Source organism: Gasterosteus aculeatus, chromosome 1 (assembly GCF_964276395.1).
Source record: "Gasterosteus aculeatus chromosome 1, fGasAcu3.hap1.1, whole genome shotgun sequence".
Taxonomy (NCBI): domain Eukaryota; kingdom Metazoa; phylum Chordata; class Actinopteri; order Perciformes; family Gasterosteidae; genus Gasterosteus; species Gasterosteus aculeatus.
This window is the reverse complement of record NC_135688.1, coordinates 2,169,550-2,240,891: the sequence shown is the minus strand read 5'-3', so window position 1 is coordinate 2,240,891 and position 71,342 is coordinate 2,169,550. Positions and strand designations below refer to the sequence as shown.

Below are 71,342 nucleotides of genomic sequence, written 5' to 3'. Positions count from 1 at the left end.
AGAAGTCCGCCCAGCCTCCTTTTGTTGAACGGAAATTCGGCAGAACCGGTTAAAACGAGCCGGTTCCCCCGTGTGTTCCCTCACGTGACGGTTCCCCCGCCTCAGAAGCCGCTCAGAAGACACCTGTTCGTCATTGCCTCTTATTTAGGGAGTAACTTTTTGCACCTGCGCCCCTCGACAACGCTCACTCATCCAGCCAATAAGGGGCAGAAGTTGTAAACGCCGGCCTACGGGGGGCCGGGGCTTGTAAAAGCCGATTAGACATGAAAGAGGAGCTGGGATTGACGCCGGCGCTTCAGGGAAGGATTTTGGGGGGGCAAAGGCTCAGCCTGGACTTATTCTAGTGGGGGGATAAAGATACGCGGGATGGGACAGACAAGTGTTCTGTCAGATGGATGTTGCTGAAAACATGATACTCAGCTGATATAACATTTCATATCAGAAAGTTCATGTTTGTTTCTCTATTTTATTACAACATCCATTGGGGGTCAACGTGCTGATCCCTATAGGAGTAGGCATGTGTGTGTGTGTTTATTTTTCTGTCTTTGTGAGGACCAACCAGACCAGTTACACCTGCGGAGTGAGGACCGTGAGCTCTTCACTTTTTGGGACCTTTAAAATCTGTTTTGAGGGTTCACACTTGTATTTAAGGGCGAAGTCAGAATTGTGGTTGGTGTCAGGGTTCAGGTTTAGTAGGCGGTCTGTTTAGTATAAAACACTCACACGCAAACACACACTCTCCATCAATTGACACGAGAGAAGCAATCAGACCATGAGAGCGCCCCCCCCTCTTCATTCCTTCTCCTCCCATACCTCCCTCCACCCCTCCCCCTCAGGACAGGTTCAGGCTGAGGGCAGCTGAGAGGGGGAGAGGATGGAGAGGTGGAGGAAGTCAAGGTATGGAATGAGGTGCAGCAGCAGCTGTCCACTAATGAAGTGCCTGGTTGCCACTATAAACCATGACCAGAGATAGCCAGAGGACGGCCGCGGTGTGTGTGTGTGTGTGTGTGGTAAAGTGCGTTTGCTTATGGCGACGATCGGCGTAAAGGGTAAAGAAAAGGGAGAATCGTACAGCAAAAGTGGGCAAACGTTGAGTTATAGGAACACATATTTTGGCTCATAAGTTCCCAATCTCTGCTTTGATAAAGCGTGTGTGCATTTTTCATTTGCCTAAAACCTGAAGCCGCCCAAAACAACCTTCTAAGATCTTCTGGACAGTTGGATAGGAACAATCTTGGCAAAGACATTGAGCACACAGCGAGGGAGTTGACTGCGTCCCTAACAGGGAACAGATGCCGAGACGAAGAGCAGAGGCACGGCTCTCATGCCGGGATTTCACATCTATTAATGTTCTGGCCAGATTGTAGGCTAATAGAAAATGGCTTGGAACAAAACATTTGGAGCATTTGAAGTGCCGTTGGTGTGACTTGCCAGATGCCTGAATGGCCTCCAAAGTGGACCCATGATTTCAAATATTTCATCTTGTTTGTTCAAGAATTAAACAGATTAAACTTTTTCGCTGGCTGTAGCAGGTCAGAGGGGAACGAAGGGAAAAAAAGTCACAAAAACACATTTTTATGCCAGATCTTCACACGGATGATCTTTTTATAAACCGCTCCATTTTTTGGGATGGGAGGGTAAAATAGCAGAACGTTAAATAAACAACTAAAAGATCATCTACTTTTGTGTGAATTAAGAGAAACACAGGAGCTGATTCTGCGTGTTTCCTTCTCACAAAGTGAAGAAAAAGCCCCAGAAGGGAGGTGACGGGAGGCAGAGCACAAAGGGGAGAGTCGTGTACTCGTGGACGAGTGTATCTCACAGCACATTTTAAATTTATAGCGCGTGGCCTTGCAGATATTAAAATCATTACCGCTGTGTCTTAGCATAAGCTTTCCTTAGCTGGAGCCAAGTGCTGGCGTTTTACGGCTTTTATTTAGGAGTCCACAGCGGCTTCCATCAGGCACATTTTTCCTCCTCTCTTTCCCGCTTCTGAGCGCCGTCCTCTTATCGAAGGAGGCCTTTGTGTTGTTATTGTTGAGCCTCTAATCCAGTTATCCATCGAGGGGAGACCGGTCCGTACCACTGACTCCCGAAGGTCGCCTCGTACGCAAATTCATCTGGAGACGACATCAAACAGGGAGATGAAGAAGATGCAAACGGAAACTCCGATCACTCCCACGCGTGCACGACACCTTGTCCTCAGTTGAACGGCCTTGTAAAGATTTTAAATGAAACGTGATGACTTTACGAGAGCTTATTGCCGCGAGTGTGTCTGGCATTCCTCCGCAGGGTAAACACTGACTCAGTGCTGTGCTTTATGTCAGGCGGGAGAAATTCATTACGTCTTATCACACATTCAGGTTTCGGGGGTCAGTGGCGGAGCATAAACCCACACATGTACTCCATGTTCATCACTGTGCACTCACATTTATTACTCCGCCGCGATCTCAGAACCGGCGGATGGGGCGGAGGCCCGGGATGAAATCCTGTTTATTAAAATGTGGGTCAGCACGGGAAAATCCTCGCCGACGTTCTTCCGTGCGCCGGATATCTGGTGGTAATAAAAAAGGGTATTTTCAACCAAACAAAAACCAAAAACATTGTTGCTTTTCCCATTAGTGGAATCTTTTTAGTTTTGTGACATTTGAAATCTGTCTGAGATCTTTCTCTCTACGCGGTGACTCTCCTCTTCCTCATAAATCCTCCCATTCTTCTTCTTCATTGTCCCGGTCTTTGTCACTGGAACACATCATGCTGTGTTAGGGGGTTTTGATGGACTAACTGGAAATGTGTTTTTTTTATCGGGGGAGGAGAAGCTCCTGGCGATGCTCAATTTAGGAAACAAATCCGACCTGAACCCGAACTTTACATTTATGGTTTAGCACTAAAAACGCATTTTCTTCTACCTGCCTTCCCTCCACTTTGAGTGACTGTCCGTTGTGCCGGTTATCCCCAAAACGGTCTCATTGGACTGAAATGCCAACAGCCCGTTTTACCCAGAATGCACAACCCCTCAGAGACAAAGAGGAGCATGTGGATGATTATTTTTAAAAATGACATCCCTACTTTTTTGTTTTTTTTCGCACATAGGAGAAGTTAGCCGTCGCCAAAAAATATCCTACTACTTTTATGGTTTATGAAAGTATATTTTCGGGGGTTAAAGCGGACTCTTCCTATGGACTAACCTCTCTGAATGGGCACAAAAATATCGCAATGATACCCCCGAAGTGGTTCTGTTGGCTTGATGTGTTTTTTCGGGGAAATGAGCCTTCATACCAGTGAGGTATTCGTTTACGGGATAACACGCTGTCCAATGGGACATGTTTCTGTCTCTGTACTAACGGGGTTTGGTAATAATGGACCATCAGAATAATAGCACGGCATCCTTCCCTAAAACGAGGGAGGGACGCAGAGAAACAACAAGAGAAGTTTCAAGTTTCTCTGTAAATCACATTTGAAAAAAACGGCGTGTCCCTAAAACTCGAGTAAACTTGATTTATTGATAAAAAAGGTTGGATACGTCTCAATAGGACAATCATTCTCTTTAATCCGATGCTTCCTGAGATAAACATCTCCAAAACCAGGAGGAATACAGGGAAGGCCGTCTGCATGAGTGGACTCCACTCAAAGTAAGCACGGTTTGGTGATTTTGTTTCTCTGAGCCTAAAGGTTAAAGGTGAAAAAAGATGAGCGGGAATGTGAGATGCTGGGAATGAAAAATGAAGCGTTTGTTCTCAAAGACTTTCCCGAGCATTCCATACGTGCCCGTCTGCTACCATCTGCTCTGCTGTTCTTTTGTGCTGCCTATAAATGGTTTGCCGTGGATAGTCTCAAGCATTCAAGGCCAGAGTTAAGCACAAATCCTCAAACTACATCTCCACCAGCTTTAGTATCGTCTATTTATACCGCAGTGATCAAAGGACGCCTCCTAGCTCTCTGACCAGTCACATTAGCGCATTGTTCCACATTGAAATAATCCGGCATCGATGTAATGATTCAGGCCTTGGGGTTTGAAGGCCAAAGAGAAGCAATGTAAATTCAACTTGATTTGATTTGACCGGCCGCTGCATGAGCTAATTACCCCTCAAACCACACGTTACGACCTTCCCACCCTCACACACATGCACGCTTTCACTGATTTAAACCTCTTGCCTCACGTCTTGGTGCTCGCACGCTAGATCCCTCTCTGCTTCGATTGCCCTCGCACACACCGATAACTTTCTCGGCCTATAAGCGGGTTTTCTCTTCTGTGGGCAGAGGCTCCCTTGTGCGCAGGACGTCTGTTTTGGTCTGACTGTCAACAAGAAGCTCGCCGAGCGCATCGCTCCCTCAGACTGCAGCGGCCTTGAATGAGCGGGTTGAGCAGAAGGTGTGTGTTTAGTCGCCTCCTTGATGTGTTCGTTAGCTTCTGATTAGCCGCTGTGCTCTGCGGGGCTTCACTTGCTGGAGGAGGTGTTGGGGGGGGCGGATTGTAGATCTGGAGCTGCAGAGGGAGACCGTGAGGAGCGAGGGAGTGCTCCTTCTGTGGCCTGTCGCTCGGGTAACTGATGTCTCGTCCTTCCTGTCTGCCGGTGTGGATTGATGGGCCCGATTGAACCGCACTCAAGGCCGACGCCGCTCCACCCGAACCCCCTCCGTTAGCCCGGCGCGGCGCTGATTAGCCTTGGTTGACCTGCGGTCTCCTCAGCCAAACGCACCGGGCCTGGTGCGACGTGGGGGGGGTGAACCTTGGTGCCTGCAGATATATGAGCCGTAACTGCATTTTCATTAAGCGGACTGTCAGTATGAAACAGCCCTTTTTTTTACCCTGTTTTCCGTCTCCTGCCTCCCCCCCCTTCCCCCCTCCTCCTCCTACACCTTGTCTGTCTCCCTAATACTTTTACGTTCAAGGACGGAGCAGTCATTCAGTGCTTTACGGCGGAGAGAGGAGCCCGGCCTGTGTGTGTGTGTGCGTTTGTGCGTGAAAGTGCATGTCATCCGGAGGAGGGACGGGGGGGGGGGGGGGGGGGGGCTTGTGAGGCAATGGCCTCAGTATTGTAGAGATTTAGTGAGGTGTGTAAGGGCAAAGCACTCTTTTGACAAACAGTGCAGGGTTGATTTCAAGTCACCGGGCAGCACCGTTAAACCTCACTCCTACTTAGTCTCCCCTCACTCCTACTAAGTCTCTCCTCACTCCTACTTAGTCTCTCCTCACTCCTACTTAGTCTCTCCTCACTCCTACTTAGTCTCCCCTCACTCCTACCATAGTCTCTCCTCACTCCTACTTAGTCTCTCCTCACTCCTACTTAGTCTCCCCTCACTCCTACCATAGTCTCTCCTCACTCCTACTTAGTCTCTCCTCACTCCTACCATAGTCTCTCCTCACTCCTACCATAGTCTCTCCTCACTCCTACTTAGTCTCTCCTCACTCCTACTTAGTCTCCCCTCACTCCTACCTTAGTCTCTCCTCACTCCTACCGTAGTCTCTCCTCACTCCTACTTTGTCTCCCCTCACTCCTACTTAGTCTCCCCTCACTCCTACTTAGTCTCTCCTCACTCCTACCATAGTCTCCCCTCACTCCTACCTTAGTCTCCCCTCACTCCTACCATAGTCTCTCCTCACTCCTACTTAGTCTCTCCTCACTCCTACTTAGTCTCCCCTCACTCCTACCTTAGTCTCTCCTCACTCCTACCGTAGTCTCTCCTCACTCCTACTTTGTCTCCCCTCACTCCTACTTAGTCTCCCCTCACTCCTACTTAGTCTCTCCTCACTCCTACCATAGTCTCCCCTCACTCCTACCTTAGTCTCCCCTCACTCCTACCATAGTCTCTCCTCACTCCTACTTAGTCTCTCCTCACTCCTACTTAGTCTCCCCTCACTCCTACCATAGTCTCCCCTCACTCCTACCATAGTCTCCCCTCACTCCTACTTAGTCTCTCCTCACTCCTACTTAGTCTCTCCTCACTCCTACTTTGTCTCCCCTCACTCCTACTTAGTCTCTCCTCACTCCTACTTAGTCTCTCCTCACTCCTACCATAGTCTCTCCTCACTCCTACCATAGTCTCCCCTCACTCCTACTTAGTCTCTCCTCACTCCTACCATAGTCTCTCCTCACTCCTACCATAGTCTCCCCTCACTCCTACTTAGTCTCTCCTCACTCCTACCATAGTCTGTCCTCACTCCTACCATAGTCTCTCCTCACTCCTACCATAGTCTCCCCTCACTCCTACTTAGTCTCTCCTCACTCCTACCATAGTCTCTCCTCACTCCTACCATAGTCTCTCCTCACTCCTACTTAGTCTCCCCTCACTCCTACTTAGTCTCCCCTCACTCCTACCTTAGTCTCCCCTCACTCCTACCTTAGTCTCTCCTCACTCCTACTTAGTCTCTCCTCACTCCTACTTAGTCTCTCCTCACTCCTACCATAGTCTCTCCTCACTCCTACTTAGTCTCTCCTCACTCCTACTTTGTCTCCCCTCACTCCTACTTAGTCTCTCCTCACTCCTACCATATTCTCTCCTCACTCCTACCAGTCTCTCCTAACTCCTACCATAGTCTCTCCTCACTCCTACTTAGTCTTTCCTCACTCCTACCATAGTCTCTCCTCACTCCTACTTAGTCTCCCCTCACTCCTACCATAGTCTCTCCTCACTCCTACCATAGTCTCTCCTCACTCCTACTTAGTCTCTCCTCACTCCTACTTAGTCTCCCCTCACTCCTACCATAGTCTCTCCTCACTCCTACCATAGTCTCTCCTCACTCCTACTTAGTCTCTCCTCACTCCTACTTAGTCTCCCCTCACTCCTACCTTAGTCTCTCCTCACTCCTACCATAGTCTCTCCTCACTCCTACTTAGTCTCTCCTCACTCCTACCATAGTCTCTCCTCACCTCTACTTAGTCTCCCCTCACTCCTACTTAGTCTCCCCTCACTCCTACCTTAGTCTCTCCTCACTCCTACCATAGTCTCTCCTCACTCCTACTTAGTCTCTCCTCACTCCTACCATAGTCTCTCCTCACTCCTACTTAGTCTCTCCTCACTCCTACTTTGTCTCCCCTCACTCCTACTTAGTCTCCCCTCACTCCTACTTAGTCTCTCCTCACTCCTACCATAGTCTCTCCTCACTCCTACCAGTCTCTCCTAACTCCTACCATAGTCTCTCCTCACTCCTACTTAGTCTTTCCTCACTCCTACCGTAGTCTCTCCTCACTCCTACTTAGTCTCCCCTCACTCCTACCATAGTCTCTCCTCACTCCTACTTAGTCTTTCCTCACTCCTACCATAGTCTCTCCTCACTCCTACTTAGTCTCCCCTCACTCCTACTTAGTCTCCCCTCACTCCTACTTAGTCTCTCCTCACTCCTACCATAGTCTCTCCTCACTCCTACCAGTCTCTCCTAACTCCTACCATAGTCTCTCCTCACTCCTACTTAGTCTTTCCTCACTCCTACCATAGTCTCTCCTCACTCCTACTTAGTCTCCCCTCACTCCTACCATAGTCTCTCCTCACTCCTACTTAGTCTTTCCTCACTCCTACTTAGTCTCTCCTCACTCCTACCAGTCTCTCCTAACTCCTACCATAGTCTCTCCTCACTCCTACTTAGTCTTTCCTCACTCCTACCATAGTCTCTCCTCACTCCTACTTAGTCTCCCCTCACTCCTACCATAGTCTCTCCTCACTCCTACTTAGTCTTTCCTCACTCCTACTTAGTCTCTCCTCACTCCTACCAGTCTCTCCTCACTCCTACCATAGTCTCTCCTCACTCCTACTTAGTCTCCCCTCACTCCTACCATAGTCTCTCCTCACTCCTACTTAGTCTTTCCTCACTCCTACTTAGTCTCCCCTCACTCCTACTTAGTCTCTCCTCACTCCTACCATAGTCTCTCCTCACTCCTACCAGTCTCTCCTAACTCCTACCATAGTCTCTCCTCACTCCTACTTAGTCTTTCCTCACTCCTACCATAGTCTCTCCTCACTCCTACTTAGTCTCCCCTCACTCCTACCATAGTCTCTCCTCACTCCTACTTAGTCTCTCCTCACTCCTACTTAGTCTCTCCTCACTCCTACCATAGTCTCCCCTCACTCCTACCATAGTCTCTCCTCACTCCTACCATAGTCTCTCCTCACTCCTACCATAGTCTCTCCTCACTCCTACTTAGTCTCCCCTCACTCCTACTTAGTCTCTCCTCACTCCTACCATAGTCTCTCCTCACTCCTACCAGTCTCTCCTAACTCCTACCATAGTCTTTCCTCACTCCTACCATAGTCTCTCCTCACTCCTACTTAGTCTCCCCTCACTCCTACCATAGTCTCTCCTCACTCCTACTTAGTCTTTCCTCACTCCTACCATAGTCTCTCCTCACTCCTACTTAGTCTCTCCTCACTCCTACCATAGTCTCCCCTCACTCCTACCATAGTCTCTCCTCACTCCTACCATAGTCTCTCCTCACTCCTACCATAGTCTCTCCTCACTCCTACTTAGTCTCCCCTCACTCCTACCAAGTTGTGGAGGAAAATAAGGAACAAATGTGTCCGCGATGAAAAGCAGCAGTGGCGACGCACGGGGCAATAAAGTCTATGATAAATAAACAAACAAATAAATAAATAGACGTGACTCTCTAGGTCGTCACTCCGCCTGTTGTTCTGGCGGTGAATCGCTCTGCAACACACGCAGAACCATGAATTGATACGAGTGCGTCGACGCAACGATGCAAACGCAGACGCAGACGCAGACGCATGCGCCGGCCTTTAGTCTCACTTCATTCTCACAGACCCTGTGTTGCGTGTGTTTGATTGGCTGTATGTTTCTTCCGTCCCAAACAAAGCGCCATAACTCAGGCACCTTTTCCACTCCAGACTGTAAAAGCCCGGCAGGAGGGAAGAAAGGCGGGCGGCTGTTTTACGGCGGGGACAGGGACGTAAATCCTTTTGGGTCTTCAAAGTCAGGCGAGCGGGGGCTGGGCGGCCCTCCGCGACTCCGCGACTCGACCCCCGAAAAACAAACGGCGCCTTTGAGCAAGTGCGTCTTTATTTTTTTTTAAAGGCCTCACAAGCTAGTGCGGACGCAGCGATTCCCTCTTTCGTCCCGACGCTGCAACTTCGCTCCTCTTGGTCACGGCCCAATGCCGCCTTGCCGGGCCGCGTTGGGTGACCGCGAGTGGCGAGGAGCGAGCTCTGCTGCCAAGCTGGATCGACCGTGTTCATGGCTCTCCCGCTGGTCCGCCGTGAATTATGCACGAGGCCTCGTTGCGGAGCAGCGCTGGATGTAAATCGATAGGCGCTCACTTTCGACTGACGCAAATGATATCTCCCCCCCCAAGCAGCTCCTTCGTCTCTCCCTCGCTCTGCGTCGCTGTTGTTTCACGCCTCCTCCCAGGAAATTAATGTTTACCGGTGCGGCATCGCTCGCGCCGAACCCCGGATTGCCGTGGCTCCGGTGAGTGCATCCATGTGTCGCAGGCAAACGGATGAACAGATGAATAAGTGAATTCTGTTAATTGGTCTTAATAGTTTAATGACTTCCCTTTCAGATCCGTTTTTTACCTCATTCACATTTACGCGTTCACTTAAAACACATCGAAAGCCCCGAGGCCATTTTGATTTGTCCCATGCAGCATCTTTCAATGCATTGTGACAGTTTATGTTATTCTGCCGTTGTGGATTTCCTCTGTAAAAAAAAAACTTCTGAGAATGTGATATTACATGAAGTGGTTTACCAAACTAATCCATCTATTCAGTAAGAAAGGGCTGGTAAGAGAAATTTAAATAAATCCCACTCCATCTTTTACACTAACAGGACTAACAGGAGTGTCCTTAATGGGATTACGCCGAGTGACGTTTCTATCTGAGCGTAAACCTCCTCACTCCACCAAACCAGTCCTCCCACTGGAATGTTTTTCTTCTTCTCCGGTTCGGTCAGTGGGAACTCCTCTTTCCACTCGGCTGCCATTAGCCCCCCGTCGGCCTTTCAGCAACCCAAGGAGGGTTTTTAAGTATCGTTTGTTTCCACCACACAAAGGGACCCCTGTGAGGCCTCGCTGACACACCTGTTCTGGCGGTCAGAAAGGTCGCGACCTGCATGTGACGGGCCAGAGGAAGTGTGTGTGTGTGTCTGTGAGTTTAGAGCCTCGGCCGCGGTGGGTTTTTCTTGGTATGATTTGGTCAACTTGTATTTTGTGCATGTTTTGTTTTCCGTGTGGTGCCGGCGGTTTGCCTTCTTTATTTTGCTTTTCCTTTTGTTTGAGGCGGCAGTTTTTGTTTCGGCCCTCCGCTTCTCGTGTATTTCTGTTCTCACACACACACACACACACACACACACACACACAGACTCCTACTTCCTTAAATCCTTTTTGAGCGTTCTCACAGAGGCGAGTTGTCCTAATCCACCTGGCTTTGGCTCTCAACTTCCCAAATGCCGACATGAGAGCCGGTCATAACTCATCACACACGCACACATACACGCACACACATACACACACACACACACACACGCACACACACACACGCTCTCACACAGCGGCCGCTGCTCCAGAGGCTTTCTTCGCTGAGCCATCGGCGCCGTATTACATTAAAGGTCAGTTACTGAGTTTCCATTTTCGCTTTGCCCTGCGCTGGTAGCGGCCAGGAGCCAGACGGATTGGAGGATTGTCTGTCGGGCCGCTGGTTTGATTTCCCTCGGATGGCTCAGAGAGTTCGGCTTGGAGGAGACGACCTCTGCGATTGAGTACGTCTGCTTAAGCGGGGGGGGAACATCTGTCTACATGCTACATGTGTCTCTGGATTAAAGCATTTTAACACTCACACACAAGATTTGGTTTGAAACAATTTAATGATTAGAATATTTAATACTCAAAATGAGTAATGATGACAAAGTTATTGCAGAAACAATTAATAATTAATAAACTGATGACTCAATCAACAGTCAGTGAACAACATAAATTAGTTGTTTAAATGATTCATCAAAAATTTGAGCTTCATGCTAAATGCTAACCGTCAGTATTATCCTCCCACTCGCTTAGCTTAGCATATTAGCATGCCAACATTTACTGATTGGTATTACACAACGGAAACCAATTAAGATTGTCTGCCGGATGAAAACGATCCACAATGTTTTTCCACTATCTTATTAAATCTTGTGTTGCCTGTTTGTAATCTGCGTGTGTGTTGATCCCCCAGAGGAATTATCTGCCATGTCTGATTGGTTAATTGAGAAATTAAAAGAACCATTAAAGAGTTAAATCTTGACTCACAGTGAAGACGAGGATTTGTTCATCGCACGTGGAGCCTCGTGTTCGCGGCTCAGAACCGATCGCTCGCCACCGTGAGTCGGAGGCAGCGAAGGAGGAGGAGGAGGAGTCATTAACGAGCTCAAATCATTTAAGGCTTCTCATTGGTTCCCTGTTGGTTTTGTAGTTCAGTCTATTGCACTGTTTGATGAATATCTAGATGTTTACCGTAGAATGACATTGTGTAAGCACGCTGTTGTGCACGCGAGACGGGAAGTTGCGTCGCTGGACCTCCATGGTCTGTAAAAGCAGGTTACTTGACCCAGTTTAAGTGCCAATTATTGCAAAGCAAGACTTTGGTTTCCATGGCGATAAGTCCCCCCGTACGTTCCCTGGATGGGTCCATCCGGTAATGATGATGGAGATACGGCAATAATAGCCATTAAAAGAGCTTCGGGGTCAACGAGGAGCAGATAAAGGATCCCTTCTGATGATCAAACTGTACATCCACTCGCGTCCTTCCGTCTGCACGTAAAGCTCTTTTTTTTTTTTTATGCTTGTTGGGCGACCTACGCCGCGTTCCCCGTTGACCTCTTCATAGCTGCCTAACGGGCTGTGCGATTCAGTGTCAAAGCGCGTGTGGTCCTCCTCTACACGCCGACGCAGACAAACAACACCGACAAAAACACACACACACACACGCAGGGAAGCCCGCGTGATCAACGTGCACTGGGATTGGGACACAAACACACACTCTCCAAAAGGTGTGTGCACCTTAACTAAGAGGGCCTCCTGCTTTAAACTTTCATACCCGACGGCACATTTTCTCGCAAACACACACAAACACACTCTGCCTCGTTCCTCTTCATATATTTTTACTGAGTCTCCCGGGCTGATTATACATGCGCGCACACACACACACACACACACACACGCTGCAGCCGACTGGCCCTTAGTTGTTTTTGGACCCGGGAGTCTAGTTAGAAAAGGCGAGCATCAATCATTTAGCCAGCGGAGGGCGGCTCAGTCGATGGGGTCGTGTATGGGTGAGGAACCCGGCCCAGAATCCCTCACCCCGAGGGATGGGGGGGGTGGGGAGGGGGAGGGGCTACAGATCAGAAATTTGAATGATGTCTAAGAGGAGGCAAGCTGAGCGAGGCAGGACGAAAGTGCTGTAAATGAGCGCGCAGGTCAACAGCGGCTATGAAGAATTCAATTATCGCTCAATGACCCCCCCAAAAAACACGCTGAGCTTTGTTGCTTCACTATTTTCTCTCCTGCTACACAGCAACTTAAAGCGCTCTGTGCGATTCCCTCTTCCGTGGCTTCTGTTCATTTCCAACCGGCAGAAAATGGGCAGGAACATTGCGGGAACGGACACTTCATCAAGTCATTCATTTTCAATCATTTCTCCAGCTTATTTCCCGGCGTGCACCAGGCGGGGAATCGCCCCTGGAGAAGCAGTTTGTCGCACAGCTCAAGACGTATTGTAAATATCGGCTTTTTTTCGACCCTCTTCGATGTGACCCGCTCAGAGTGATCCGCCAATCACGTCAAAAAGCTTTACGGGAGGCCTCATTGGTCGTGATTCATGGTGAGTCTCCCCTCAGGCAACGCTGGTTCTCGGCGCTCCTTTCAGAGCCGACATCATACCAAGGCCGAAGAAATGACTGATATCGAATGTGGCCCCTGATTAACACGTGGAAACGCTCAACCTGATGCGGAATGGCAAGACGAGTTCATTTAGCCTGACGATTAAAGTGCTCAAAATGAACTCCACCACAGTACGGTACTATTTGAAGCAGAAGTAGTATTAGTAGTATTACTTCCAGGTCCTTTTTAGAGTTTTTATTATATCTGGTATTTATTGTTTGTGTCTCACGCTGTTTTACATTATTTAATTCATCTTATTATCACTCATCTATGCCACATACTACGATTTAGTCTTTCTTCAAGTGTTAAAACAAGTAATGAAATATAAGGATTTCTTTTTTTACTCAAAACACAAGTGGATTATCTTGTATCACACAAACACACACGTACAAATGTTAAGAAAAAAAAAAAACGCCGAGCATGAAGCAAAAACTGTATTTCTCTACTTGTGATCTTATCACCGAACGCTGTAGCAGGATCTCCTGGCATGGGTGCTATTGTAATTCCATCCTCCAGCTTGCTGGAAAGCGAGGATTAAGACATTGTGGTTGGTGTGTGTGTGTGTGTGTGTGTGTGTGTGTGTGTGTGTGTGTGGAGGCTTTCATGTGTTGTAGCCCGCATGTGATCCGTGATAGGAATCTGGGTGCTGTCAGCGGTCCACAGAGACGAGGCCCGAGCCCGGACCGGCCTCCCGTCTCCCCGCTGGGCTCAAACCAGCAGATGACGGACGTGTCCGTTGTGTCGTGACGTTTCTTTCTTTTCCTTTTTTTTTGTTTTTGATCCTAACTTTTGAAATAAAATATGGGTTTGTCTCACTTTGTCTTTCTACATGTGCGGACCTGTCCGTCTCCGTCCATCCTGTGGTTGTCAAAGGGGATTTTGATTACATTTCACTGTGATAATCGGGTTTCTGCTCGAGCCTGCTGGACCTTCATCGGGCCGCCCACAGGACACCGAAGGGGGGGAGGCAGTGAGGGGGGGGGGGGGTCGTGGTCTTGATTAACCTTAATCTCGCCGACGGAGATGGAAGCCTAATCCACATCACCCACTCGTACTCTCTCTGTAACCCCCCCAGAGACCTGGCGGCAAAGGAAAAGTGCTGTGCTCTGGAGATTAAACATGTTTGTGTGTGGATCTGGCCGCGGCGTCTGTAGGTCAAAGGTCAGCCTATCAGGTGGGGCCGGCAGTGGGTCGGGATAAGGAGCGGTCGAGTGGTCAAGTAGGTGACCTCCCTGCGCCTTCATTTGGGAACGGCCCACCCGCGGGACCCCCTTGGCCCGGAGGTGAGATTAGTCTGGTGCGGCAGATAAAGCACCTCGTTCTCAGGTCCAACAGACCAACAGAGCCTGTGGATCACGGAGGGTTACCCCCACAAAGCAGGTGGGGGGGGGGGGGGGGGGGGGGGGGCAAACGCTGCTTACTTAAGGCTATTCTTGGTTTGGTGACTTTGGCTCTGAGTGAAACGTACCAATTTAGGGTTTGCCGCAGTCGTTGCTGTCAAACAATGGACTTTGTTTTGTCCATAAAAAGCAGCTTGCGTGAAGGACCAGCAAGTGGTTTGGACTTTGACGTCAACGTCTTTCTTTAAGTCCTCCCAACCTTTTAGACCGAGGTTCAGGGCTAGGACTCCAGGGCTTGGAGTTCTGAGTCACTTCACCCCCCCAAATATCGAGTTTAAGGGAGGAAATCTACGCACCAAGAAGTCTAGGCGGACATCTTTGGTGCTGACTTTCAAGTGTCCTTGAGCAAATGCTCTCAGATCTGCTGCCAATGACGTAAACATCTTGACTCATCTTGACCGAAGTGGCCACAGATGTTTACTGGCTTCTCTCTCCCTCTTCTCCTTCGTCGCCAACTCAGAGCTCTTTCTCTGTTGCCTTCAGGCCGGTTGCGACCGACGATCCTCCCGTAAGTGCTTTTTCGTGTTGTCGGCGATGGTTCCTGCAGACCAGAGGGTTCAAACGCGGCTAAATCAAGACACATTCTGCCGCTGCCAGAATGTGCCCCCGTTTCGATCCGACGTAGGCATTTTATGGGTATCAGTGCTTGTGTGTTTTCCATCAGAAGTACACCTGGGGAAGGAGACACAAGGTCAGCTCCATGCTGGAAGCCTCTTCGATCGATCGAGAGGCTCCGCCGGGTTTTTTTTTCCCAACTGGGGAACTTTCCGCTCCGGTGGTTTTTCTCTCCACATCGTTTCTCTTTGTTTCCCCTTCGTCAAATATTTCCCACCACGTCACAACAGAACTCCGTTTTCCCTCTAAAAGCGCCTTTCCCTTCGACAGAAAACGCAAAACAATAACCTGGGGAGCCGAGAAAAGAAAAACTCCAGACTTGGATTTAGAGGATCTGAGGATTAAGATTGAAGCGTTTGGATTATGGATTATCATATTGTGTGGATTTAAGGACGTGCTTAGAAACGACAACTCAAAAGGACGGGAGTAATCACAATGTCAGTGTGAGGCCCTGGCGTCCCATTGTGATTGGCTTAGAGGACGGGCCGGGAGGGGTTTTATCTTTGGAATCAGGAAATTGAATTATGAAACAAAGTGGTCTAAAGGACGGGTTTGCGGAGACGGCGCACGGGGCGGCGGGGGTTAAGCCGGTTTGAAGGGCTGGCACTTCACCTGAAGCTTTCTTAATTAGATCGCTTGACAAAAGCGATGGAGGCTGCTGGCTGTGTGTGTCGGGGGGGGTCAGACGGGGCAGGATTGTTGTCTCTTGACTTAAGCCTCTTCATGTGGCGGCCGGTGTGATGTGGCTTCACTGAATTAAACTTGGATGGAGACAAGTGTTAAGAGTCCTTTGAACCCTAACAAAGAAATACAACACGACCTTTTAGGAATACGGAATGTTTGATGCTGGCGAGAGATTGTGGAAGTGGCAAATAGTGTTAGTAGGGAATACCACCGAGGTTTCCTTGGCCCCAATCCAAGGGTTTCCAATCAAATACCAGCACCCAAAGGACGCAGCTGTCCAATGTATTCTCCAGCTGCAACCTGAAAATGTAATCAGATTAAATCAAATCATATCTGGAAACTCTAAGCCGCCCAAAGAGTCTGAGACGACACCCACCTGTCAGTCAAAGCAGCCGGAGCCTCGGTCGTCACCAACTATAAGTCTGAATAAAACCCTCTCTGGGTAATTGGCTATTTGGGTCAATGGAGATTGAGTCACATTATTAGTGATCATCAAGCGGAAATTTTAACATTTTAGCAAAAAAACCAACCGTAGCAATCGGCAAAAATACTGGATGGTCATTTTTTTCCCACCATCTGTGGTGTGTTCATGTGCTGGAGTACTGGAGGCCGCTGCTTTGCAAACCTTCACCAAAATCTCAGTTAAGGGCAAATTCATCAAACTCGGCCTCACAACCCCCCCCCCCGAGCCTGCCAACAGTCGGCGATGGAGGCACACTTTCCCTTCGAGGCCGATAAGCATCTCGCTGTGCAAACATCAGAGCTTTAATGCGTGCGCGCCTTGTGCTGGTGATTTCTCAGGAAACGTGTAAACCGCCACTCGGCTCTGCAGCTCCGTTTCTAAAACTCTCCCCCACCTCCTCCCCCTCTCCCCCCTCTCTCTCTCTCTCTCTCCGGCGGCCTTATCAAAGACCCCGGGACAATCAGTGGTTTATCGCTGCTGGAAGCGCGAGCAGGAAGCAGATGTCGTTTTGATTAAACACACAAACGCAAACACGGCGAGCGAGTGGCGCTCGCACGCCGCTGTGGGGCCCGAGTGGAGATCGAGGGGCCAGAAGTCTGAGAGTCGTGATACCAGCCGAGCGCCTGGCGGTCCGCTGGATCACAGTGAGCCAAAGAAAGAGGTACGTTTACAGTGATCAATGTGTGTGTGTGTGTGTGTGTGTGTGTGTGTGTGTGTGTGTGTGTGTGTGTGTGTGTGTGAATGAGAGGCGGGGAGATCGTCGTATGGTTTCTACTTTATTAAGAATGCACTTTGGCACCCCCTTTTATTTTCTTCACTTTAGGCTATTATTTTACAAACTAGATATAAAAGGACATAAATAAATGACATAAGTTACATGTACCTAGAGCTCCTTGACAAAAACAACAAACAAGGCAAAGAAAGAAAAACATGTCATCATGTCAAATAAAAAATGACAAATAAAGATTGAGAGAACGTTAGATCTACATGTTTAGATCATATGGCAACGGAAGGCATACGATGACAAACATTAACTCTGGCTTTTTGTTACTTGTTTTTTTTTTTGTTTCTTCAAATGTCCAACATTTAAGTAAAGGAAATAAGTATTTTACAGTACATTCTGGTTTCCTTCTCCTTCCCAACATGTCTTGCATATTTTCCAAACAGGTCCTTTTTTCTTTTCGAATAAAGAGAAAAAAATAACCCAAAAGAACGACGCATTGCCAAAGAACGAAGAAAGAGCAGTAGAGCTGTATTAAGGACGGAGGTGTTGTATTATATGACGAGTTCAGAAACATTCGCATAAGTATAGTTTCAAGGGAAAAACAAGGATATAGTCCGGTGGGTTAAACCTGTATGATGTGCTCTGAGAAAAATACAAATAAAATAACCCATCAGATTTCCCTCCTTAGACACCTTCACCTCACTGCTCGGATCTTCCTCCAGGGGCGTCATCTCAAACTGTTACCACGGAGACGGAGCTCCTCCCCCCCCCGTGCGTCCACAGATAAATGCCACTGCTGACCAAGTTTTTGTTGATTTTCTTAATGACACGAAAGCGGGAAAAAAAGAAAAGAAAGAAATAACAGTCCAGTTTTTCACGTTTAAAAACTGTAAATTTCTGTCATCTTCACTTCCTCGAAAGTGGCTTTAAAACCGACACAATTACTGATAGTACTTCAAAGACGTTTTCACTCACTCACTCACACACACACACACACACACACACACACGAGTCATTCGCACGCTCAAAACAAACGTTTGTTACTTTACACATAACACAACAAAACAATGAAAATAGAAAGTAAAAAAAACTAAAATGTAACTTTCAAAATAAAAGTACATTGTCCACTGGAGCAGGGCTTCTCCATTATATTACATTCTTTGTAGTGTCTTTTTTATTTTCAAGCTGTCAAAATCATTCATAGTAATTCCAGCCCGTTTGCTGGATGACCACGAGACTCTGGTCCGCCGGGTCGACGTGTTGCGGCGTCCCGGACGCACGAGGGTGTGATTTTATTTTTTCTTCTAAATTTCATCCTCGGCGTCGGAAGGAGACTCGAATGAGTCGGCAGGGGGGGGGGGCGGGAGGAGGAAGACGATGAGGAAGAAGCGTGGTCACGTCAAAAGCCGAAAAGCGGGATCCTGTTTGGAGGGGGAGAGCTGCATCGGGAGAGAAAGGGGGGATAAAGGGGGGAGACAGAGAGGCTTTATCAGTTTTTGAATACACGCTTGGCATCCATTCCCGACCAACCACGTCTCTCCGCCTCCAGACCGATGAACATTCGACTCTTCTGATGAAATGGAGTCTGCAGAGAGGGGGGGGGGGGGGGGGGGGGCTTGACTTATTGGCCAAATGAAATGAAGCCTTCAACATTCCTCAGGCGGGAATATGATGAATTACAGCAGGGCGACCTTTAGGGTCCAAGGTTCAGAAAAAAGCTCTTCGCTTTAACTGTGAAATATAGATTTTATCCTAATTATTATTAATATAGACTTTATCCTAATTATTATTAATATAGATCTTATCCTAATTATTATTAATATAGATTTTATCCTAATTATTAAATCCAAAATTCCCCAGTAGAGCTCAAACAGTTACTTGGTTGTGTGTCAATGAACAGAAAATTAAATAAATATTTCAATTTTTTTCTTTTTTCACAATTGACTTTTTTTCAGTCAACCGAACGTCTGAAATGTGATGATCTTGTGCTTTCATCCTTCCCCTGTCGCCTGGCGGCATTACTCCCGAGCTGTGGTGGGCTCTGATTGGCTGATTAATTCTTCTCATTAACACGCCAGCAGCATCAGCACCGCAGACTGATCACAGACTATTGATCGGCCTGAAGTGTCGCGGCCCAGTTGTTAATTAACACAGTTTCTGTAGCTGAGGGGGGCGGTGATGAGGGGGGGGGTAATGAATCTTTTAGGCACTCTGTGGCTTGACGTAGCTGATGCTTTTGGTGTTACTTTAATAGCCGCGGCTCACAGTAAAAAACAAGTGACATGGTATTGATCCTCACCTTCGCGGCGGTTTGAGAATCCCTCTGTGTATTTTCTTTTCTTGGAGATGATGCTGCTGTTGGTTCTGACTCCTTCTGCATCCGTGTGGACAATCCTTCCGTCCAGGTAAAAATCCCGCCAATGCGTTCCTTCATTCTCGTGTCCACTTAAGGGAAAGCCAATAGCGCCGGTACAAATGGCTGGTGAGGAAGAGTGGATGGTTCCTGCAGAGTAGGATTCCATTCAGGGGGGGGGGGGGGGGGGTGAATGGAAGAATCCAAATTGTGTGTTTTCTCAGAGGTTCGGGAGGACATTTGTTCGGGAAGACAGGGGAGTGGGACGGCTCCTCTGGAAGATCGGAGACATTCTTAGTCACGTCCTGAGGGCAACAAAAGACAGCGTCCTGGGAGAAGAACCAGGCCAGAAGGGAGCAAGAAACACAACAAAAAAAGCTCCTCGGACTGAGCTCCTCCGCCTGCACCTCGGAATCCAACCCGCAACCTCTCACAGATTCACTGTCTCCAAACGGCAGCCGGGATCCTCCATTTTGTCCATTTTTGATCAAACAGATCCAGCTGAGAGGCGGCGGGGGGGGGGGGGGGGGGGGGGGGGGCGGCGTGAGTCCCACAGAAACATATTCATGTACAACAAACACAGTCACAGGAAATCCCCCCCCCCAAAAAAAAATCTGCTCCAGATTATTCCAGAAAGAATGTTCCAGAAACAACACTCTGCCCGAGAGGAGGGCGGGAGGTAAGATTCACGTCCCTCCCCCCCCCCCCCCCCCCCTACCCCTGCCCCCCCCCTCACTTTCCCTTCCACACCATTAAAGGCACTCTCGGAAGCACTTTTCCAGCCGTCCATACGTCTAACAGACAGAAGCGCCACGTCCTCCAAGACGAAAACAACAACAAAAAAGTGGGCGAAATAATGAATGGTCTGATTTGTAAAAAAAAAAAACAAGTGCCATTTCCGTCCACTTTTTTTTTCTTCTTCATCAACAGCTTTTAAGATCCAATTTAAAGTGCATGGAAGTAAACTACTTCTTCATAGTTTATGTGTCTCTTTTTTTATACTTAATCTTTTTTGTTGGTTTATATAATTTTTTTTTAATAAGAAACAAAGTCCCTTTGCTTCCATTTCCTTTTTTTTTGCTCCTCGGTTTGAATCTCTCAGACGGGAACCATTCTGCCTTGGATCTGTTGCATTTGGGACAGCATTCCCTGGACGCCGGTCAGGATCTTGTTCTGGTGCGCCGCCATGGTGATGCCGATGCGAGCCATGTCCCTGCGAGGGGACGGGACGCCAACAACAGCCATATCAAACGAGTGTTACGCCATTATTCCTCCCTCATTTTAACTTCATCACAGTCTTCATCAGCTACCGTCAAAAGGACGTTTCCTTAAAACACCCCCACCCCACTCACTCCTGTGTCATGTGGACCACGGCCTCCGGGGTGGTGTAGCCGGCGGCGGTGAAGTTGTCGCTGTATTTCTCCATGCCGATGGCCTGCAGCCAGTCCTCCACCGTGCCCACCGCCGACGCCGCCTCGGGGCTGCCCGGCTCCAGCAGGGTGGTGTTGGGCCTGGAGGGTGGAGGAGAGGGAGAGGGGGGCGGAGGGGGGGGGTTAATTTCAGAGCACCAGCAGACCTCCCTCTTCATCCATCGTTGTTCTCTTCTTCTTCTTCTTCATCTCTCCTCAGTGTTGAGCATCTACTGTCTGAGTCTGAAGCTCTTTATTCTTCACAAAAGGGAGCACGAGACTCCTGAATAACTCCTCTCTAAAAAGGATTCTGCATAAGGATCCCTTTCCACTCACACACACACACACACACAGACACACACACGCACACACACACACATTCTGCTTTTCCCCCCTTTCCCTCTTGGAACAGTAAAAGCTGCATTTATAGGTTAGAGTTCTGCTAATTACTCCACGAGGACCCTCCCCCCCCCGTTCTCGCTCTCACCACAGCCGCGTGTGTGTGTGTGTGTGTGTGTGTGTGCGTGCGCGTGCGTGTGTGCGTGTGTGTGTGACACACACTCGTTAAACCGTTAAACCCCGACAGAATCTCACCCCGAGTCTGTAAACACACGCAGGTCATTCTCAACACGCTTAGCCGCTCGAGAGTAATGGTGTCGGACCTGCAGGGGTCATGTTTGTTTTTTAACTCGGCGTAACATGCTAATCCCCCCCCCCCACACACACACACACACACACACACACACACACACACACACCTCTTTCCTGTTACATTCCTGAGTGTATTAAAGCTAGTTTGAAAGATAGAGGGTGTTTGTGCTGAAAAGAGGCACACGTTGGTAGATAATGGAGAATGTAAACACACCAGTGACAGAGTGTGTGTGTGTGTGTGTGTGTGTGTGTGTGCGTGTGTGTAGTTGAATGTTGTGTATTCACTGGTGTGCCTGAATATTGTCCCCCATCCATAAAATAAAACAATCATTTTTTACGGGCTAGTTCTCCTGTAAAAAGTATTTCCCCAGTGGAATCTGTTGTGTGGATTGTTCAGATTAACTCCAGATGTGGATGGAAAGCCCCCCCCCCCCCGCTCACCGGACAGTGGCGTCCCCCCCGGTCCTCTTCAGGGTGTTGGGGTTGCGGATCAGCTTGTCCAGCATGTTGACGATCTGCCCGAACTTGGGCCGGTCGGCCCGCTCTCTCTGCCAGCAGTCCAGCATGAGCTGGTGCAGCGCCACGGGGCAGTCCATGGGGGGGGGCAGCCGGTAGCCCTCGTCAATAGCCTTGATCACCTGGAGGGGAGGTCAATGATCGGTTCGTTTGTTGAACGGAGAATTACAATCGTCTTTTTTTTTTTTTCTTAATTTGATTAAGTAACCAAGATGAAAATGACAAAGTGTCTTTTTGAGAAGGTTGGAACTGAGCGAACATTCCAGCCTAATTCAAGCCGCGTGTTTTCCACGTGTCATCGCTGCGGACTTACGTCTTGGTTGCTCATGTCCCAGTACGGCCGCTCGCCGTATGACATCACCTCCCACATGACGATGCCGTAGCTCCACACGTCGCTGGCCGAGGTGAACTTCCTGTAGGCGATGGCCTCCGGCGCCGTCCAGCGGATGGGGATCTTCCCCCCCTGCGATTAGAAGACGGGGCGGTATTAATGAGAGCCGACGAGGCGACGCGTGGGAGCGCGGCTGAGTCGCACACACACGCACACACACACGCACACTCACCCTGGTGGTGTACGCGGCCTCGGGGTCGTCCTCCAGGACTCGGGACATGCCGAAGTCGGACACCTTGCACACCAGGTTGCTGTTGACCAGGATGTTGCGAGCCGCCAGGTCGCGGTGCACGTAGCTCATGTCCGACAGGTACTTCATGCCCGAAGCGATTCCCCGCAGGATGCCGACCAGCTGGATCACCGTGAAGCGCCCGTCGTTCTTCTGTGGGAGCAGGTGTCAGCGTTGAGATGGAGGACGTGTAGGGACATTTGCACACATTTCATACATGTCCCACTGTTGGTTAGTTTCATAATGTTTTTTGTTTTTGATTGTTCAGCTAATCCCTTTTCAAAAAGCACGTGTTGGTATAAGAATGCCCAAAGATATTTGTGTCCCCCTTTAATTTACGATTGTCCACTTCAGTGTCGCAGCACTGAGCCTCAGCCTGGGAATCGAAGGATTAGTGGCGAATGTTTGTGAAAGAACGCTTGTTATTTAGGGAAGGGGGGAGTGTGTGTGTGTGTGTGTGGGGGGGGGGGGAATGGGGGAGATAAGATGAGATCGGCCGGCTCGGCTCGTATCGCTTGTTCACAAACACGCCGCACAGACAAGACGCTGGACTGACCCTCAGGAATGCGTCCAGCGATCCGTTCTCCATGTACTCCGTGATAATCATCACTGGCTTACCTGGGGAGGGAGGGGGGAGGGGGGAGGAGAGAGAGAGGCAGGTGATTATAGAGCTAAGCGATGCACATCACGGCTCGACGCAGCGGGTTGGAGTGTGTGTGTGAGAGTGTGTGTGTGTGAGACCATCCATCTCTGTCCCGTGGTGATTTAATTAGCTCAGTGTTACAGTCGCCCAGACGTCCCACTTACTTTCCCTCTGCACACGCAAAGGCATCTCGCACGCACACACTCACACACGCACACACACACACGCACGCGCAGCGTGTTTATGCAAATGTGACGTGACGCTGGACGCGTTATCCAGAGTCTCATCACGGTCGCTCACCCAGAATCCCTCTGACTCGCTATTTATGTCACTCACTGTCCCTTTGCCCCTTTTCTCCTCTGCCAACTCTCCACGCATCTGTCACTCTCCCGCCGGCTCCTCTCTGCTGCTCTCCTCTCCCCCCCATTCCGGCGACTCCTCTCTGGCCTTTTTCACCTCGTCCCTCTGTCCTCCCCTCTCCGTCTCGCTCGGGAAGCGTCTGTGTCTTTATCTGAGCTCGGGCAGGCGGCGGGGAGGGCGGACAGTCCCTGGTGGGCTTTGTCTTTGTCTCTTAGGATGGGTGGGGGGGGGGGGGGGGGTATCGGTCATGAGGAGAGAAAAGGAAAAGCGAGGGAGGCTTGTTCTTGTCCCAAAATGGCAGGGAGATGGTGTCTAACCAGCCGTGGCAACAACACATGCTGAAAGAAAAGTCCCCCCCCCCCAGAAGAGCCCACTCGCTCATCTCAAGGTGGACGTAAAAGTGCTGACCAGAGCCTAGTGGGGGGGGGGAGGGGGGGTCGTGTGCAGATCTCCAGCAGAAGGACATCTGAGAGCCCGCCGGGTCTGGAGAGGGCGGAGCTCCTGCGCTGCTCGCCAAAAGGCCACTCCCTCCCCCGCTGCGTGATTGGCACCCCATTAATCACGGGCCGATCCGGCGATGCCCCCCCCTCCACCCCCCCAAAAAAAGAGGAAGTTGAGTTAAAGTTGGGTGAGAGAGGGGGGGGGGGGGAGGGAGCACTTCTTTGTCAGCCATCTTTGTTCCCTTTGTCGCCCGCCCCGGGCCCCGGGGGGGGGGGGCCGCCGGTGATTGACAGCTCCCCAATCAAGTCTGAGGAGCGTCTGACCTGCGACCTTAAAACTCTCGCCTTGCCGGCCCCGCCCCCTTCCTCCCTTCCCATTTGCATGCTAATTCCTTGTTTACTGAATACGCCCTGCCGGCTTTGGCAATGAACTGTGGGCCAGCGGGCCGATGGTCACCTGCCAACCAAACGGGACGGGGACAGCAGGGGGACAATATCGGCAGAGGGAGGGGGGGGGGGGGGGGGGGGGGTCTGGCTTTTCAAACGCAGATCTCGCTTTTTTTTCAGTAAATTAGCACCCTCTTAGTTCATGTAAATCAGCTGTTACACATGGCTGGATGTTAATTACACACGCGTGACCGAAGCGTAGAATCCACGCAGCCTGTGAGAGACCGTTTTCTCCTCATTTAGGTATTTCAGCCTCTATTTGGAGTCCCTCCGCAATTAATACGGCTTAATTGTCTCTGTTGGACATGCCAGCAAACTGAGGCCAGATTGAGAATTCCTTTCAACGTGATTGTAGAGGGGAGGGGAGGTGGAAGGGGGGGGGGGGGGCAATTCAAATAATGGGTTTTTAATTGATCCAACTATACGACACTGTGTAAAAATCTCATCTGCCCAGAACCTTCTGCCAGGTCCTCCAAAGTGAGGTGGATGGAGGAGGTGAAGCATCGGTCTTCTTGCTTCGGCGTCATGTCTCGCTCCACCTCGCTCCACCTCGCCCCGCCTCGCCCCGCCCCCATTCAGCCCCCGGCCCGGTACTCCCGCCTCTGTCTTTCCTCTAATCAGCCCTCAACCAACCTTCCCGTCTCCTCCCCTCCGCATCTCGATCTGCACCTTCCCAACTTGCTCCTTGTCTCCGGTTTCTTTTTCGTTCCTCCCATCTGTCCGCCTGTTTTTTTCCCCCCCTCTCTCTCTCTCCCTGCCTCTCTCTCTCTCTCTCTCGGTCTGCGAGGTCACCCCCCCCTCACCTCCCTGTGTCATAGGTGATAAGCAATTCTGCCCGTGCTGCTGTTCACTTTCAGCTCCGGCCGGGCTGCGAGAGTGTGCGTGTGGTGTGTGCGTGCGGTGTGTGTGTGTGTGCAGTGACAGTGGGGGAGACGGAGTTATCTAGCGCAGATAGAAGCGGGCTGTTAGTGTGTCACGACGCATTAAAGCACTTCATCCATCTACCCGAGAGCTCGTCGGCCATGGCAACACTCACGCACACATGCGTGCAATCAAAGGTGCACGGACGCCAACACGCACACACACACGCACGCACACTATACACGAACACCTCCGGCCCTGACAGAAAGCACCGGGGGAAGGTGTTGAAGTCAGAGGGCGGGGGTGAGGGGGGGGGGCGAGGGCAGAGGGGAGGGAGGTTGTGTGGCCGAGCAGCAGCAGATAGAGGAGGGATAGGGTATCACTCCCTAACCCCAAACACATTTACAGCTGACATCATGATTAATGAGCCTGGTGCCGCGCTACAGGGTCTGTTCCTGGACCCATTAGACCCCCCCCTCCCAACAACCCCCCCAACGCCCGGCTACCACAACTCCACTTTCCCACCCAGGCCGGATCCCCCCTTCCATCTGGACGAAGCCCACCTGGGGATACCCCGGACACACGTGCAAAACATGTCCGCAGGTCTCTCTCCAGGCCTCCAGACGGCGGACGCTGTCTGTCTGTCTGTCTGTCCTCTGGCCGTGCAAATGTTATCATTCCGACTTCCTTTCTCCAGAACAGTCGACGGTTTCTTAAAGAGGGAAACGTGCCCCGGTCGCCCGAATAGAAGGTAAACCCATTAGAAGCGTACATACATTTGGTCACCACGCCCTCCAGGTGAATGATGTTGGGGTGGTCGAACTGGCCCATGATGCTGGCCTCGGACAGGAAGTCCCTCCTCTGCTTGTCGGTGTAGCCGGCCTTCAGCGTCTTGATGGCCACGCAGATCTCCCGCTTGCCCGGCATCTTCAGGCGGCCGCTGCAGACCTCGCCGAACTCCCCTGAAATCAGGCACGGTTGGAAAAAAAACGTGCAGCTAGAACCCCCGATAAGAGCGCAGGGATTATAAATCACATCGCAGGACGCGGCGGCGTGCGTGCGCGCGTGCAGGTTAGAAGGGGTCTACTGTTTTGACATCGATCAGGGTCTCTAATCCCTCACCCTCCTCCTCCCCTCGCCCACTGGAGCGGAGAGAGAGAGAGGGGAAATGGGTATTGATTCTTTCTCTTTTCTATTTTGTCATTGAACGACTTTTCTTGGCCACCGGAATAGAACAGACAACGTATTCAGCCTCCTCAGATTTTTATTTACTCGCTTTTCTACTCGTTGACCAATTGTGCTTTTCTGAGAAAACGGTGTTTCACATTCACAAAAGGTTGCACATTAGAGACATTAGAACATCTGCATGAAAAGTAAGTAACGGCACTGTTCTGCCATTAGGTGGATGCTTTTATCCAAAGTGTCTAACAACATGCTACAACAACGCATTTATAATAAGATGAAACAGCGCCGAGCCTCACCGATGCCAATGACTTTCTCGATCTTGATGCAGGAGGCGTCGATCTCTTTGGCGAACTCCCGGACGGCTTGGTTTGGGTCCTCGTAGGTGAAGGGGTCGACGTATATCCGCACTCCTGGAACGTTCGGAACGACGGGAAGGAAGCAAAAAAAAAAAAAGCAAAAGAGCAAAACATGAAGGTTAATTTATTCCCGCGAGTGCGCTCCATCTGTTCTTTATTTCCATCACGCTGCAGGCTACACCGCCTCCTTTCCTCTCCCCATGCCTCCCTTAACACTCCGACTCCATCGCTTTGCACGTCACCAGTGAAGATGGAGCCCATTGACCTGAAACTATTTGTTTTTCCTTTTTTTTTTTGTGGAACGCAAACAGCAACACTGATGACTTGATAATGAGGCGTTTGGAGCACGTTAGGATGCAAGTACATTAACTTCAAAAATAGTCTGTCCCCCCCCCGCCCGCCCCCTGCCCGCCCTCATTTTATGTGCTTCATTTGCGGTCTGGCGTGCACGCACACGAACACACCTGCCAGCGCTAATCGCAGAGCGTGTGGGTGGAGCGCTGACGGCGACTTACCTTGATGCAGGTGCTTCTCCTCGTCTGAGTCCTGCTTGGCTTTGCTGTATTTACTCCTTCTGGGGGCAAAGAGAGCAGGGCGGTCAGCGGCGATTTCAGTGCGACAATGAAAAGTAAAGAATAACAAGGCAAAGTGTCGCGTGTAAGAACAACAAATTATGATAATGACGGACCGCAAGTGTCAATTTCATGACACTCGTAATTAAAACTCAAACTCCAAACGCACTTACACGTCAATTTAATTATATGGAGAGGCGACAAAATCACTGATTGCTGCTCAGACATTAAAATCCTGGTTTGCTATTAATTAATCATTGAAATTAGCTCATTACTGAGACACAAACTGTTTTTGAACTTAATTCGATTGTTAAGAGTTTACTTTTTGGTACTTTCTCTTAGTTGAGGAGCTTGAAGCTTGAAGAAGATATTTCAACATTTCTAGCTGATACGCTTATTAGCATCCTATCCTAAGCGTTGTGTGAGAAGACTGATACCAACAAGGGAAGGGTTAGCTTAGCTTAGCACAAAGACTGGACACAGCTGGGCTGAGGTCAAAGCTCCCCTCGTTAGATGTTTTCTCATCTGCTGAATTGCGCGCAAAAAGTGCAAAGTATTGTTCATGTTTAATTTTTTTTGGCTTGTGCCGTATTTGTTCCGGTGGAAACCAAACCAACGCGGACGTGTCCCCTCTAAGGTCCCGTATTCCCCTGAAGGTTCCTGCAGGGCGCTGAGCTTACAGCACAAATCAATCCGAGAAGAGACGCACTTCAAATCCCTGCGGCCGCCCGGCGCCTGTGCTCATATTGATGCGTGGGGTCAGTGGCGGAGATGACCAGATGTGCCAGACGTTGCTTCTCCTCTATGGTTGTGTAATGATGGTAAACGGGCTGCGTGATTACAGCCCCTCCCCACAGTCACCGGCCGGCCCGCCGGGCGCAATGACACCGGCCGTCACATGCATACAAAAAAAGGCAGAGGCAACCACCTGCTCGGCTCGGGGGGGAGAGAGGCAATCACACACACACACACACACACACACACACACACAACCCCCTTCACTCCTCATCATTCTCAACACCAACGCACACATGCAAATGGCGCTTAGCCTTCCATACGAAGAGGCACACTCACACATAAAGGGATCAACGGATGCCCATAAAAAGGTAGGAATCAACACACAAACCTTTACCCCCCCCCCCTCCGTGCCACCACACACACACACACACACACACACACACACACACACACACACACAGAGTGTGGTTAACACCCTGAGGTGAGGCGGACCCATCTGCATGTAATCCCATCTGTGCGCCGGTGCTTTGTCCCGCTCGCTGGTTAACACCCTGAGATTGGGTCACTGCAAATCCACCTGATGCCTCTCCGGCTCGCCCCCGGTCTCCGTTCCGTCTGCTGCTTTTCATTCCCCCGCTCATCTCATCTCCTCTCTCTCCCCGCTCGCTCGCTCGCTCGCTGTCCTCGCGCCGGGGCGGCAGGCCGCAGCGGGAGAGGAAATGACTGGCGGTCGGGATTTCAGCCACCAGGCGAGCGATAGAGGGAGCCGGGGACGGATGCGAGAGGACAGCGGGAGCGAGGGGTCGCTGATTGCATCTCTTCAGCTGTCGCGGCTGTCAATCACGTCTCCGGTGTGGCGATGTCATCACTCATCCGACGCGCGCGCGTGTGTGTGTGTGTGTGTGTGTGTGTGTGTGTGCGCTTTTGAGTGACGTCCATCTCCCCGACAGCTACATTTACCCGGCGCTAAGCAAGACATCCCCTCGCCCGGGAGGAAAGAGGGACGGACAGGAAGCAGGGACGGGGACAGGGGGGGACGGGGGCGCTCACCTGCGGCTGATGACGAAAGCGCTGATGAGGATGATGAGGAGGACCACGCTGCCCACCACTGACACCAGTAACACCGTGGAGTTTGCCCCGTCGCCGATGATGGGAGCTGGAACTGAGGAAAAAGGGAGGAAAGATGGGAGGACGGAAAAGGGAAGTGGGGGGGGGGGGGAAAGGGGAGAAAGGGGAGAAAGGGGAGAAAGGGGCGACGGTTGGGGAGAAACAAAGAGCAAAGTCAATATCCCTGCGGTCAACCGAGTCGCCGCACATGAAAGAGCCTGTTTACATTCTGTGTTTGAACCCCCCGTCCCCCGTCCCCCCCCCCCCCCGTCCCCCTCACACTTCCTCCCTGTGATCCTCCGCTGAGACAAAGCCGGGCCCATAATGATGTGTTCTTGACCACGTCGTTATCACGCGCTGCCGCCGCTATCTGCATTACAAAGGGGACAGATGGACTCGCCCTCTCGTCAAGTCATGATCACCCTTTGAAACGAGTCAAAGAGGATTACTTCCCCCCCCCCCCCGCTAAAATAAAAAAAAATTAGCGGCAATGAAATCCTTTGTTCCGACTAAGGTCGTGCTGGTGTTAAAGCTAGCTTGATGCTAAAACGGGCTAACCACGACTAAATGAAGGACAATAAAACGACTTGAGAGGTGTCACCAAACGGGGGTTAGCGACGGCAGCTAGCATTAGCATAATTTGTCATTCCCTGTGTGGGTAGCTTTTTTGTTGCGTTGAGTTTGCGGCTGACAGCAACGATTGGAAAACCGGGAAACCGTTGCCCTGGCAAACACAAACCTTTTAAAGACATTTAAGTGAGAAGCTAAAAGCTGTCAGAAATTGTCATTAGTTCGAACTCATTAGTTTGAAACCTTTGGCTGTCGCATCCACTGAGACTCATTGAAAAAATGGAAGCTACTCAAGTCGCCGGTCAAAGAGACAAAAATCGTTAACGGTGCAAACCGGGCCTCCCGGCGGCGAGCCTCGAACTCACCGGAGTTGGTCATGAACTCAAACGGGCCGCTGAATTCCCCGTAGCCGGCCGCCGTACGCGCGCGCACGTGGAAGACGTAGGAGGTCAGCGGCGTCAGGCTCTTGATGTCGGTGTTCCTCAACGAGGTTTTTATGATCCGGTAGCTTCTTTCATTTTGGTCCTGAGGACGGCGGGCGGTAGAGAGAGAGAAAAGGACACGAGTTACAATCGGTCGCGGCCTCCATCTCTGAGCTTCTTTCATCAGCAGGAAGTACTGTATGTCTCCCACGGGGGACCCTCACCTTCTCATAGTACTTGACCTCGTACTCCAGGATGACCCCGTTGGCTCTATCCGGCGGGTGCCAGGCCAGTGAGATGGTGTGTCTTGTGATATCCTTCGCCTGGATGGACGTCACCGGGGAGGGAGCTGGAGAAATGATCAAAGCAGAAGGAAAAAAGCTGTTTGAGCCCACTGCTTTCTCCGGTCCTCCGGTGTTATTACTGCCTCGGCGACACCAAGTCTGTTTTGTGTTTCTCTCCCGCAGTAAATCCACCACTTTCTTTCGCTCCAGCTGAGAAAGTCAAAACGGCCCACAAGGCAATCACTTCCATTTGTCTTTTAAATTTGGCCTCCATTCAAAATGGGAGGCCTTTTACGAGCCCGAAGCTGGAGCGTGTCGCGGTGCTCTACCCCTGAACCGTAAAGAGTGATCCAATTTCCTTCTCGGGGCGACGCCGGCGCCTCAGACGCTTCTCTTAGATGCGCAGGTCACCCCGGGAAACCCCGCGCAGCTGCAAAGTCCACCTCAGAGGGCCCGAAAAATGAGCTGCACGCCTTTTGCGTGTATTTTTTTTAATTTTAGTTTTCCTTTGTCTCCGTGAGAGCAAATCAATTGGTTTTCATTAAAGCTCCCAGTGAGCCGTCTTATCTGGAGTCCTTTTCCGCTGCAGCCGATAATGAGGCCCATATTTCAAGCAGCCGCGCTATCTCCGTTCAGACGCCTCTAACGTGTGTGACGGTTAAAGCACAGATAATGGCCCACGCTCGCCCCCTCCCTCCGAGTGCGCCAATGCACAAATCAAACCTCGGTCTTCGGGGGCGGGTGACAACGCTGTGAAATTGGGTCATGGCCACCGTGGACGCTTGATATCTATGGGCGTGGGGGAGGAGGTGTCGTGAACAGAGAAACACCTGCACACGCTGATGGAGCTCTGACTGGAGGAGAGGCCACGTGGTGGAGGAGGTGGAGTTAGAGACCACGAAGGACAACTCAGGTGTGAAAAGACCTCAGACACAAACATGCAAACGCACCACGATAAATAATACTGGTTTCTTAGTCCTGCCTTTGCAAAGTTGTGCGTGAAGGAAACAATTCTTTCTGGTAATGTTTTCCAACTGGGTCTTATTAACGTAACATTATCTCCGTGGTTCTTCACTGAAACTTTATTGGACGATATCCAATAATAATATTTCGTGAAAAGTGGACCAGGGGAACTGAGGGTTGACTTTCCTGGAATGACTTGTTATTTTTGAATCAAAGGGCTCAAGTCCAAGCAAAGTCATGAGTCCTTATTGTCTCAGATACCTTTTGTCCCGAGTCCACACCTCCGCCCCCCATGACAGAACAACCTCAATCATCTATTTTTCAAAGAGCAGAACAACGCACTACTAAGTATTAATAATAAATGTAAAATATACATTTGCACCGAGCTTCTCATTGTGGCCTCTGATCTTACGGGTTCACGAGATGGAATCTTTGACCTCTGGTCCTCGGTGCCGTAACCAAAGTCGTTCCAGACCATCTGCCTTTTAAAAAATTACAGTGGGATGATTGATGAGGGGTTCGCTGTCCACCGATTATGAGTGGATTATCTCGGACATCATATACATTCTCATCACTTTGACCAGGGGCTCCAGGGAGCCCGGCCTGCGAGCTAACGCTAACAAAACCCCTGCTTTTAGCTGGGGATTGAGTTCAAACGGGCCTGGAACTCAAACGCCGGCCTCGGATTGGATTTCAGGGGGGTTGAAGAGACGGGTGTGTGTGTGTGTTGGGGGGGGCAGAGGGTTTGTGACTGGTAGCGGTTGAGATGGAGATGGAGAGGGATGGGATTGCAGACGTTTCTTGGTAAATAGATTAACCCAAGGTTGTGTAATCCTGTTGGCCTAATGTGTTGCGTCTCAGTTAAACAATTAGACGGCGGCCATTTGTATCCCTCCAATCAATCTTACCCCGGCAGCCAGAGCCAATTTGAAGGCCCTCCTGGGGCCCGACCGGGGACGCTCCGGCTCAGACAGAAAACCCCCGAGGGGGTCGCAGGCCCCCGTGCCCCACGCGAGGTAATCGGCACATCCATCTTTCCGCCAAAGATGACAGATATGGCGATTTAATCGTGTTCTCCTCCTCTTGTTGCATTTTTTCAATTTTTTTTTCCCCATCCACTAATGTGAGGATAAAGATGAGTGATTTTCTGAGTGGTCCCTGCTGAGGTTTCCAACGCGAGGCTGCAAGGTTTAACACAGCCAGGCACGAGATCGCCGATCCATCAAGCGTTCCTCTACGTCTTTTTAAGAGGGAATTAGTCAGAGGAAGAAATATCGTCAAGTTATGTCGAAACCACGTGCGTACCGGGCGAGCAATGCTTGACGCAAAGCTAAACCTGAAACGTTTTAACGCGAGGCGGAGACTTGGGCCGACGATGCTGCACCACGGACGCCTCTGGAGAGGCATTTAAACGTGTGGGGCAGATCTGCAATTTCTTACTGCCTCCTCAACGCGTGGGCAAAGGAACGCTGGCGGAATGATAAGTGTGGGACGCGATGAATATTCAGACCTCATTTTCAGTATTGTGTGCTCCTGAAAAAAGGAATAAACGTCTTTCACAGCCTGCAACACACACACACACACACACAGCAACACAAATGACCTCGTTACGCAAACGGAAAGAAAGACACTAACACAGAAAAGCACACACCTAGTCCCATTATCTCACGCTATGCGCGCACTATGGCAGAGTTGTCGGTGTAGTTCGGTCTGTGGCGGCGCGGGGAAGAGAGGGGGTGAGGGAGTGAGGGGGGGGGTGCAGATTGGAGTCGCCAGATTTTCCCGCCAGCCGAGGAAAAATATCCGTGGAGGGAAACTTGTGTAGAAAATGGCTCCCGCGTCCAATACCGTCCACCGCGCCGCGAGGAGCCCGCTTCCATCTCCCCCCAACACATTTCCACATGTACGGCACGTATGGAAACACACACACACACACACACACACACACACACACACACACGTGTGCGCCAACGGACGGGCCCACACACACACGCTCCCTCATGCACTAATTCACTTTTTAGTCGCCTAAGCCTGCCAAGTATTTTGTATGGAGACATAAACACCCCCCCCCCCTCCCCCAAAAACATCCATTTACAGCCAGAGGTCAGCTCAAACCCGGACCCCACCACCTCCACCTCCCCCCGCGCTCCTCCTCCCGGGTGGAAGGGTTACGCCCCGGCTGATTTACGGCGGCGGGGTGGTTCGTTGGCGAGACGCTACAAATCTGACCTCTTGGTGAACGCACCAACGCGTGCTCCGTCACGGATGCGTGCAATTCCCCCGGGCTCACGACTTCATTGCTGTCTCCGCGGGTTCATGTCTCCGCTGCTCCTTCGTCCATTCCCCCCCCCTCAAGACAAAAAGACACATGGAACAAATCGTCCACCCGGCCGGCCTCGCTTCTTCCCGCTCTCCGGCCCCCGAACGCTGAACTCTGAGAGGCGGTGGCAGGGGGGGCGCGTATAAATCCTAATAAAGCTATCGTAATAAATGTGTAATCCGCGGTGTCGGGGGGGTGACGGGAGGCGGCGTGGGGTGAGAGGGACAGCCGCACATGACTGGCGGGATTACCGGCGGCTGAAACCGGAGCTTCCAAAAGCCCCCGACCGAGCATTAGGAATCCAATCAGTCTGGAGCTACTCTCCTTAACGCGCGCACACGCGCACAAATCGGAAGGCGCACCAGCGGACACGCGGAGGACATTGCTGTGTGCAGTGTGCAGACCTTCCATCCACGGATGCATTCTGCGTAAAGCATTTTCGCATTTTGATTTTCGGTTTTGGCACAAGTGCAAACACACCCACGCATGCACACACACGTGCATGCACACACACACACACACACACACACACACACACACACACACACACGCACACGCGTCGTAATAGAGCTTCCAGCTGCAGGCTTCATATATCTAATCCTGGGGAACAGTTGTGAAACATGCACTGGTGACGAGCCAAAGGTAACATCATCTATATTTGAAGACTCAGAGTCAGCAGATTAGCCTTGAGCAACCTCGCAGGGGGGGTTCCTCTTATTACCTTACCTCCTCTTATTTTGAATCCACGTATGGGAAGGGGGGGGGGGCCTTGCGCACCCCTGTGCTGGTGCAACCGCGCTGTTGCGGCCCCTTCCATTCACCGCCATCTCCCTGACACCCCCCCCCCCTTATAAATCAAGCCGCTGTGTCCTCATATTGGAGGTCAGAAGGTATTCACTTTTTTTTTCCCTGGGATGGGAATTAGTGATAAAAAGGCACTTTGCTTGCCACCCAGGAGCAGAGCAGTAAAGAAGACCGGGGTAATGATAAGTGTGTGTGTGTGTGTGTGTGTGGGGGGGGTGCAGAGAAAAAGCCGGGACGTAAAAAATCCATTTGCACAACAACAACCGGCTACAAACTGGCTAAATGACAAAACAACGGGAGGCGTTGAGCCCCCGGACCAGCGCTGGAGGATCCAGGAGGATCCAGCAGCATTTGCAATGCAGCCTCCACAGATCAATACAACTCATCTAATTCATTAGCTCCAGAGCCAAATATAGCACGTTGGCTGCTGATCTCCATCCTCGACTCCTCGTGCCTAATTATGCAAAAGCGAAAAAATACTGCAGAAAATCATCTCCCGCTGAAGATAATCCGTCAACCTCCTCAACAATCAACCAGCCCAACCCAAATTATTCACACTTGTTTCCACATGCAGACTGCCCCTGCCAGCCCCCCTGCCAGCCCCCCGGCGAGCCCCCCGAGCGCCTCGTGTAGCAAAACGGGTCTCTGTGTCGAATACGAGGATCAAAAGCTTCTGAGGGGATCTGGAAGAAACGATTGTATCTGTCAGCTGCTGCTTCCAATCTCAAAAAGATAACCTGCAACCGCTGGTTCAATGCACGGTCAGGCAGCGTTTCTTCAGTCACGGGACCCCGGTAAATTACCACAGGTAGTCATGGTTACCGAAGACACCCCGAACCCCCGAATCGACCCGAAGGCCCCGCGGTCCGGCGTGCGTGAGCGTCCCTCTTACCGGCCTGGTTGGTGGTGACGGTCACGGACACGGCCTGTTCCGGGCCGGGGCTCTGAGGCGACACCCCGTTCACCGCCCACACCTCGAAGGTGTAGTTGGTGTGGGCCTGCAGCTCGTTGATGGACACCTTGGTCCCCTTCAGGCTCAGCTGCTGAGGGCTGAAGTGGACGCCGTTGCCGCAGGCCTGGCAGCGCCGGCCGTCGGGCCCGCAGCGCTTGCACACCACGTTGTACGTCAGGTCCAGGCGCCCCCCCGAGGCGAGGGGCGGGCTCCACTCCAGGTTCACCGAGGTCTCGTTCACGTTGGAGATGAGGTGGGCGGGCGCCGACGGAGGGCCTGCGGGGGGAAGGAGAACGAGGTTACTAGAGGCGGTTGGTGGTCGGCCTCCGACCGGTCAAGATTCCTTCCACAAATTAGAAAGTGAAAACGTATAATTGACTGCCCCCCCCCCGTGTTGAGGCTTCTTGAATTCCCTTTTAACGTCCTCTCCATTACGGCGAGGGAAGGTCCAATTTCACCTCGGTTAATTCGGCCGCGTTAGCCGAAATCCGATAGGCCGGCAGCTTTCGTCTCCCCGTTCACATGGGGGGGGAGGGCCCGCTGCTAACAGTGGGGCTTCATGGCGCCCGCTCAATACCCCTCGTTATTAAACCCCCCCCCCCCACCGTCACCTCCCGGTTGTAGCGATGTGTTTTTACTTGCACCGCTTTCAAACATAAGCGACGGTAATTGACTGAACTCTCTCTCTCTCTCTTTCTATCTCTGACTAATGAAGCGCACGCCAGCGGGCCGGAGGGGGGGGGGGGGGCGGTATGAGGGGGGGGGGGGGTCGATGGGGGGGGTCAGGGTGAAATATGAAAGCTAGTCAGTGCGCAGAAGAATCATTTCACAACGGAAATTAATTATCAGCGTTATTTTTGGAGGGGCCGCGTGGCAATGAGTGATTTCACTGAGACGCCGAGAGCAGCCGAGGGGGACAGCGTGTGTGTGTGTGTGTGTGCGTGTGTGTTTGTGTGTGTGCGTGTGTGTTTGTGTGTGTGGAGGAATACGTCGCGCTTTGCTTTGCCGCATCTAATGGAGACGTGGATGAATGTTTGGGCTGAACATCGGCTGCCGGAAAGAAGACGGGAGGAGGACGGAAGACAAACACCGTCTGTTCATCCAGGAAGCAGAAAGCCTGTGATCGGGGTGGACGGAGGCGGGAGGGACGGGAGGGACGGGAGGGACGGGAGGGACAGAGAATGGATGGTGGCGAGAGGACACGGAGCGCACGGTGCTAAACTTTACCCCGTACCCGCCCGCGGCTTGAAAAACTATTAATAAATTCCCATTAAGGATGAAGAAAAGAAGCTCTGCCCCTTTTCTTGCTCCTTCACCTCCTCTCGGTGTGCGTCTCAGACAAAATGGGAACAATGGGAACAAGCGACGGCGTTTCTAATGAAGGTGCTTAGCATAACGTGTATATTTATTTATATATATTAGTGTTACTTGGTGAGTTGCTAAGCTAAACGTCTCCAGGCTCCAAGGTCCAAAGGGTGCTCACGGTCATTCATCTCCTTCTTCTTATCTCACTCTTGGCAAGTATTTCTCGATACCGAGGAAGTGTTCCTTTCATGTGATTGTAATGACCTGAAGAAAGTAGATAAAGAGACGTGCGTGTGGAATGTACGCACGCCCCCCCCCCCCCCCCACCCCCCCGACCCCCCACGACCCCGTGCCCTCCACGCACAAACAATCTACCGTCAGCCGTACCGGTCGCTCTCCCAGAATGCACCAGCGGGAGCGTGGGAGAGCCGTCAGCTGTGACTGACACGCAGTAATTAATCCTGAGAGGGGGGGGGGGGGGGGGTTGCGCCTTAAAATGCACCTTTGCGGGTGTATTCGGGGTGGGGGGGGGGGGGCTAGAAAGTCTCCCAAAGAAGAAAGTTTGCAATTTGGTTTGTTTTTCCGTTCTCGAGGCCTTCATTTTTCGTCGCTCCCTGGCTTCCATCTCCCCCTTTTTCTATCTGTCTTTCTCATTGCTATTGGTGCCCCCCCCCCCCCTCCCCACACCCGCCCCCCCCCCCCCCCGCCTTCATCCCGCTCTCCTCCTGTCTCTCTTTCCATCAGTGGTTGTTAGCCGAGTGTTGTGCAGGTTAAAGTGGCCACGGCACCGAGGCCGCTGTTACCATGCGGCTGGGATTCATCCAGTGCCCTCCCCTCGGGTCCCTCCCGACCGGCGTTCATTCCTCACCCCGTCCCTACCCGCTTCCTCCCCCCAAAACCGCCGCTAAGAAAACTGGGAAAAAATCTGAGAAACCCATCAAGGACCAGGAGGAAACCCAAAGCGGAGGAACAGCCACCTCCTTACAACCTGAACACAGCCGGGCCGCCAGCTCCCTCGGCTTTCTGTCCCTGGTCCTCATTACGCCCCTCTGGTGTGTGTCTGTGTGTGTGTGTGTGTGTGTGTATTTATATTTATTCATGTGAATGGCCTTTTTGGCTCCAAACACATTTTCTATCCCTGACTAAACTGTGTGATCATGGATTGAATGAGCTGCTAATTGGGTTCATTTGGAGGTATTATCTACCTGATGCCTTTAGGAGAACCGAGCTCATGTTCTATAAATACCCGTGGGCCCTTGACGTTGACCTTTGTTGTACGGTGACCTTTGGATCTTGGCAAAGTGTTTTTTCAAACAAAAGACGTTTAAAAGCAACAGCGGTTGGATGCATATAAGGGACAATGGAGGCGAGCCAGGAGACACAGAAGCAAGACGTATAGAAACTAAGTTAATAAACCGCAGAAGAAAAACGGCGAGAATCTGTTGTTGTTTGCCACGAGTGGCCGAGCGCGTTCAGGTTCCTCGCGTACGAGCCAAGTGTCCCGTGTTCCGACGACGACGAGCCGCTCAAAAGGAGCAGCCAGTCGCACAGTCGGGGGATTATAAAACATCCAGTTTTAATCATCGTCGTGCATCGCTAGACTCCGAGCTAAGAGAGGGGAAAAGTGTTTTCAATTACTCCCCCACACACACACACACACACACACGCACACACCCAATTACCGGAGATGCCGGCTCTTTCCCAGCCTGACCTTCAGCGAGGCAAACTGGGAAATGACTTTTAAGGAGGGATTTATTTTCCCATCGTATGCTCAGCTCGTGAGGCCGTGTGGGTTTTGAGAGAAAGAGGGTGAAAACAAAAAGTGGGTGAGGAGGCGCGTGTGAGTGACAGCTGTAATTACCGAGGCCGAGCATGTGGGTGAGGAGCAAAAAAAAAAATAGAAAGAAATAATAACGCAGGAGGAAAGTTAAACGACAGACGGGGTGAGAGCTCAAAGTTCAACTGTTGGCCCGGCCGACGAGGCGGGTCAAAGGTCGCGGAGGGAGGCGGGCCTGCGTTGCTGGTTGCCGGGCCGCGGAGACGGAGACGGCGTGCTGGAAGCAGCCGGGTTAACCAGCGGCAGCGGCAGCTGTTGCTCGCGGCAGCCACTCAGATGCCTCGCCGACTAAGTGGACGATGGCGATGAGCCCTGAGGTCGCGCCTTAAAAATAACACTCTGCATATCGGTGATGTGGGGGGGTGGGGGGCGGATTAGTGAAGCTTAGGCGTTCATTCACGGGAAAATCCCATGTGAACATCATTCACATTTTGGAAAAACCAGACGTTTCTCCTGTGATTCCTCCTCTCCAGCGGTAGAGGACACGGCGCCCATGCAGATCCCCTCTTACTCCGTAGGTCAGCGTACATGAAGCGCGTCTCCAGCTACGCCACTACGACGGATTCTTCATACACTCGTTTGGCTCATTTCGTCTGTTTGTTGAGTACAATCGAGTAAACAAACCTGCAGCCCAAAATGTGGAAATGGGCGAAGTGGCTCTCTTGTTAAATCCAGGGTACGCGGGGTGAAAGTATTTGATATTGGAATGCGACGCCGCATGGGGAGCGACCCCTCTTTGGACTTTATGCCTCTCGGATGACGTCTCGGTGCGTCGCTGCACCGGCCGATGAATCCGCAGGAACCCGAGCGGTCGTTTCGGGGAGGGGGTGCGGGGGGGAGAAACGCGAGCCGGCTCCGAGCTGAGCAGCTTAACAGATGTTCATCGGTTCAAAATTGCCAAAATTGCTTCATGGCGTGCACCCGGGCGCATGTGCGCTCTTGTTTTCCCGGGGAAACGAGAGTGTGGGGGCTTTGTGCTTCTCTCCCTTTGGTTTCCTCCTGTGTAACATTTCCACACGCGTGAACTCCCAGTTCTGTGACTCGGGAACAAGGTCAGCAGCGTTGTTAAAAACGATACTCGCCATCGCAAAGTGCGAACCGACCCTTGGGAGCTAAAAAGCTCTTCTTTCCGCTTAATGCAGCCTTCTCCTCGTTGCCACCTCGCCCTCCTCCTCCTCCTCCTCCTCCACTGCATCTCATTAATCCTCTCCCTCCATGCGCAGCAGCTCTTCGCCCGCCCTTGTTTTTCCCTCCTTTTCCCCGCTAAGCATCACATCTCTATTTTGTCTTCCTCCTCCTCCTCCTCCTCCTCCTCCTCCTCCTCCTCGTTTCGCCGCCTCTCTGCGGAGGACCGGATGCGAGACGCGGCGGTTTATACCCTCATTAGTTCTCTGTCACCGTGACTGAGCACTAAATACCACCTGGAATCAGGAGACGCCTGTTAGACCAGCAGCCTGCTCTGCAGCGTGTGTGTGCGTGTGTGTGTGTGTGTGTGTGTGTGTGTGCGTGTGTGTGTGTGTGTGTGTGCGTGTGCAGAAAGGCTGTTGCTGCGTGTGTGAAGAGGGTAATTCTGGTTGACATTGACATAGAGAGAGAGGGGGGGGATCCATAACCATGTTAAGGCAAAAGCAATCACTCTGTGTGTGTGTGTGTGTGTGTGTGTGTGTGTGTGTGTGTGTGTGTGTGTGTGTGTGTGTGTGTGTGTGTGTGATACTTGTACAGTTACGGTCGCCTGCTCGGACTAACATCTGATCTCGTTGTGGCTTTCTGAAATATGACTGTAGTCCCGCATGCATCGGCTCACGCGTGGGTGGGGGGGGTGGGGGGGGTACTTACGGGTGCAGGGCATGGAGGCCGGGTCGGTTTCCGAGCGGAAGTACCCCTTGTCGCAGACGCAGGAGGTGGAGCCCTCCCTGACGGAGTAGCTGTGGAGCGGACACTTGGCGCAGGAGCCGTCGGTGGCCAGAGCGCGGAAGTAACCGATCTTGCAGGCTGGAAGATAACGGGGACAAAGAGCAGGGGGGAGGGGGGGGGGGGCAGGGGGGTTAGTTTGCCGTTTATGTTCAGATATTTCAGTCTGGAGAGGAAGCTGGTGGAAAGGAAGGGATGAACACAGTACCACGGCGAAAGGACTTTATACATAAACCTCGGTTCTGTTAGCGCTTCCCACCAACAGCTAACGCTAACTAGCTGTGCTGCCACGCGTTGTATTACCACACGTTTAACATTCACACCCTGCAGGAAACCACTGGTCTCCATCTCCAGAATCAAGGCACGGACTTCTTTCCAAATAGCCTCCATGAATGCGGCGTTTCATGTTTTTGTCTAGTTAGCGAACTCGCGAAGAACAAAATTGCTCTCAAACAAATAATCCCCCTTAAATGATCCGTACCACACCAGAGGTTTAGATGAGGTGCCGTCTAGTATTTGCTAGACGGCGTTCGATTGCAGTAGATATCAAATTGTTGAGAAGAGGAGAGCTTTCAGATCTCGCCCATTTTCCACCAGTTAGCAACAAGAAAGAAACATGTTGCCCAGCGGCTTCTGCTTCTCCCGCCTGATTCCTCCCTTTGTCCTAATTTTCCATCTCCAGCGCTCCCTCCCTTTTCTCACGGACCTGCGTTCTATTATCAATAAAACAGCGGAGGAGGAATGAAGGGCACTATTTCCTTTTGGCAAAAAGAGAAGATCAAATAACCACCGGTTGTCTTTCTCACAGATTTAAGCTTTTGCTCAATTGGCAGCGACTTGGATCGGCGATGAAACCAGAGGCGCCGGCGCTTCGGACCATTTAACAGACACTTGGCACGACAGGAGCTCCGTCACTCCCACGGAGTTTCTTTTGCCGGAGACCGACCCCCCCCGCCACCTCCCCGCCCCACCTCACGCACACACACGCCTCGCTCTCAAACTGCAACCCAAGCGACACTTTCCAACTCTTGGCGACAGTGCCCGCCTTTTCTTCTGAGTGACAGTTTGATTGGAGGGCTCGTGTTTCGAGGAGTTTCTCCCCCTTTCGTCACGTTTCCGCGGGCGGTCGGGGCGACGCCGCGCGGGGTCGCGTTTCGCCCTCCGAGCGCTGAACCCGGGGACCGGGACAAAAGAGCATTTCTCCAGAAGGCGCGGCGCAGATTGGAGCAAAACAACCTGTCAGTCGATGAGCTTGGCAGTGGGCGGCGAAACGGCATGGGGGCCGGGGGGGAGGGGGGGGGGGACGCAATTTAATACCCCATTTATGTCAGATGATTTCACACTAACGGTCTGCGTGTGGAAGGCGTGGATCATGGGACCCTTCGTACAAAGGGACAGTCGCATAAACCAACTCCCACATGTGGTCACCGCGCGAAAAAACAAATCAGGCCGATGTCTAAACATCCGGGTGGAGGTCCGTCCTCCAACAAAAACACACGCCGCATCGATGCCGCCAACGCGCTCGCACGTACAGAAACAGAAAGGGTTAGAATGCCGGGAACTCGCTGTCTCGGCGGCTCTTTGACCCCCCTCGCTCTAACCGCTGGATTAGGGCGGCGTGGGGTTCATCCGAGCCAGTCCAGCTGCCACCCGCGGTGCCATTCTTGGCCCCGCTCCCACTCCCAGTCAATCAGTGCTAAATCCCTGCCGCTTCGCTTGCTAACGCTAAGCTAAGGGTCCCTTTGATTGTAGCCCGCAGGGGAGCGTGAAGCCTCCGGCGCTGTGCAGAGGAGAGAGAAGAAGGTGGGGGAGAGATTAGCCGGGAGGAACTTTGTCTCATCTCTCTGTCTCTAAAAGCAATCTCTCCGAAGAGGTTGTGACCGCTTCAGGTGACAAAACACAACGTTTTTGCCAGGGTTGTTTTTTTTCTACATGTGCGCTGACCAGGAGGGGGGTTGAGACCGGGGGGTCGAGCAGCTGCCTGAGACCGTGTGCCCTCACTAAAACGCTGAAGGGAGAGTTAATTGAGTCCCATGCTTCACAGCCTTCAGGCCTGAGCCTCTTTAGAGAGACGCTAGTCTAAGAGCGCCCGCCTCAAACTGTGCACGCTTGATGAGTTTTCCCCTTATTAAGCTGTCCCGGAATTACCTCACAACCCCCCCCCCCCCCCCCACCTCCCCTCACCGGCTGCCAAAGACTGTTTGGCGAACTCCAAATCCCTCTCGCTTCATCATCTTCATCTGCGTTTTTTTCTTTTCTTTTTTGAAACAGAAATGGTTTGAAAACGCGATGTCAACGTTTTGAGGCCTTGTTTACAGCAGAGAGAAGCGGCGGAGGGAAAAGAGAGGTTGGAAATCGGGGGAAAGCTGCAGGATTTGCTTCCTATTAGGAGTGTGTGTGTGTGTGTGTGTGTGTGTGCGTGTGTGAGGGAGGAGACCGCAGTAGTGGGTGGTCCAAGAGGCCGTGGCTTCAGAGAGGAATCTCCCTGAAGACCCGCTGGATTTATCACCGTCAGGGCCGGTTCTGACAGACCCACAGACGCAGGAACTCACACACGTATTTAGTTCTTTTCTTTTTATGGGATGTGAGCTGAGAACGCTCTCATCGCATCCTCTCATACGGCTCTCAAATGTCTCACGCAATGTGCCCACACCATCTTTTTCATAGTTTTTCATTGCCCCGCCGCTCACTAACTCGCCTGTACTCTCTTTTCTTTCTCCCACCCTCCCTCTCTCCCTCTCTCCCTCTCTCTCTCGGCAGGCCTCCTTTCAGACAGAGACGGGTTTGTCAGGTGCCAAATCCCTGAGCCGAGGGATCAAAGGCAGACAAAGAGGCCGGTGACTTACTGTTCTCCTCTGGAAAGGCAAAAAAAACCTGAACCCCCTCATAGACGTCGCATTCCTCCCCTCCTTTTCTCCCCCAGCACCCCTTCTCACCCATTCAATCCTCTCCTCTGGGTTTAGCACTTTTTCTTTTCTTCCTTTTGTCCGCCCCCCCCCCCCCCCCCCGCTTTCTATCTCCATCCCTGTTGTCTCTAAGATGAAGCACGTCTGGTCAGCAAGGAGGGAGGAGAGCGACGAGGAAGTGAATGAGAGGAGGATCTGCTGGCCGAATGCTGGTGATACAGTGACGGCCGCCACTCAACAGAGCATCCAGCACGCATGAGAGCAGAGCTGCGCTACAGTAGCCATCCCGAAAAGAATAAACGCCCACAAAGGCTGTAGGAATATGACACACACGGCGCACGGCGCACAATACGTAGGCCTCCCCAGGCAGGACAATCAACCGTCTTACGCTAAAAAGTAAAGCGAGTCGAATTGGGTTCAAGCTGCGCCGTTTTCCCTTCTTTTCGAGCCGGCACTTTGTTTTCTTTGGGCGATGAAAAGTTGGGTCACTCTTCTTTCGGTCTTCTTTCAACAGCGAGCGCTCTTCAGGAGAGCAGGCGTCCTCCTCAGAGACGCGCTTTCAGGTGACTTTCAGGAAGGAGTCTTCTCCTTCTCCTGCGCCTTGAGGAGCCACAGAATCCCTATTCAAACCCCCCCCACCCCACCCCCCCAGTCAAAGGCCTAAATTAATATTTTAGACATTGATATATGTACCCAACAATGAACGGATACAGATAATAAAAGAGAAAGAATACCTGAGCCACCGGCATGTTAGCATTGATAACTAGCCGCTGACCGTTAGCATCTGTCACCAGAACAGCAGCCGAGCGGAGCAGGTTAAACTCATTATCTCCATCGGCGGGGGGGTTATTAATTACCTCCGGCCCCCCCGACGGCGACACGCAGCCACACGGCCAGCGGAACCCATCAGCGTGATGGATGAGGGACACACGGCCGCCGAAACTGACCGCCGTGATTGATGAGCAACACTCGTGACACGTCTTGACCTTGACCTGAGTTGGGCTGAGGGGTGGCGGGGGGCGGGGGGGGGGTCATACTACTGGTATCGTCCGTATTAAAATGCGGGGACACGCTGACGATCAGCTGCTGATGCTGGGGGGGGGGGGGGGGGGGGGGGCTTTTGTCAAATGGAGTGATGATTTATAACGGTATTTTTCAGCAGCACCGATCCATCAGGGCCCCCCCCACGCCGCCGCCGCCCCCCTCATTACGTTACATTACTCATTACGTCCGTGCCTGACGCACAAGGGCGCCAGAGGCACCATTAAGAGACGCACAACCGCACATGAATCGTTCTTTTCATAGAACGCGTTAAAATCGCCAAAACACACCAGAAGTGCTTCCAGAAAGGTGCTAATTTCAAAACGGATTGTGTCGGACCTCTGAAAGCCTAACAAACCACTTCCTGCTGCCAGTGGTATCGGATAGCGGAGGACGCACTGTGGCGCCACCTTTACTGTTGCATAACAGAAATATTGTTGTGAGGACTTCCTGAGGACCGAGGTCTCCACGTTCTTATTGACACGTAGGCCTCGACTTCCTGCCTAATACCTCCACCCCGGCCTCAAGAAGGAATATTAGTACAATGGACGTATATCCGAGTATTGCACTCGGCCCGTCCTCGAAGAACATGAGCGCAGGGAACGAAAGGACGGGAGACGGACGGGAGACGGACGGAGGTATTCGGGCAGCACACAGACGCATCTTTTGTTTGGGGAAGCGCTGCCTGACTGGTGGAGGTGAACGGCGAGACCACTCAGATTCCACTCTGGCACCGCTGCAGATCCCCGATGGTGGCACCACCCGAAGCCGGGCGCCAAACCTCCCCCCGGGGGAGGGGGGGGGGGGGGCTTTTGTGCCCTGAGATTGGCACAGCAGGCGGGTGGTGGATTATAATTCAAGACACACAGGACAGAAGACACATACGCAAACATGCACACCTGCGCGCTGTCAGGTATGCACGCAAAGCCCTTCAAAAGGCCCTCTGGACTACGCGGATGCCCTTTGCACAACCACGCATGCATGTGCAGACACACAAAACGACACAAGCTGGCTCGGTGTGAGCGCGGGGACGACGACGGGAGGTAAACAAACTCCAACAACGTATTGTCTCGGTCAATTTCCCCGAGGTCTCCAGGGTCTGATGTTGGGCATTGCGTGTGTGTCTGTGTGTGTATCTAGCATGCCTTCCTGACATTGTTTACCATGAAAAGAGCTGCATTTCAATACAATTATGACAAAAAGGCAGAGGGGCGGTGGCCGGGGGGGGGGCATGCTAATGCCGCTGCACTCGGGGACGGGAGGAACCGCAGTGAGGAGAATGGGTCAGAGAAAAGGGGGCCGGTGTGAGGAAAACGCACACAAACGCACACTAAGAATAGGTGAGCAGGAAGGGGAAGGCGATAGGGAAGCCGCCTCGGTGGGGCCTCATGTCCAATGCGGTAAACAAGTGCAAACCACGCGTCGCACTGGAGCACAAACACACACACGACATATTGCTGAAACCCCCCCCCCCACCCCCCCCTACGCAACTCAGACAACACAACTGTTTGGTCAATTTAATGTGTTGACTTTACTTTTATTCAAGCTGCCGTTGCACGTGTTGTGTTCTACAGCTGGGCCAGTAATCAATGTCGTATAGATTTTGTAATAGCAGATGTCATGTGGGATTTGGTTATTGTGACATTAATTAAGAAAAACCAAGGCTCCATTTTAATAAGTGTTAGAATGTTCTGAGCTTAAATCAGCAAATTGAACAGAAAATCATTAAGCACCAGGACCGGCATTTGTACAATTACTGCGTGCAGCTTACAGTACGGCTTTTATAATCCTCAAAAGAATCTCTGTCAAGAAAGAGGCTGCAGCTCTTTACTCATTATTGATTATCAGTCAATTATTGTTTCAAAGAATCTGTTTGTCCATTTAGTTTACAAAAAAAGTCATCAATCTATTTTTTCCCAAATTATCTCTCAAGAAAACAAAAGATAATTCTAAAAGATCTTTATTATTTGAAAGGAAAAAATGAGAGGCTGTGAGAGAGAATAGAGACCTTTTTCCTGATGATTGACGGACTTTTTACTCTTTTCTGTTCTAATTTTCTCTCACTTCCATTAACAATACAAAGCTGTTTGGCTTATCGGGCTCAGTGTAGTTATATCTTCTCAACTTTGTGATGCGAGTACACTCACGTAAGTGGGATCATAATGACCATAATTGGGTAATTTCAGTGTAATAGACTCTGAAAGGACTCTCAGTGTTCCCGACCTTTCTGCTTCCCACAGGTGAGCGGCCTCACATGCGATGATGTCGTTGCCACGAAGCGAGAGAACAAAACAAACCTCGACTTCAGCGTCCGAATATGGAAACCAAAAGGGTAAACCAGCGCCGATGCATCGGACAGAACGCAAGACCCCCCCCCCGCATGCACACACACACACACACACGCCTCGTGCAGCGTCAATGCTTAACTGTAGCAGAGACACGCCCACGGGGCGCTCGGGGGCCCAGATTAACGCAATCGGCCTCGCCGTTTCTTTTTTCCGGAGGCGGCTCGGCGCGTCGCGAGGAGGGGTCGGAAAAGGGGGGGGGTCGGAACGTGTGTGAGAAGAAAGGTATTCTTAGCTTGTTTGCTCAAGTAATCTGCTTGTAGCTCGCAGACGACAGCCTGTCTGGGGCCTCGAAGCACCTTCCGTTGTGCGCGTGTGAGTGTGTGTCTGTGTGTGTGTGTGTGTGTGGGAAGGGGGGGGTGGGGAATACGCGCACTTCCATGTGTGCGTTTGCGTGTCTGCGTGCACGCGTGTGCTCGGTCAGGGAACACGCAAAACTTTTCCCGGGTCACTTGCTCTCCAACCGTCTGCCAGTCACCGCTTTCACCTTTGACCTCTCTCGCTGTCACTCTGGCCTCACTTTCTTTCCCCCCTCTCCCTCTAAACCGCACGGAGGTCGTGGCTGTCGTGGAAGCGATACACGCCCCCCCCCGGCCTTGCATGGTGTGTGTGTGTGTGTGTGGCTGCTGCGTAGACGGGGCTACTCTGCTAATGTGTAACGTTTTAGCCGTTAGCTTTGATGTGAGGACGGACGTGCGGGCGCGGCGGCGGAAGGGAAGAGGCGAATAGAAAAAGAGGGGGGGGGGGGATTCCAACGCGTAGCGAGCTTTGAAGCTGTTGTGGGAACGCCACCCGAGGACGCCCGGAGTCGAGTTACTTTTTTTTCCGTTTGCTCTACGCTTGGCAGCTCCGTCAGGTATTCAGCGCCCGAAAAATGTGTTTTTTTCCTGCCGGTGTTGTATCTTCACAAAGGAAGCTCTAATACGCTTCTTCTTCCATTTAAAGTTCCTGTGCATAATCCTGTGATATCAACCAGAGGCCGGAGGTCGCGACTCGAACACACTCGGCTTGTTCTAATAGCGATCACCGCCGGTACCCACAACCCCCCACTTCACCTCTCACATCTCCAGCCGTTTATCAGGAGCCGTAGACAGCAGTCAATTCATCTCCCGCTCTCCTTCACACACACACACATTCACGCTCCGCTCGGATTTCTTCGAGCCTCGTTTTCGTTTCGATCACTTCCACTTTCCCTCCATCTCAATCCCATCTGTCTCTCTTCCCCCGTCATCCTTCCAGGGAGAGTCTCCCTCTTTCCATATTTCCTCGCCCTCCTCTGCGTCGGTATTTGACAGCTCGCAGCAGATCAGGGTTCTCTAATCCCACAGACGTGCCCCGGCACGGACGCACCTCCACCTCCCCAAATTACATTTTCAGCTCTCCCGCGGAGAGGTAACGCCTCTCCCGGGCGGCGCCATTGGTGGGCTCCATACGCATGCAGCTTGCACGTTGGCGTGCATGCGCACGTGTTCGCAGCAAGACGTCTGCTCCCCCGACCTCGGAGGCTGCAGGTATCTGTGTTAGACGTCATGTAAAAAAAAAAGAAGAGTCGCCTGTGTGTGTGTGTGTGTGTGGGTGTGTTAGCTAGAGCCCGCAGACGTTAGCCTAGCTTAGCATCGGGACTGGAAACAGGGGAATCAGCGAGCCTGGCTCTGTCCAAAGGAAACTGTGTCTGCCCGGATTTCTCCCCCCAAAAAAAGTATAAAAACGTCAAGTCGTGGTTTTTACTCAGTCAAGTGCTGGACTCTTTGTTGGCAGGAGCAGTGATTTTCTAGAGCAACGTAGCTGTGTGGACATTTAATCACAATGCGGTCAATGTTCCCCGGCATGGAAGCACCTGGATGAAGGATAGTTATAAGGTAGTTAGACATCGTGGATGGCGCTAAATACTATAATTCCCATCAGCCATTGTTGCTACAGAGAAGAAGCCGGAACAGTTGTTCTAAATTTACACAAAGAGGAATCGCAAAGAGCTTCGAAAAATGACCCATAAAACCCAAATTAACACCTGAATATATTTCATCAGAATCGTGAGCTCCTGTGATTGTTTCCCACCCAAAAGCACCTGGGGGGGATTTCGTTGGACATGTTGTCCTTTGTCCCAATGTACGCAGCATTGTCCCTTCAACCTGCAAATTGTCAAAGCAGCTATTTCCTAATGCGCTTGTTCATCTTCTGTGGGGATGACATGAGCTTGAGCCAATCGAGTCCTGGAAGTTCTCCAAACCCTCTCATGCAGGTAATGAGCAGGACTCGAGTACCTCCTCCCACTGCACCTCCACTGCATCCACAGATGTCGTCCATTAAAAGATGTTTCCTTGCTGTGAATGAGCCAGGATGCCATTTCCTGCACCACCCTGATTAGAAAAGGGGGATATGGGGGCTCATTAAAATGGACACCGCGTCCAGTCTCGGGGCACATCAGATTACACAGCGGCTCCTTATTGCAAGGCCTTTTTGTCATAACCCCCTAACTGATTACCACGGAGCAGGCTTTGATACGGCCACTGAACCCTGCGGCCCCTCAGAGGGGAGGAGGGGGGAGGGTGGGGGGGGGGGCGACCACCTACTGCCGCCCCCGGCGGGACGGAGGCCGCTTACGATCGAAATCGGCGGCGGAGAAGGAGAGATGAAACATTTCCACGGTGTTTGCACTCATCCCGCCAGTGTCGGATACTTGGCCGTCCATCTGAGGAGCCGCCGCGTCCCGCGGGCTCCGATCGCGCAGCCCGATTGGAACGTTAGTAGAGGTTTACGACGCAGCGCGTGATGCGTCTGCCGCAGCAGATGCACGGAGTAAATGTAGAACAGATAGACACACACACACACACACACACACACACACACACACACACACGACTCTCCTCGCGATCAGTAACACATTGGCCAAGATCAAAGACACTTCGGCGCCATGGTGAAGCGACGGGTGAAGTGCAGAAAAAAGCTTGGTTACCAGACTGGAGCTAAATCTACTTTCCACTTCACTTCCTGTCCATGTTTTTTGTGTCCTTCTACCCCCTCGTCTCCGTCTCTGGCGCTCTTCTTGGCGGCAGAGAGGTCTGCCTGCACAAAGAAGGTGGCAGAGGCCCTCTCTCCCTCTCTCCCCCTCTCTCTCTCCCTCTCTCTCTCTCTTTCATCACATCTCTCTCTCTCTGAAAACCGTCCACTTGATCGCCGTCCACTTCTCCCTCGTTCGTCTTTCTCTGCCCATACATCCGTCTCCCTTCGCCGCCTCTCCTCTGCGGAGGGAGAAAACTCGGCTTTCAGAGACAGATTTGAAGCGAGCGGAAAGAGAAAGCGAGGGGGGGGGGAAGAGAGAGAGCGAGAGGGGGAGTGTGCAGGGGCGCAGGAGAAAATGGAGGCAGAAGGAGGGAAGCAGCCGGTGGAGGGGCGGCGGGGACGAGAGGACTCCGGGGTTGTGTTGGTAGAGAGCTGGGGGCGTTGATCCGGGGGCCTTTTGACATGCTAATTTGCTAGCTGACTGCTTTAATCGCTCCCTCTTCCCATCACGGGCTTCAAAGAGAGGATGATTTTCAAAAAGATGAGAGAGCAGAGGAGAGATGGACAGGAGACGTCTCGTCATCCTTTCACACCCCCTGCTTTGACACGTCCACAGCTACGTGATCCTCGCGCCAGCTGACGGCGTTAGCGCCCCCAGGTTAGCCTCGCGGTGGCAGGCCGGCTTCCAGGCTCACGCGCTATCGCTTGAGATTGGCGGAAGATTTAAATGACCCCCCGACCTCCCCCCAAAACAGGGATATGAATATATGAAATCGAAAGAAATCAGAGTAAGTATTTAGCATTCTGTCAGAGCTTGTGTGGTAATAACATAAAGGCTAATCTTTGTTCTACCAACCTAAACATTAGTTTCACATTACGTTAAACGTTGTGCGTTTCTGCAGCACTGTGACGTCAGAATGTTTCACCCTCCATTCGTAGATATTATTATTTGGTCTCATGTCCAAAACTGCCTGGATGACTCTTCTTATTTCTATATAGAATAAAGCACTCTGCTCCAGAAAAACCCTGAAAACCCCTCTGGATTAGCTTCAACGCTAAATTACCCGCGTCCCTGCTAGCAGCGGCGTCCGGCTCCACGGCGAGCGGCTTCCTGCGCGCCGGGCCGCCGGCGGGAGAAGAGGGAGAGGCGACGAGTGTTGGGAGAACAAACACGAGCCGGACGGCCGCTCAGGCAGGAAAAAACCCTTCAGCACCTCGGCTAATGGCGGCTGAATTACCGACCGGCGCCGGTGTGTTGAGAGGACTTTTTTTTTTTTAACTTTAAACTTTAAACGGAATTATTTCAGCAGGAAGGGGGGGACGGGGGGACGGGGGGGGCACTGGTGAGACGTTTCGTCCTCTCTTTCTTCCGTTCTTTCCTGCTCTCCTGATTCCTCAACTACTCAGAAAGCACAAAATGAGCCTCTCTGGTGACCAGTGGTGTGTGTGTGTGTGTGTGTGTGTGTGTGCGTGTGTGTGTGTGTGTGTGTGTGCGCGCGCACTGGAGCATCCCGGCATCTGCTACACATATTTACGAATGTCCGTGGGTCCACTTCTTAACGGGTCTCCTAATAGTACAAGTGTGGTTCCTGTTGTAGGAGAGATCCTTCAATGATAGCTGGTGATGTGTTCATGTGCCTCCCTCCCCAAAGGTAAACGGTAATGTCATTATGCAGCCCACTTCCTGCTGCTGCCACCAGAGACAGTAACCACCTCGGCGGTCGGAGCGGGCGGGGGGCGGGGGGGGGGGGACGGGGGGGCTATAAAGGACTGAACAAAAACGTGCAAAAGTGTTTGCAGAAACTCAGAAAAATGGAGAAAGAGACGTGTGAAGAGACATTGAAGCAACAGGAAGTGTGAGGAGACGCAAGACATGGAGAGACAAAACAACGAGCAGGCGACCGAGTCGGCGAAGCGGATGCAATACTTAATTTGAGTGGATGCAAAAGATAAAGGAGGAGGAGGAGGAAGGAAAAGTGGGCGAGGAAGAGCAGGGGACTGAGCCTGTGTGTTTAAAGCCATCGGGGACCGGCGGGATAAATACAATTAGGTGGTGGATTTAGAACGATGCTCCCAAGCGCATATTTAACACTGTCAACAGAAGGGGGGGGGTGTTGGGGGGGGGGGACCCACACACACACACACAGACACACACACACACACAATGAGTAACACACAGGAGAGAAACTTCATCCCTAAAACCTTCTTAATCCACTATGAATGAGATTTTCCAGCTTGGTAAAGACTGCTGGGAATAGAGGGGGGGGGGGGGGGGGTCACAGGTGAGAAAATACTCCGATTCCACTCTGACATCACGGTCAGGCCCTAAGTCATTATCTACACACACACACACACACACACACACACACACATAAACGCATCAAAGGGGTGAAAAGGAAGGCTGAGATTGCTGCTTTTATCTAAAAACACGAGACTCCATATAAGAAAACAGTTCAGATGTAAAAGACGAGGAGATAAAAATGTGAACTCGGTTCAGTTGTTCTGAAGCAATGTCAGCGACCAATAAGGTGTGTGTGTGTGTGTGTGGGTGTGTGTTGATTGCTGGTGATTATAAGTCAACAGCTCAACCATGAACTGGCATCCTTTGCTGTGAAAAGTGTCTGTCACCTTCACGCCTCAGCCAAGCTCCATCCTCCACACACACACACACACACACACATGCGCCGACAAATATAACAATATAATGCGAAGGAAACACACACAAACACACACACACAACTTGAGAGTTGATGAAATTCGTGAGAACGCACATGGCGGCTCGGCAGAAGCGTTTCTCCGCCGAGGAAGCAAACAGTCGAGGCGATTATCATTCCCCCATAATGACTTACGTAGTTCTCACTAATCCCTCCTCATCAACACCCACACCCCCTTCCTCAGTAGGGACCCCCACCAGATGAGGAGCGAGGGGACTCCCTGACCCCCAAACCTTCAACAACAGAGCGCAAGGGGGGAAGGTGGTTAACAGGGAAAGGGATCCCAAACGCAAACAGACAGAGCCCCCCCCCCCTCTCCTTAGATCAGGGCCCCCGGTGCCCCTGGTTGGCCCCTCTCGCCTTGGCCCCTGGGTGTAGGCCACCCTTGGCCCACCTCGAGCACAGACACACATGCACCCCCCCCCCACCACACAGCTGTCAAAATCCTGACGTCTTAATCAATCCTGGATCCAAGACCCTGTCGGACGCAACGCAAAGATGGATGCAGAAGGGGATGACCCCTGACCTCTGCCAGGGGTGGAGAATACAATTCTAAACCTAACCCCGTCGCCCCCCCCCCCGCCCGCCCCCAACCCCCCCCACCCCCTCCCCCCCCGAACTCCCTCCAAACATCGCCAGCCTCAGCCGGCTCCACTGCTGCCCCAAACAATGATGGAGGAGAGCCCATTCATCCTGGGCTGGGAACCAGGGGCCAAGGTGCCCTTGTAACCCCACACGAACACAAGGCAACCACAGGCACACACATGCACGAGAGCGCACAATTGAGCTTGTGTGCACCACAGAAACCCTTTAAAAAGAGAGGTTTTCAAACCCAATCAAACTGTTTAGTAGACGTTTTAAAACTATTATTAGATACGTGACAAGAAAAAATATCTCCCCTGATAGGCGCCCTGCCCCCCCCCCCCAAAAAATCTCCCTCTGTCAACATGGCCCCTCCCCCGCTGAGCCGATAACTTTGTGGAATATTAACCAGCTCATCAGTGCACTTGAGGTCTGACAGTGGCCTCCATCACCTTTTAACCTCTCGGCCACTGGATCTGACCCGCGCGGGCGGACGGCGTGCAGCGTCAAAACCCAGCGCGAGCTATCAGGTGAGGGGGAAAACTCCTGAAACAGCGTAATTGAAGCTAAGAAGAGAATCGAGTGGCGGCGATGGGGGTGTATACTGAAACCAACTAAAGCAGAGGCTGTAACATGTGAACTAAATGGACGTATTGGCTTGAAAAGCCATCCTGGCAGAAACTACGAGACCGCGGCAGCCACATCAAATGTAAAATCCCGGTTCCTTTATTGCCTTCTCTGGTAGGGGAACAACTATGTATTTCAAATTAACGTGAAGAGATAAGGCATCTATTTCAATGCTGGTTGGGTATTCAGTATGAGATCAGGGTCTTATTCGGATTTGAAACAAGAGACGGTAGAATTCCGCATGACAGAAAGACACTTACAGACTAAAGGAGACCCCGAACATGGTCCCCCTCTCTCAAACGTCTTTCACCTCACCACCCCCCCTAGCAACTAATGGTACCCCTAAATCACCAGACCCGTTTGTCATGCAATTAGTCCTCCGTGATAAAGGCTCCGTCGTAAATTAGGAGAGGTGTAGTGGTTCGTCCCCCTGTTAATCACCCGTGCCCAGCCTCTGACCCCCCGACTGCTGTTTCTCACTGCTTTTTGTGTGGCAAATGGGGGTTTACCAATAAACCATCCTGGGCAGAATTTGGCATCCGTTGGTCTGGCCGGCTGACAACTGTGCCTCGACTTGGCAAAATGCTGCATGTGATCCACAAAACGGCTGCTGACCACTGCTACACGCTATCCGCACTACCCTGCTGCATGCAATGAACAGCAATCCAACAACAAGCAAGTTAAATTCTGGGGGAAATCAATCAAAAATGCCATGTATTGCAAGAGCCTCGAAGCAAAGATCTATTGGTAGGGATGAATGGGCATTTTCAGGGCAATGTTCTGAATTCGAAAACAGGCTGCAGGCTCTAACATGCTCCTGATTTAAAGGCAGGGACCTTCAAACCTCATCAAACAGCGTGCTGCGGGATCATGTCGAGTTGAGAATAGAAGAGCTGTCCACGAAAGGGCTTCCCCCCCCCCTACCAAATAGCACTATTTCAACCCCATCTCACAGCTGTGTATTTTCATTCTTCTCATACCTGCTCGGAATGATAAACTCATTCCAATCTCGTTGCCTTCCTCTAAAGCCGTCTATCTCTTTTTCCCAGCTTCTGCCTCCATTGGGAATAAGAGAAAGAACGGGTGGGATTGAAAGACGCCGAGGTAGCGCAAACCAGTTGGAGCCCTACCCTTAATCTTCCGGTGTCAACCAATTCTCCTGGGACACATCCCATTGCACGACACCTCCCAGTGGGCCTGCTAATTACCCCAGTTACAATCATCATTGCTTCTATCGGCCGGCCAGACACCGGATAGAAGACTGCAGAGAGTTGACTGAATGGAGGGAGGAAGGAACAATAAAACCAAACATACAGAATAAAGACACAAAGACAGAAAGGCAGGAGGTAAAAGGTAGACGGATCTATGCAGAGGGAAAAGCCCCCAAAAACAAATGTCGATCCTTTACCTTGGCATTCTGCATTGCGCTCATCGTATCCGGGGTTACACAGGCAATTCCCAATGGGCACCAGCCACTCGCCGTCCGCCCCGCAGTACATCTTCGGAACCTCCTTCTCCTCTGAATTATCCACGCATGAGCCACGAACTTCCACGAGAGAGGAGGTGTCGGCTCCGGTAATGGTATCGGGGAACTGGGCCAGGTTCCTCACCGCTAGCGGGCACTTCTTGTAGAAGACCCTGACGGAGACGAGCGCGATGCACGCTCCGACGTCCTGGAAGGCCAAATAGAAGCCCTTTCGGCTCAAGGCCCCCACATCCCGGACCTCCGTGTTCAGCTTCATGATGCGATCGCCGATGTCCACCTGGGTGAAGCTCTCGTCCGCGGCGATGGTGTCGATCTTGCCGAACTGGTTCTCGCGGATGTAGCGCTCCTTGTCGTTGTTGGACTCGTAGTAGTACAGATTGAAGGTTTCCTTGCAGGTTCCCATGACACCCGGGAGGCTGTTGCAGTCCCGCAGGGTGAACTTGATCTCAATGTAGACGCGCTGGGCGCCGCCTCGGGGGATCCAGTCAGTGCGAAGCCAGTTGTTCTGGTTTGGCTCCATGACGTTACACACCTGGTACGTCCGGATGGGAATGTTCTTTTCATCCATAATGCTCACTTCCTCCCACTGAAGAAAGGAGCAGAACAATAGAAATAAACGTTACTGGGATATTCTTAAACCTCTGACTCAACCTGCAAATTAATTACCGAGGTTACAGGCGAGAAATATAAAAAACAAACGCTCTCCTTATTAAAATGGCTTGTTTAAGTATCACACGTAACTGGGAGCCAATCCATGCCGAGAATGAGAGATACGGTGCAAAAGGGCATGCAAAAAAGATTAGTCAATATTTGAGTCTCGGCACAGCAATTTATTAATGGCTAAACTTAATGCATATTTTATGAATGGCACCTAATAGACTTGTTACGTCCTAATATAGAATAATAAAGATATTAATATTCATGGCTTTCCCTAAACCGCAGGAGAGGAAATTTGTAATTAGTTCTCCCTCCACTTAAATGACGTGGCGAGTACAATGGCGTCTTCACACATGGAAAGGAAACAAAAAACAAAAACACAACATGATGCGTTTGCAAAAACCTGATCATGTGATGCGCGCCGGCTTTACTTCAGCGTACGCGACGGACGCTCGGAGACAAGCGGCACGCATGTGCACCTGAACTCACGGGCGAGAGGGGGGGGCGCTGATCACGGATCGCTCCATCCTGCGGGGGCCTGCTTTAATTTCACCAGGAGGGGATGTTTGTTTTACTTATGATAAAATCCCTCGTTGAGCGAATGCGAGCACGTCCTGAGAGGCTCAAAGCGGCGAGTTCTGTTTTCGCCGTGTGTTTTAAATAGAGTCTTTGACCGAGCTGGGCTGTAAACAAGAGCAGACAGGCCTTTGGCTGCTGCAGCTACAACCATTTAGAGAACTGTACCAATGGGGGGGGGGGGGGGGGGAGTCATAATGGAACTCTGGAAGATATGGGTTACGCTGCCAGATTTGATTTGACGCCTTATCATAAACAATCTGGATTGAAGCCTTATTTCCCCGGAGGAGGGGGGGGGTAATGCTACATACATAGCGCCGCGGCAGTATGATTTGGGAAGACGTCTATCATTCCCTGCTGTTCCATTCCACTCCCTTCCCGTAGCCCCCCCTTTGTTGTGGAAATCAAGCGGCGCTGAGATAAGGCAGCACCTTTCGCCGATAGCGAGGAAGTGGGAGAATAAGGCCAATTGGTGGTAATGAGGGGGTGAATGCAGGGCCGGCGCTGCTGCCAGGACCCTGTCAATCAACTTGTTTGTGATAGAGCCGGCGAGGACCGGGGGGGGGGGGGGGGACGGGGGAGGGGAACCAACGCTGGCCAGGTTTCACAGAGGAGAGCCAGAGCCGGCAACAGCTGCACAAGGTGGAATTACCCCCCCCCTCTATTCCCTATTCATTAGTCAATTGTCTCTCATTGTTGGAATGCATTAACGATGCATTCCAAGTATTGTTCTTCGAATCTTTATTTCTTCATCTTCAACTTCTTCTATTTCTTCCGCGCCACCTTTCAACTCCTTCACACTTTCAGCTATTAAAACCGTTCAAATATTAAAATGTTCAGCTCCTTTCTGGCTTGAGGGCTATGACTTTTCAGCTTTCTACCTCTTATGCTTGAATTTATATAAATCAATAATCATTAATATTTTAACATGGTTTTCAAATGGAGTTTGCTTTTCAAATCCTCTTCAACTTCTTCAACTTTCAGATTTTTCAGCTTCGCCAATCTTTCAGCTACAGACACCATTTCAACTCTCAAATGTTGACACAAGTCTCAACTATTTTATGAAAAAAACTGCTTCTTGATATCTATTGTACTTTTTTCATAATCACTGATTATGTTTCACTAGTTCTTCGCTCCGTTTCTGACTTTTACATGAGTGTGTATTGCGTCTGCTAGAGTGGAGAGCTCGAGGCTAGAGTGTGGGGCATCGCAGGAATCTGGTTAAAAAAATATGGAACTTTTGTCCTTGCAGCCAAAGTATACACTCTAGAGGCTTCATTTCTTCAGATTAATGAGGGTATGGTTGTGCTGATTGGATTAATGTGTTCATGGAATCCCAGAGTTATTTAGTTTTGGCGCAAGGTGTGTTTGAGTGACACAACCTCTGCCAAAAGCCCCATAGGCTCCAATACAAATCTGCCGACATATTTCTCACAAAAATCCACAAGGTACACGTTTTGTCAACGGCCATAGGAGCCGTATTTATTACCGGACAGACATAAAAACACATCCACGCGTTCGGTAGAGTCTTGGGTCTCATACAAACGCCGTATTTTTTAGATAGCTGTTATAGTTTTGCGCTGGTTCCCATTTGTTTGAGGTGTGGATTCTGTGTAACTTGCTGCCATGTCTCTGTCTTTTGCAGTAGATCGTTAATGATCACAGGTGCGCCGTTGTCGTGGTTACGAGCACTCACACGCTGCAGGATCTGTCTGTGACTCACAGCTGCTCCTATGACCTGATTAGTGGAGTCACATGACGCAGCTATGCTTTCTGTCAACAGACCAATATGATAAAGACACTAGCCCCCCCTCCCCCCTCCACCCTGACCTCTGCTCACTGTTAATCACTCTCAGTCAGTATGTCTGTCTATTTCTCCTCTCTCTCTCTCTCCCTCTATCTCTTCCTCACCACCCCTCCCTTCCTCACCCTCTCACCCTCCCTCCCTCTATCTACTCCCCCCCACCCCACCCAATCCAATAATTTCAAAATAAAAGCCCCATGGAGGGAATTTTTACTGTAATGTCTGTGATGAGGCCTATTAATTAAAAACTTTTAAGTGTGAATAACAAACATTCTGTCTCCCACTACGAATATTACTCGTACTTCTAGTACTACAACTGATACTTCTACTACCATACTACTAGTATTTCTACTGCTATTAATACTACAACTACTACTAATGTTATTAAGAAATACTACTATGGCTAATAGTATTCCAGCTGTTTCTACTGCTATTGATACTAAACCTACTATTACTGCTTATACTGCTAGTACTACTAATACCACAATTATAACTAATACTACTACTAATATTACTACAAACAATTTTAAACAAATTTAAGCTCCTGCAACTTCTGTTTTTAGAAAATCTATTGAAATTCAGCTTCCCCACTTCCTGTATTTTCAGCAGTTCTTTAAAATAATTTCAGCTATTCTTATGCCTCTATCAACAGCAATTTTTTAATATTCATTTCTGTATTTTTTTGCAATATTTCAAATTTATTTCAGCTGTTTTCATTTCTGCTTTTTCAGCAAATCTATTGATTCCTTTCAGCTTCTCCCATTTCTGTATTTTCAGCAATTTCAAATTCATTTCAGCTTTTCAGCAAATGTATTCAAATTCCCTTCAACTTTCTGTATTTTCAGCTATTTTCAAATATTCAGTGCAGCTTTCAGCTTTTTGCATTCCAACGCATTTTCAGCAGGAAATGCCTTTTCTAGTTTGTATTAATTTTCATGAAACATGAAAAAAGATCATTTGCGCATCACATTTGTGTAATAGAGGAGCCCGCTGCCATTTATCCAATGTGAACAATTATTCACGTGGGCCCCCACTGCATTGCTTTTTTACTCGGTTTTGGCACGGCAAGGGCCTTCCCCAGCCGTCCCTGCCCCGAGGCTACCGTGGGGGCCCCAATATTCCTCCCTTATCACAGCCACCGTAGGTACACCAATTAGACCGCGGGGATCACGCGTCGGGTCGACCCGTTGCCCCCTCGTCGCTTTACAGCAGGATCCACTCGTCCTGCGGCAAGCTAAACCCCTCTGCACCTCCCCCCCCTTCATTCATCCCGTTCAAGAGGAGCCTCTCTCTCGGCTGCCAACTCCCCTCTCTCCCCCGCTCCCTCTCCTCCACTCAATGGTGGAAAGGGATATGAAGTTTCTCCACAAAGACCGATTCAATCCGCCGTCTATTCAGGAAACCTGACGCCCGCTGCAGTATCGGCCCCTGCATCTGACCATCGCGGAGTGGTTAGAGAGAAGGGAAGCGAGGAGAAGGGGGGAGCAGGGGTTGGCGATTGAGGGTGGGGGGGGGGGGGGGGCGCTAATAGAACGGTGGTTCTCAAAGTAGATTTGGGGAACCCCATGGGGCCACGGAGGCTGTTCCAGAGAGTCGCTATATGTACGACGAAATGTCTGCCCTCTCTCTACACTGATTTACCCGTTTTTTGAGTGCAAGACGCTGAAAACGATGCCCTGATGTCCTCTGATGTCCCCACAGTGCAGGCAGCTGCACAATAAATCATCACTATAAAGTGCTGACCAGGACAAAGTCTTATTAAAGAGTGCTGTGTGTCTGTTTGTCGGTCCAAACATGGATATTATCTCCCCGTTTCTGCTCAACAGGGGGCCGTGCGTCCTAACAAGGGGGACACTTCTTTTGCGGTACTCACCCCTCCTTCTGTGGGGTTGGCCACCCATCCCAGCTCCCCCTGCACGGATCTGGAGTCCAATAACGTGACTGGAAAACATAGAATGGGAGAAGTGAGCGGGCATTCTCGGTGAGACATCGGCATTGTGGCATATTTAAATCGGACACGCGGGGCAGGAAAAATGGGTTATTGTGATTTCGCCCAAAACAAGTGGTTATACTGAATCTAAATATATTTCCCATGATGAATGTCAGTACGCATAGACAGTGAAAACTGCAGGACAAATATGTTCTATTGCGTAATTCCCTGCTGTACTAAACGCGCGTCGTTCCGATCGATTTCACTTGAGATATGGACGTTTTCTTTGTTGCAAAGGACAAATGTGCTTCGTGAAATGTGGCATTTTGGACGTGATTCGATCCAATTAGGGGGCCGTGCGCATGAACTTGGCGGTTGGAGAACAAACGCAGTTTAAAAGACTCCCGAGTGACCGACCCGCGTTCTGCAAAATATGTCCTGCAGAAAGTAAAACATCGTGTCCGTGAAGCGTTACTTCAAGCGTCGGCTCTAAATGGAGGTTATTTAATCGTTATTTTTGGGGGCTTTTTGAATTCGGTGTGCAGCTTAATCAGCTGCTCGCTCGTGATTTAGAAATAAGTCCGTTACGCAAGTCAGTGTTATGAATTATTCGGGAGACTGCGGACTGATCCTTTTTAAATGTGGAACATGTGTTTCGTGTCTTCACCGGGGACGCGGGTCACCGCGCTCGGCCGAGCCCACACCGCCCCCCCTCCCCGGCGCGTCCGACGGGTCGTGATTTTACACCAAATAAAGTGCTTCGCGTATTCGGTGATTTGCGCAAGAACTCCGGGAACATTTGGACGGCTGGACGCGGCGGGCCGCCGGACCCCGAACCCCCGCGGCACGCGCGCCGGGCTCCGCGTCTCCACGTCCGCGTGAATCGGAGAAAAGCAAACGTCAGAAGAGCAGTAATTTATGTTTTTGGAACAGTTCTTTAATTTCGGAGAACCGGACGGCACATTTAAAACCATTCGTTATCTTGTCATTCCCATAATCACCTTCCGCTAAAAAAAAAAAAAGGAAACCGAGCCGCGACGAGCGGGTGCGTCGCGAGCCTCCCGCTGACTGCCAAGCGGGCCTTGTCTCACGTCTTTTTAGTTAGTTTTTGTCTTTAAGCGGGGAGAGGCTTGACCCCCCCCCCTCTAGATCAGCGCGTATCGGGGGCTGCGGGTCCTGCTGCCCGCCGTTAGGCAGCTGGCACGAGCTACGAGCCGGAGCCCGAGAAGCAGCCGATGCGCATTTTGGAGAGCCGCTTTCTCTTTCGGCTGCGCGCAGATTAAAAAAAAAAAAAAGTCTCCGCGCGTAAAGGTGACCGTCGGCGGTTATTTGTCCCCCATTACTTATCGCAACTATAGGGGCCCACGAAGTGAGGCTCCGCAGCCAAACACGCACAGAGGAGTGGGGGGGGGACCGAGCGGGATGAAGTCCCGCGGCCAGTCTTGTTTCTCAACCGTACCTTCATTGGGGGGGTATATCCGTGCCGGCGAAACAAACGTAGAAATCCCAAAAACAAGAAAGGTGGCCGTGAACAAAATCCCTGCCATGAGTGCCATTTGTGTCGTTGTTCCGTGTTTCCTCTCCTCTTTTCTTTTGCTGCTCTTCTCACAGGTCCTGCTCTCCCTCTCTCTCTCTCTCTCTCTCTCTCTCTCTCTCCCTCTCTCTCTCTCTCTCTCTCTCCCCCTCTCTCTCTCCCTCCCAGTGGAATATGTGTTTGAAGCGGACAGAGAGGAGAGACGCAACTAGCGCACAGCGAACAAGCAGAGAGGCGGGTCTATTCTCATGTGCGCTCTGACGCGCAGTCCGACAATCCACACCAAACGTATAGTGGATGAGGGGTAGGGGTAGGGGGGGGGGGGGGGCTTTAAATCATTAACTGCACCCCCACCCCCCATGCACCCCCCTCCTGAATACGCACCCCGTCGTTTACCAGTAAACACCAGGCAGAGATGGGAGGAGATGGTGGCAGTGTGGGACGGCTCCACATTTACCATCCACGCACAAAGGCGATGTAAAAAAAAAAAAACTCCGTTAGTCGCCAAATAACATGGGGTCGGAGGGGGGGAACGGGGGAGGGGGGGGGGGGGGGGGTCACAATGCTTGCATGTCATACATAGAAACTGAGCTTTGATCGGGAAATGAGGTCCACGCAAATCACAGCTTCCTCAACTTGGACTGAACAGCCAACGACTAACCGCTCCTCGGCCGGTGCGCGTCCTCCGTGCGCTGCCGCTCATCCGGCGCGCTCCGAGGCCGCCGCTTCGGAGCGCGGTCGCCACCTGGCGGAGGCGTGGACGCCTGTTCTGCTTCCAGAATTGGATTAAGGAACACGCAGGAGCGTGACCTCCGTACCATTACACGCTATTGCACTCTGAGGAAATCGACAATGTCTTCTTTTATGACAGGCGGCGAGCTTTTTATTGGATTATTCTCCCTCGCTATCAATCTATTATTATCAAGCCTTTATGGGTATTTATGAGCACAAAGATTCGTCCATCAGCACGGGGTGCGCGGAGCGGACCTGCTGTTTGTGGAGCCGCGTAGGTGAAGGGGTGCGCGGGGATGGATGCCGCCTTCAGTCCTTGCTCCGGGACAAAGGCTGCATTGTCGGCGTGCTAGAGAAGCCAGCTGTGTTGGGGTTCTGGGGTTCTGCCCCCGGGTGCTGCGGCTCCTTTGTGTCCTCCCACACAGGTCTTTTGGAACAGCCAGCTCTGTTGGTACCACGAGATGTGACCACTGCAGCGGTAGGAAGGGTGGGGGTGGGGGGGGGGGGTCCGGGCGGCGTGCATCATGAGATGGTTCTCCACAACCACCAGCAGCACCTTCATGACAGTGCGTCTTCCTGTGGGTCCAAAAGGCCCCGACTCTCAGTTTTCAATTGTGTTGTATTTAAGCAGTTTAAATCAAAAGCTTGTGTTGTTGTCCTGCAGTTGCTTTGTTTAGTTTCACCTCGTGTTTCACTTTCTTTATAGTGGTTTTCTGTCACTTTGTAGTCATTTTGAGTCCATCTGCTGCCACCAAGCGTTTTGTAGCTGGTCTCTTTGCAGCCTTTTTGCATCTCTTGGTTATTTTGGTCTCTTTGCAAAGTTCATTTTAGTCGTCTCTTTTTTCAGTAGTAACTCTGTGTCCTCTTTGTTGTACGTGTCTCATCAAAAGTCATTTAGTGGGTGTAGTAATCCATCCCTGCCTACGCGGCATTGCTTCCTGCTCCTTTCCGAGGGCAGGAAGTGAAAAACAGAACGCCATCACATGTGTCACCGGAGGCGCTTAATATTCTCCTCTCTGCTACGCGGACTCTATATCTTCAACATTTAAATGAGGGTCGCATTCATTTTAAATCTCTGCTGACTTTAAGACCTTTTCCTCACACTCAGGTGACTGAATGCCCTTTTTCTTCTCCGCTCATTGCAGAGTCATACATAAATACAAAAGATACGACTGTGTCTTTGTGGAAACGCTATCCGTAGCCTCTAGCATGCACATCTGGCAGATCCCAAGCTCTCCGGTTCCCATGTCTCTCTGCGGCCGCCACACCAACCTCGGGCTCCCGAAACTGGGCTACGATACGTTTATTAAAGCCCATGCGGGGAAACCGGTCTTTCCTCATCGGGGGCGATGTTGCCATTGTGGACGCTTCTGCAGCTTCGTAGCCGGTCTTCGAGGGCAGCTATGGATCCGCATCGTAGGTCTCGGTCTGATAGGTCAAGAAGGTCAAGAAGAATGAATAAATGTTTGGCTCCACGAGAGTCTCCTGAGGGATGCGACACGTCTTCCTTTGTGGGGTTACGGGTCCGTCCTCTGAACCATTCCGATCCCGTCCCCAGAGGACTTCCCCTGTTTTCACCACCTGAGAGCAAGCGAGGGAGTCTTTGGAAGAAGAAGAAGAAGCCCGAGGGACACCTGCTGGGCTGCTTTCAATCTCTTCAACCAATGGCAAAAATGAGAAAAAATAAAAAGGTTTTGCCGCCCAACAATGTCGGGCTGTGATGGCGGGCGGGACAGTGTGCGAGTGGGCGGATTGTGTCTCTTGTCTTCCTTTTATTTCGGTCACAGTGTTTTTGATTGATTACACTCCCATCGTTCCCTTTATCTCCCTGTCAAAACCATCGGCTTTTTTCTATTTCCTTTTAGGGTGAAGCGGCGGAGAACACACACACACACACACACACACACACACACACACCTCCCCGTTCCCTTCCTCCACCAGCCCACTCCCGCTTTCTCCAGATGGCATCTGCTGCCCACACATCTGCATTGTGTGCCAATCACAGCACACACACACGCGCGGCAGCCCGCTGAGACAAACTCGCACAAACTTGTGCGCGCAGGACAATTCTCCGACATTTGGGACTTTAAAATGTTGGTTACTGCAACTTGTTCCTTCAGGACGTCATGTCTGTAGTGTTGGTAGTTTTCTCTCATGCTTATCGGCGGGTAACATCCATTTAAGCCAAACGTTTAGCCAGTTCTACGCCACGGTGGGTAGTTGTGAGCTCGCAGCTGGCTTTCTTCCCCCAAACATCCGCTGCTGCGTCAGTGACGGGATATTTTTATTTCTCATCATCTCATTTGATCATTTCTGAGTATTTGCATGAGAAACGTTGCTGTTGAGCGTGTTAGAAGGAGACATAAGTAGCATTCATCTCCAGAAGGAGAGGATCAAAAAACTTTACACTTTAGAATCTGACACCACGGAACTAATTCGACAATTTTAAAGGAATCGTTGTTTGCTGAGATCTTGGAAATGCAGATTGTTGGTCCTACTTTTTGTTCACTGCTGCCGATGTGTTATATTAGTAGAGAAATGTCATATTTAATGTTTTTTTTGTTGTATAATTTTGACGCATTATTGAATCTGCATGTCTACATTTTGGCTCAGATTAGCTGGATTTATACTTTGTGATTTTAATAATGTCCTAAATTATTTACTATATCTAAGTGGGCTCTTTATATATATAAATGAAATATCCACTTACTCTTTTCATGGCTGCTGATTCCTAATAGCCTTCATCTTCATGTGGCGCTGTGTGTGTCTGTGTGTGTCTGTGTGCGTTAGTGTGGGTCCGTGTGCAATGACGCGTGTAACACCTTCGTCTAGAAACTACAAGCTGCCGTCGGCCAGCGCCGTGACACCGGCGGCTCTGCGCCAAAGATCGGCCGACTTAATCAGATGTCTGTGGCGGAAGGAGAGCGCGTGAAAGAGACCCCCCCCCGCCGTCCCCCCGTCCCCCCGCCGTCCCCCGCCGTCCCCTTTCTCATTTTCTCCCACCTCCCTGAATACAGTTTGGACCATTGTCGCCAGTAAAGTCCCTCCTGCTGGCCATGTGACCCCAGCGGGCTACGGGCCCTGCCCACCGCCTTCGGACCCCCCCCGGCTTCGCCACAGCGGAGGTCACAGCGAGTGGGAGTGTGAACGGGCAGCAGGGGAGAGAGTCACAGATGAGATCCACTGGACTAGAAAACGCACGGATGCACTGGTGCACACCAGTGAGACGCCATGGGACCGCGTGTGTGTGTGTTTACCTGTTTATTGTGCAAACCGAGTCCATAAATGACAACGTGGATCGCAGACGATCCGCCTCAAACGGATAAACCTGTCGTCTGCCGCGCTGAGCAGACGCATCGCAACCGGCCGCTCTCGAAGCCCCGCCTCCTTTGGTTCTCGTTGCTCTCGAGGCTTCCGTCCCAACGCGTCACCCGGCGACGCGGGACAGGTTTGAGGCCCGTCTCCTATCGGCTGAAACGACGACCTGTGGCTGGTAGGTTTTGTCAGCTCGGGTGAGAGGGTTCCTCTCAGGCCTCTCCGCCGATCACGGGTCACGCGCCCTTCTCTCGCCGGTCTGATGGAAACAAACGGATGGTGCAACTCAAAACGGGCATTTGATAGAAAGCGTTTGGCGCGTGTGGCCGTGACCAAGGTGCAACATTTACAAGATGCCGTGCCTTGTTTTACGGGCCGTATCAAAGTCCAAAATGACTCTTCTGTAATGAAAACCCGCCGATCCGACTGTTCTGTTGTCATTCTTGCGGGTTGTTCGAGGTGGGGGGGGGCTGGCAGATTAGGCTGCAGCCGTTAGATGCCTTCAGATATCTGCGGCGGCGCAGTCACTTAAAGCGTCAACACCTGCTGCAAGTCAGACTCCAGGCCGCCGTAGAATTCTTGCGTAAAAGATTTCACGTGAAAACTCCTGATTCCTGCACTTCAGCGAGAGTGAAGCGGAGCACAGACGTTAGGTGGGAGTCTGCGAAGCACACAATGAGCGCTTGGCCTTTTGGATGAGACTCTCTGACGACGTTGTACGACAGGAAGGTGGGACGCGAAAGGACACTTCGCCTCGTTGATGCAAAACCAGAACGGACCTTCTTGCTGAATCAGCCCCTTCCTCCCGTTTTCAGCCACGAAAAGGATCAAACTTTAATGCCGCGCGGCACCTGGTGTCACAACAAGCGACCGGCAGGACCGGCGAGGCTCCAGCAGAAGAAGGAGGCGATGACTCGCCGGCACGCTGTGCCGACTTTAACTGGTTGAGCTCATAAACCGGCTCATTCATTACATCGATTGATGCCAGCGACGGAGAAGAGAAAAAGCAAAAGGCGACGGAAATCCGAGGAGTGACGAATCCCGTCCCACGTTAGCGACGAGAATGAGAAGCTGTCAATGTCCAGAGCTCAGCATGTGTATCATGTTCCATCATATATGGATGACAACGTGCGCTCACACGGCCTCTCGGGGTCTTGCACAGAAACAAGGAAAGGTAAAATATTTTGTTCAGACCAGCTACTCCCCCGTTCCCCTCTTCCTCCTTCCAACCTGCACTCTCCATGGGTGCCGATGGGGGACGTGGGTGAGGTGGGGGCCGAGCGTGGTAATCACCTAAAGGTGGGCTGGTTGCTATGGCGTCCTGACAGCCTGTTGAGTAGGAGAGAGCTGTCGAGACCACTGAGGGTGACACACACACACACACACACACACACACAGACTTATTATACAAGTGAAGCTCTAATAGCCACATACAGTCCTCCGACATAACTTCTGACTTAAATATCATGTATGTGAACATATCTGTTCTATTCTCTTAGGGCTCAGCAGAGCAGGAACTACACACATTGCATTGAGTCTGGTCACACTGATACACTGTAAAATAACACAAAAAACCAACTCCTCCTGACAGCTGCCTTCATGTTTGCTCGAAACAAGCATGCAAGCTCACCGCTGGGGGAGGGAGGGAGGGAGGGAGGGGAGAGGGGAGACGAGCTTCCAGTCGCACCGACCATCTAAAACACGGCGGCGACCCTTTCCGCAGAGGGGCCGCGTGTGCCGATGACAAACTGTGGCATCACGCTGAGGAGCGGCGTGCCGCAGATGCAGCCCGCCGCCTCCCGCCGGACCCGAACCAACTCAAACAATCACTGAGGCACGAGGATGAAGAGGAGGAGGAGGAGGAGGAGGAGGAGGAGGTTCATTCCACGAGAATCCAAAACATGCTTACACACATGCAGAGAAAAATCCCCAATAAAAAGATACCACTCCTAAGGATTCAGATCCCCCCCCACGCACACACACACACACACACACACACACACACACACAAAATAACGCACACACACTTAAGCACACAGGTAGCACCTCAGTGGCAAAATAGCAATTACCCATCTTGTGCTGTGAGATAGGAGTCGCAGGCCGGAGCAGCCGTCTGTTATTACTTATGTAAATATCGCATGGAGGTGTCTCTATCCAATTTGCAAAGAAAGGCCGTGTGTGTGTGTGTGTGTGTTTGTCTGCATAGGAATGAAGGTAAGACTAGAGTGTGTTTGTGTTCTCAGTGTGTGCAGACAGTTTTCCACCTCGGAGGAACGTCCACACGTTCAGAACAGAAATGCTGTTGAAAAAAGAAGCACATTATTATTCCCAGACGATCTTCAACAAGTTACACAAAAACCTTTAATGTCAACTTCCAACGGTAATATATAAACACAGCAGCGTACGACGTACCGCTGAACAGGCCCCGAGATCTTTCATTCCTTTACATCTTTTGTCTATCCAGTCAGATTTGATCGTCTCAACGTGGATGGAAATGATGCAGTGTGACAAACCCTCTGATTCCCCGTCGTGGTTTTGCGTGTCACCAAAATTATTAGTAATTCTTCCACAGGGGAAACATTCATTTCTGGGCCACATTTCATTGCATCTCATCAAATAGTTGTGGGAGACTTTTCACTCCAAGCCAGAAACGCAAACACGTCAGTGGTGCGAAAGGAAAAAGCCAAAGCGTCACGAAGGTCGGGAGGATTCATCCTCGTGGGATCATGAATGTCCGCACAATATTTTGTGGGGATACAGACAGTTGTTGAGCCATTCCACTACGTTTGGCTAAAACACACAGAAACAAACATCCGCCTCGGGCGACGTTAAATCCCAAATTGTTCACGCCGGAGACCCATTGACCGCAAACACCGAGAGCTCGAGGCCGATCGGATCGCCGGCAGCTTTTCACACGCACGGTTTAATGGACAGAAAGTCAACAGTAGCCAGCTAATAATTGACAGGCTGCTGTTTGTGTCGGGCTCAGACAGGCGGATGATAAAGCGACACCACCCTGGTCTCCTTTCACCTCGGCCCGATGACCCCCGTTGACCTTCCTCAGACGTCACAGCGCAAAGCACAACAAATCATGGGAGGGACGTCAGCGGGCAAACACGGCGATGATTATTAACATGTCAATAAGCTCCACAGAAACAGGTTGGTGTTAAAAAACGTTGCGCTTGAATGGTGCATAACAACAAAACAAAGTCTTCTGATCCAACACAATAAATAACACTTGTTACACTTGGTTGTGCAAATGTAATGATTATGGATTTAATAAAAAGGCTGTTGCAGGAGCCGAACAAGATCCCCGTCTTATCTTTGCTCTAAATTCTTGAGGTAAGTTTTGTGTCAAGATCAACACGGCAGCAGTCAAAGGTCCACGTGGGGTCCTGCATCCTGCATCAGGAGTCCCAAACTAGTCGTTGTGCGACTTGTGCAACATCTAAAGCCATTCAAAGCCATATAAACAGCAGCTGTGGAGACTTTACAGAACTACCGATCGGTCTGTTCTCCTTCTGCACATTCTACCTGGAACCGGGAAGACGCTCGTGCAAGTCGCCAACGTGTTCGACAGAGACGGCATCAAGTGGTGGCGAGGGAGGAATCATCCGTGTTTCACTATGAAGTCAAATCAATCCAACTTGTTTTCAGTAGAATCCCGCCTGTCAATCTAAATTCTATGAAATGTACATAGGCCCCGTCCTATTTCCAGCACCTGTGTCCTGCTGTCCCGTTGAGACGCGGCGAGTGGGACCCGCATTAAGCCACTTGAGACGCACTGAATCCACTTACAGCTAAGAGCAGGTGGGCCTCCATCCATCCCGCCGCTATACGTACGAATATACCTCTGGAGTCCCCAGTGCCCCCCCCCGCCCCTCGCAACCTAACCTCTGCAATAACACCCCCCCACCCTCTCGACTACCCCCCGAGGCTCCTCTCCAGTTCCCCCCTCAAAGGTTGCAGGTAAATGGGGTAATCTCCTGGCCCATCGCCCCCTCTCTCTGGATGAATGAAACTCAAGCCCCCCCCCCCCATTGGGATCCCCATCCTGCCCACCTATTTCTCCCTCTCGTTCCCCCTCCTTCCTCCTTCTCCCCCCCCCCCTCCTCCCTGTTCTCCTATCTAATCACAGTCCATTAGCCGCCCCATTAAAATTCTTTTGTCCAATTTGGGAGGAATGCTGCCCTCGTGGAAAAACAGAATGAAGCCACAATAGAACCTTTTCAAACCGCGCTCGACTTTTATTACTGAGAGTCGCTGAGCAGTGCCACCCACCTCCAATACCACTGTGTCGTACAGTCCCCTCCTGTGTGTGTGTGTGTGTTACATTCTGGGTTGGAGAGAGACGGAGAAAAGAGTTCATTGAAAATACAAACTGTGTGTTGTATCCTTGATAATAGGAAATACAATGTAGGATCTTCCAGAATTGGCATCTCATGTCTTCCTTCGCCCACCAAAAAATTGGATCGGTTCATCTTTCAGTCCAGGTCGGACAGTAGTGCCAAACTTAAAATATTTTCCTCGCATCAAAAGGACGGGACAGCATAACGCGCCTTAACGGCGGCGTTTGTGGAATTTTTAAAAAAGAAGCAAAGATGCCCCCATGGTTCCTTTCCGGGGTTGAGCCTCTGCTTTTAGCAAGAAGCACAGAACTTTCTAGGGTAACGTCTCTCCCTCACGGACAAAGTGAGTTCTGCCCCTTCAAGGAATGTGGAAAAACCTCTTGTGACAAACTTTGAACTCCCACAAGTCAACATAGTCAAGGCCAGATATTCATAACCAGGAGAGAAACACACGTTTGCGTGCAGGGGTCTTTCGAACGACCCTGCCAATGAGTTTCCGATGTTGTCACAAAGAAAATGAGCAGAAAGCATCTCTGCCACGTAGCCTTCGCCTCTTTAAGTCTCCCTTTGCTCCTCACAGGGACTCTGTGCTGCCGTCCAATCTCATGCAAAAATAATGCCGTCGCACTTTGCTGCTGGGACGGCCGCTGTGTCCTGAGACGCTGCAGTGGAGCGGCGTCCTGCAACGAAGCGGCGTCCTGCGGCGCGCTTTATGAGCGTCCGGGAAGGCGGCGATGTGATTGAGGCGGAAGAGAGTTTGTCCGTCCTTTTTAGTTACCGTTACACGTGTTTTTATATTTTACTTACATTTTATTTTTTTTATTGTCTGACAGTGAAACATCATCTTGTCTCATCTTCATTTCTTTGCTTTGAATGTGTTATTTTTGCGCCTCTGTTGAATATCAGATTTTTCTTTTCATTCATCTGCATCCTTTCACAGGGAAAATAATGCAAAAATATGTCATTTCAATCTCACTTTCTGATTTGACTTTTCTCACTTTGTAAACTGTGTCGGGGGACTTCAGAGGAATAATACAAGCTGGAATGTTTTATCTATGTGCATTTTCTCTACTCAACGAGTGGACCTGAGATTCCCCCTTTGGACCAGAGTATGGATCCACACACACACACACACTGGTTGACCAGTCCTATCTGTCGGCATACTGGGACACAGGCTGCAGACGACAGGCCAAGACATGCCGATAACAGACAGACGGCATACGTATGTGTTTGTGTGTCAGACAGTGCAGATGAACGGGGGGCACAGACCCTATGTGTGACTGCAAGAGTGTGTGCGCACGCACACTGTTGTGTGTCGCTCAAGGGGGAAGGCTTCCATTACACCTACCACACGGTAATTACTGAAATGAGG

At 51.1% G+C, this 71,342-nt stretch overlaps 1 protein-coding gene across 4 annotated transcripts; it reads right to left on the bottom strand.

Moving 5' to 3' along the window:
* Positions 1 to 16,777: 16,777 nt before the first annotated feature.
* LOC120825194 (ephrin type-A receptor 4) lies at positions 16,778 to 61,868 on the bottom strand. Of its 4 annotated transcripts, none has more exons than XM_040186670.2 (18): positions 61,500 to 61,868; positions 59,984 to 60,051; positions 54,996 to 55,659; positions 40,298 to 40,453; positions 35,260 to 35,595; positions 30,221 to 30,345; positions 29,940 to 30,099; positions 28,948 to 29,059; positions 27,103 to 27,161; positions 26,528 to 26,641; positions 25,823 to 26,008; positions 22,852 to 22,913; positions 22,239 to 22,448; positions 21,989 to 22,138; positions 21,601 to 21,797; positions 20,452 to 20,610; positions 19,046 to 20,312; positions 16,778 to 18,185 (listed from the first exon to the last, which is right to left on the bottom strand). In XM_040186670.2, the coding sequence occupies exons 1-17, from the start codon at positions 61,594 to 61,596 to the stop codon at positions 20,198 to 20,200; spliced, it is 2,970 nt and encodes a 989-aa protein (XP_040042604.2). In that variant the 5' UTR covers positions 61,597 to 61,868; the 3' UTR covers positions 16,778 to 18,185; positions 19,046 to 20,197. The 4 variants fall into 4 exon arrangements, with proteins under 4 accessions (XP_040042604.2, XP_077963342.1, XP_077963346.1 ...); XM_078107216.1 differs by having other exon boundaries at positions 27,103 to 27,158; XM_078107220.1 differs by having other exon boundaries at positions 28,948 to 29,053.
* Between the last annotated feature and the right edge of the window lie 9,474 nt (positions 61,869 to 71,342).

Bases quoted from the DNA above. Each gene is read 5' to 3' on its own strand.
- LOC120825194 (XM_040186670.2), bottom strand. From the start codon at position 61,596: ATGGCACTCATGGCAGGGATTTTGTTCACGGCCACCTTTCTTGTTTTT. The intron at 55,660-59,983 runs GTGAGTACCGCA...TCCTTTCTTCAG, and splicing joins CCAACCCCACAGAAGGAGGG to TGGGAGGAAGTGAGCATTAT. The intron at 40,454-54,995 runs GTAAAGGATCGA...GTTATCTTCCAG, and splicing joins GCGCAATGCAGAATGCCAAG to CCTGCAAGATCGGTTACTTC.